Source organism: Vigna unguiculata, chromosome 3, assembly GCF_004118075.2.
Source record: "Vigna unguiculata cultivar IT97K-499-35 chromosome 3, ASM411807v1, whole genome shotgun sequence".
NCBI lineage: Eukaryota > Viridiplantae > Streptophyta > Magnoliopsida > Fabales > Fabaceae > Vigna > Vigna unguiculata.
Window position 1 is genome coordinate 23,541,433 of NC_040281.1, and position 72,089 is coordinate 23,613,521.

At 34.5% G+C, this 72,089-nt stretch overlaps 3 protein-coding genes, 1 long non-coding RNA gene and 1 pseudogene across 7 annotated transcripts; 2 read left to right on the forward strand and 3 right to left on the reverse strand.

Moving 5' to 3' along the window:
* Positions 1–505: 505 nt before the first annotated feature.
* Positions 506–3,400, forward strand: LOC114175184 (annotated as a pseudogene).
* A 3,978-nt stretch (positions 3,401–7,378) lies between these two features.
* Positions 7,379–30,466, forward strand: LOC114176036 (DNA polymerase I, thermostable). Of its 4 annotated transcripts, none has more exons than XM_028060936.1 (15): positions 7,379–7,630; positions 7,729–7,939; positions 9,542–9,621; positions 10,752–10,790; positions 10,915–10,972; positions 12,354–12,407; positions 15,266–15,393; positions 15,472–15,540; positions 18,824–18,909; positions 19,626–19,735; positions 28,727–28,777; positions 29,153–29,211; positions 29,449–29,493; positions 29,610–29,684; positions 30,001–30,466. In XM_028060936.1, exons 1-15 carry the CDS (start codon positions 7,478–7,480, stop codon positions 30,118–30,120), a joined length of 1,338 nt encoding a protein of 445 aa, XP_027916737.1. In that variant the 5' UTR covers positions 7,379–7,477; the 3' UTR covers positions 30,121–30,466. The 4 variants fall into 4 exon arrangements, with proteins under 4 accessions (XP_027916737.1, XP_027916738.1, XP_027916739.1 ...); XM_028060937.1 differs by having other exon boundaries at positions 10,954–10,972; XM_028060938.1 differs by lacking the exon at positions 12,354–12,407.
* A 713-nt stretch (positions 30,467–31,179) lies between these two features.
* Positions 31,180–33,451, reverse strand: LOC114179450 (cell division cycle-associated protein 7-like). Its single transcript, XM_028065796.1, has 5 exons — positions 33,086–33,451; positions 32,437–32,676; positions 32,120–32,203; positions 31,881–32,010; positions 31,180–31,556 (listed from the first exon to the last, which is right to left on the reverse strand). Exons 1-5 carry the CDS (start codon positions 33,376–33,378, stop codon positions 31,386–31,388), a joined length of 918 nt encoding a protein of 305 aa, XP_027921597.1. The 5' UTR covers positions 33,379–33,451; the 3' UTR covers positions 31,180–31,385.
* A 4,866-nt stretch (positions 33,452–38,317) lies between these two features.
* Positions 38,318–39,244, reverse strand: LOC114177020. The gene is made up of 2 exons (XR_003603093.1): positions 39,118–39,244; positions 38,318–38,932 (listed from the first exon to the last, which is right to left on the reverse strand). It is a non-coding gene; the product is annotated as an uncharacterized LOC114177020 (long non-coding RNA).
* A 5,742-nt stretch (positions 39,245–44,986) lies between these two features.
* Positions 44,987–57,273, reverse strand: LOC114177879. Its single transcript, XM_028063468.1, has 15 exons — positions 56,838–57,273; positions 55,961–56,363; positions 55,698–55,875; positions 55,470–55,609; positions 52,874–53,705; positions 52,612–52,712; positions 52,160–52,304; positions 52,016–52,084; positions 51,829–51,874; positions 50,576–51,048; positions 49,693–49,772; positions 48,023–48,158; positions 46,066–46,258; positions 45,485–45,567; positions 44,987–45,373 (listed from the first exon to the last, which is right to left on the reverse strand). Exons 1-15 carry the CDS (start codon positions 56,926–56,928, stop codon positions 45,245–45,247), a joined length of 3,099 nt encoding a protein of 1,032 aa, XP_027919269.1. The 5' UTR covers positions 56,929–57,273; the 3' UTR covers positions 44,987–45,244.
* Positions 57,274–72,089: the final 14,816 nt, after the last annotated feature.

Sequence of the window (72,089 nt, forward strand, 5' to 3'; positions counted from 1 at the left end):
GAAGACTAATGGAGGAAAAGAAAGAACGAAGCTTAGCTCGCTTGTAGGGTCAGAAGCCGAGGGTAGGAAAGATCTTTATCTGTGACTTAAAGAAGAGCTTTCGGAGTACTGGATGGATCAATACTAGTTACGTGGCAGCCGTTGAAGATGAATCTGGGGAAGGAAGTTCCAGTTTGGTACAACCCTGTCCTCCTGACATGTAGATCGATAATTGGAAAACCGTGAATTTACCCGTGGTGTTTAAGTTCAATCAAATGTAATGCTTGTTTTTCTTTATGCCTAGTTGTTCTTTTTTGTTTTTCTCCAAAACATTCTAGGATGTCTTTATGGACTGATTTTATCTTTCGTTTTCAGTTTAATGTGATGTTTAGTTATGTTTGCTTTCACTACATACTTTGTTTGTCTATTTATTTTCTTTTATAAATCCAAATAATGTAGATATGACAATGAATGTTTTGAAAATAATGATGTCAATATTCCTAATTTTAAGCACCTTATTGATAATATGGATGATAATCATAAAGACGGTTGGGAACCTTTTTCTGAGTTGTTAAGGTTAGTGAAACAAGAAGACCGAGAAATAAAACCCTATCAAGAAATCATTGAAATACTTAATCTAGGGGATGAAGATGGGAGAAAAGAGGTTAAAATTGGTAACAACAAGAGTAAAGAGGTACGAGGAAATTTGTGTGATTTGTTGAAAGAGTTCAGAGATGTGTTTGCTTGGTCATACCAGGATATGCTTGGGTTGGATACTGATATAGTGCAACATAAACTGCCATTTAAAGAAGAATGTCCCCCGGTTAAACAAAAATTAAGATGAATGAAACCTGAAATGTCATTAAAGATTAAAGAAGAAGTGAAGAAGCAATTTGATGCAGGGTTTTTAGCGGTAGAAAAATATCATCAATGAGTGACTAACATTGTCCCTGTGCCGAAAAAGGATCGTAAAGTTCAAATGTGTGTTGATTATACGGATTTGAATCGAGCTAGCCCTAAGGATAATTTCTCACTACCACATATTGAAACCTTAGTGGATAACACTGCTAGATTTTCATTGTTCTCTTTCATGGATGGATTCTCCGGGTATAATCAGATTAAGATGACACCGGAAGATATGGAGAAAACCACATTTATTACGCTTTGGGGAACATTTTGTTACAAAGTAATGCCATTTGGACTTAAAAATGTTGGGGCAACTTATGAAAGAGCGATGGTAACTCTTTTTCATGATATGATGCATAGAGAAATAGAGGTTTATGTGGATGATATGATTGCTAAATTTGAATCGAAAAATGATCACATCATTAATTTAAGAAAATTGTTTAAAAGGTTAAGAAAGTTTAAACTCAGATTGAATCCGGCTAAATGTACCTTTGGTGTAAAGTCTGGAAAGTTGTTGGGTTTTATTGCTAGTGAAAAAGGTATTGAAGTTGACCCAAATAAGGTGCGATAAATAATGGAAATGTCAACTCTCAATACTAAAAAAGAGGTGCGAGGGTTTTTAGGCAAACTGAACTACATTGCTAGATTCATCTCCCAATTAACTTCCACATGTGAGCCAATATTTAGATTTTGCATAAAAATCAAGTTATGGAATGAAATGAAGATTGCCAAGCAGCCTTTGATAGAATCAAACAATATTTGCAGGATCCTCTTGTACTACGTCCACCGGTATCGGGGAGGCCCCTCCTTTTATATTTAACTGTGTTGGATGAATCGATGGGTTATGTTTTAGGGCAACATGATGAGACAAGGAAGAAAGAGCATGCCATTTATTATTTGAGTAAAAGATTTACAGGTTGTGAACAAAGATATTCTATGTTGGAACGAACTTGTTGTGCATTAACATGGGCAACACATCGTTTACGTCAGTATATGTTGAGTCACACTACTTGGTTGATATCCAAGATGGACACAATTAAGTATATTTTTGAAAAGCCTGCTCTCGCTAGTAGATTGGCTCGGTGGCAAATGTTGCTATCAGAATATGATATAGTCTACGTGACTCAAAAAGCTGTAAAGGGAAGCGCTTTAGCAAAATATTTGGCTCAACAACCCATTGAAAATTATCAATCTATGCAACCTAAATTGCCAGACGAGGACATTCTTGTCCTATTTGGTGAAAAGCAGGGTGGCCATCATGAAAAGGCTTGGATATTATTGTTTGATGGAGCATTTAATGCGCTTGGACATGGAATAGGGGCAGTGCTCATCTCGCCAAAGAATCATTACATTCTGATGACAACAAGGTTGTGCTTTAGTTGTACCAACAATGTTGCAGAATATGAAGCATGTGCCATGGGTATTTTAGCAGCTATGGAGTCGAAGGTGAAGGTGTTGAAGGTGTATGGTGACTCGGCATTGGTGGTTCATCAGTTAAAAGGGGAATGGGAGACTAGAGACCAAAAGTTAATCCCTTTATCAAACATACATTAAAGGATTGATGAAGCATTTCGATTTCATTGAGTTCTATCACATTCCACGAGAGGATAACCAATTAGCAGGTGCTTTGGCCACCTTGTCGTCAATGTTTGAAATTAGTCAAGATGAGAAAATGTCGATGACCAAAATGAGGAGTTATGAACAACCAACGTACTGCTATTTAGTAGAGGAAGAATTAGATGGTAAGCCTTGGTATTTTGATATAAATCGTTATCTTAAGACCCGAGAATATCCTGAAACAGCTTCTGAGAATGATAAAAGAACCATGAGAAGGTTAGCTTCAAGTTTTATTCTAAATGGGGATGTCTTGTATAAAAGAAATCATGACATGGTACTCCTCAAATGTGTCGATACAAGAGAAGCAAGGTTGATATTGAAAGAAATTCATGAAGGAGCTTTCGGTACACACATGAATGGACACTCTATGGCTAAATAGATTTTGAGAGATAGTTATTTTTGTTTGACTATAGAGAATGACTGTTACATGCATGTGAAAAGATGTGAAAAATGTCATACCTATGCAGATAACATTAATATAACTCCTACAACCTTAAATGTTCTATCTGCAACATGGCCATTTGCGATGTGGGGAATAGATGTTATTGGAGCCATAAAATCAAAAGCGTCAAATGGACATCGTTTCATTCTGGATGCAATTGACTATTTCACCAAATGGGTGGAAGCAACTTCTTACGCCAATGTGACCAAAAAAGTGATAGTAAAGTTTATAAACAAGGAGTTGATATGTCGATATGGGCTGCCTAATAAAATTATCACTGATAATGCAACTAATCTGAATAATCAAATGATGAAAGAGCTATGTGAAGAATTCAAAATTCAACATCACAATTCTTCTCCTTATCGCCCGAAAATGAAAGGGGCCGTTGAAGCTGCTAATAAGAATATAAAGAAGATTTTGCAGAAAATGGTGATTACATATAAAGCTGCTAATTAGATGCTGCGTTTTTTATATGGCTTTAGGGTTTTTAATCTTTTTCTTCACGCACCACCACAGTTCATTCGCGCACCACCCCTGTTCTTTTATTAAGGTTAGCAGTAGGGATGGCAACGGGTCGGGTCAGACACGGATAGTGCCTACCCGCAACCTGACCCACAAAAAAAACCTGTCCGCTACCCGCTCGTTTACCCACCGGATATCTGCTTAAAAAATATCCGCAGATATTTTTAAAACCCGCGGGTACCCATGGATACCCGATACCCGATACCCGATACCGCAAATATTTAAAAAAATTAAATAAATATATATATATTATAAATTTTTTAATATAAAATTATAAAAATAAAATATAGATTAAATTAAATTATAATTAATTTTAACATAATAAAATATACTATTAATTTTAATTTTAATTACATTTAACTTAATAAAATATAAATTTAATTTTAATTTTAATTTTTTGTGAGTAACGGGTACCCGCGGGTATAGATATTATGATACCTGTACCCGACCCATATATAAGCGGGTATTAAAATACCCGCTACTTGCTACTCGCAGGTAATAAATACCTGCGGGTAGTAAGTATCCGCCACGGATTTTATATATGGATATCTGCGGGTGCGAGTATTTTTGCCATTCCTAGTTAGCAAGTTTAAGTTTTGCTTCACGCACCACCACAATTCATTCGCAAACCACCCCTATTTTTTATTAGGGTAGCAAATTCTTTTTCTTCACGCACCACCACAATTCATTCGCTTACCACCCTTGTTTTTTATTAAGGTAGCATATTCTTTTTCTTCACGCACCACCACAATTCATTCACATACCACCCTTGTTTTTTTTACTAGGGTAGCTGATTCTTTTTCTTCACACACCTCCATATTTCAGTTTGTGCATTGCTACTTTTAATTTGGATTCTGTTTATTTATTTACTTTATGCACTCCCCAATGTAATAATCCCACACCCCTTACATTAAGTTTTAGCTTACTTTATGCACACACCTCACTCCTTTAATTTATTGTCAGGCTAGGATGCATTTACTTTAATGCACCCCGCATTTTACTTTATGCACATCACATTTTACTTTATGCACCCCCACATTTACTTTATGCACCCTGCGTTTCTCTTTATGCACCACGTTTTCGTGTATCTTTTTTTTTTCTCATTTATCTTTTTTTAATTAAATCTCACATTTCACTCATATCATTTTCAAAAATAATAAATGTATTTTAAAATTGAAATAGGAATTAAAGTAATTTTATTAATATGATACAAATAAGGATAAATAAAATTTAAAGTTGTTTTCTTTATTTTATCTTTTAGTGTCTAGTTGACCGCTCGTGTCACACGACACTATTTTTTTCAATAAATAAATTATTAAAAAAATGTATTTGGTGTCTAATCGGCCGCTCGCGTCGCATGACACTTTCTTTTAAAATGCAACAAATTATTAGAAATTGTTTTTGGTATCTAATTGATCGCTCGCCTCACACAACACTCTTTTTCGATAAATAAGTTATAAAAAATGTGTTTTGTGTCTAATCGGCTGCTCGCGTCGCACGGCACTCCCTTTCAAATATGTCAAAGGACAACTTTCAAAAATTAAATCATTTAATCAAACAAATTTATAAAGAACTACGTAGTCCTGATTTCTCATTTTTAATGAGAATACATAGGACCAAGGTTTTAACCCTTGTCAGGTCCCTTTCACTCAAAACATATTTTGTTCAATTTATTTCTTACTTTTAGGGAAAATAAATATTTAAAATAAACACATCTCTTTTGCAAATTTAGTTAAAGGTATTGCCTTTGGACAAACATTGTAGGATGCTAATACCTTCCCTACACGTAACCGACTCCCGGACCCTAAATTTGGTTTTCATAGACTTTATATTATTTTTATGGTTTTTTCATAGTTTTTCAGAATAAACTATGGTGACGACTTCTAATCTCTTTTTCCAAACCAATTTATTTTTAGTTTGTCGTCCCGTCGGTTGTGACACCTACTTCTGCCTCACTCCCCACTCTAGCCTCACCCATCAATTCTGCCTCACCAACCACATCAACCTCACCCCCTATAGGTGCCTCATGAACCAAATCATCTTCACCCCCCACTTATGCTTGACCCACTTCTTCATCCATTCCAGCACCAACAATAAAATGCACCACTTCGGACTGACAAGGAACATGTTGAACAAATATATCAACCTCTTCGTTCCTATCCTCTGCATACTTAGCCAACACTAATGCCTCCTTATCATCACTCAACAATCTTAGATTGTTTAACAACTTCTGTTTTGAACCTTTCCACCAAAGTTTCACATCTCTAATGTATTTAAAATCCTTCACGATGCCTAATGCTTCAAAGAATGACAAAAAATTTGGATCGATCCCTTTAAGAACGCGGATTTCACCCCAACGTATTTCAATCCCCTATTCCTTTCAAACCTACCCATATGATGAAACGCGACCGCAAACCCCATTTCCAGCCCTACGTTTCAAATAAAAACACAAACCAGAAAAATACAACCATAATCAGACTTTAAAAACAACCAAACCAGAGCAAAACGGACATTCAATGAAAGAAAAATTTTAAAAAATACAACTAACCTCACTTCATAAATGGTGATTTCGTTCATCAAATCAAACCACTGACCACCCACTTCTTCTTCGCTCTGTGAATGAAGTTTCTACCTTTGGATTACAAATTGAAATCACTACTTCCATCTTTGTTCACCAACACAAGTTTAATCGATAGGGTTCTCAACAAAACCCCTTTCTAATTTTAACAGAACACTGCATCTAATGGTTACATGATACATTCTTTAATTACCACGTGCCCTAAAACCATTATTAATGTATAAGTAAAACGTGCAAAATAGTGTCATAAAAAAAACCTTTAAACGGGATTTTGACGTGACCATCCATTAGCTATGTGTCAATTAATACTAACAAAGTTTAAAATTGGGGACAAATTTCATGCAATTCAAAACGTGAGGGACTAGATCAACCTTAAGATGAAGGACTAAAACCAAAATCCACCGTTGAGGGACGAAAAACATAATTAACCATTTTTTAATATAATTATTTAAATATCAATTAGTATATTATTTATATTTATATATTATTTAAATGTCAATATAATTTTTTTAAATATCTATTAATATATTATATATACTTATATATTATGTAAATATAATTATTTAATTTTTTATATTGACATAATTATTTAATATTAATTAATATATTATTTATATTTATATATTTATTTTAAAGTTTTGATTAATATGGTTATTGTTATTTTAAAATTTTGATTAATATTGTTATTTAAATATAGTTATCTAAATTTTATTATTAATATAGTTATTTAGACATGGAATTTTTTTTTTTATAATTCTGGTAAATTTTTTTGAGTTTTTTTCCCTTTTCCGTTATAATTTAGAAACATTTTCGTCTCATTTAGAAAAAAAGAATCATCATCTATAATCATGCATCAATACATACATAGCTTAATGTATAAAATATATGTATAATGTATTTTAGCAACAATATGTATAAAATATATAATGAATATGAAACAATAACTTACGTATCTGTGTATATAAAACTTAATGAAATAATGCAAGTGAAAGAAAAACAGAACAAAATCTCGATAAACCTTAATGTAGTGATGCAACCGAAAAAATCAAGTGTTCAATGTTCGAAACACATTTGAGAAAGGAAAATGTCGTTGAGCAGTAATTATCTTAATTACTTTTACCTATTTAAGTCAAAAGGTCGAAATGATCAACACACTCAATGCTTGGGGGTGTAGGAAAAATCTTTGGAGGTGCAGGGAGAAGACCGCAGCAAGAAAAAAGAGGTGCAGGAAGATGCAGTCTAAACAGAAGGAGCGTGCAAAAAGCAATAATGGACCTTCCTGTCAGGCCAACCCAAAATTGATATTTTTTTGCTCCCTACTCAGACACAGCAAAGCTCAAGGTTCATTCTGTTTTCCATTTATCTGGCAGTCGCTCTCCCTCCCTATGCCGTGCCTTGCTTCTGCTTCAATGCAATAGAACCAAAGTTCTGAAATGGCGTGCTGTTACAAGTACCACTATCTGTTTCTTCACTCTCATTCCCTGTGGAGAAAGCTTCCACTCCCGCACAACAGCTCCACCGCGACTTTCTCTCGCAATCTTCGAATCCCCACTCTGTTTCATTCTTCCGGCGCGCTACAGTCGAAGGTAAAGAAATTACCAGTATTTGACGCTGCACTGTACTGCGCCATTGTCGCTGTTGAAATCTCTCTTTCTCTTTCCCTCACTCTGCGTTTTCACGTTAGGGCTATTGCAGCGCTGCTGCAGATTCGTCAGGAGCTGTTCCTGCAACTTCGCCAACGTTGGTTCCTGACGCTGCATTTGGAACCGGTCAAGCACTGCGGCTAGGTTCAGCTGCCAAAGCGGAACGTGTGACGAACGCTGATCCTTTAAATGGCAGAGTTATGATTGTTGACGGTACTTCGATTATTCACCGGGCGTACTACAAGCTCTTAGGCACGTTTCGTTTTCTTTGCTCGTTTTTGTTGGCGCATAATTGCGCTGTTCACTTTTCTAGAGTGTGGTGCATGTTATCCGATGAGTTTTTCAACGTGTTGTGTTGAGTAGTTGCTAACGGCATAAAAGGTTTCTGCAGACTCATCTAATTGTTTTAGTAAACTTATATTAGACATTATGTAACTTCCCAGGCATTTGCCATCACATGAAATATTTATCAAAAAGAGAAAAAGAAAAAAAAGAACAAGAAAGCATAGGGAGCCGAACGAGTCCGTCTACCAAATACAATGCAAACTTCCTATCAAAGAACTAAACAACTCTAAATAGAGGAAGTTAAAACCTATTATGAAAGAAATCAAGAAGAATCTCTAGTGGCATAGTATCATATCAGTTATAGTGAATTTTATAATCTAAGCCCAAAAAAGCTAATTTATCGGCACAGTGGTTACCCTCCCTAAAGTATGATAATACTTAAACTTCATTTGATTACATATCTCCAAACACTTTGTCTAAGTGATCAAGGAACAACTTGAATATCCAAGAATGTCTTACATAACAAAGATGAATCAATTTCTAACCAAAGGCTCCTATATCCAGTGACCTGAGAATGTTCTATGGCCGAAATAGCCCCCATTATCTTGGCATATAAAGACTTATGCAACTCTCAAAATTGATGAGAAACTTCCAATGTATTCACCTCTAGTACCTCTAAACCTAGCACAAGCGGCATTATTTGGACACTCACAAGCTGCTCTATCTGTGTTCACTTTAACCCAACCTATATCCAGAAATCTCTAAAGAACCGCCAAAGACCGCCAAAGACCGCCAAAGAACTTGTATAGTAGTTGTGCCTCTCCTCGGCCTAGTATTGTTGTCAGAAAATTTCAGAACCAAAAAATCCTTTATATCATTGTGCATATGTTCAAGGGAAGAGTTACTGGTCAAACTTACTAACCCTTTTATATTTTGAACAGTTGTTTGTGGTGAAATCTTTTTCTGAAATCTGTCAGTTTAAAATCTCCAAATCATCCAAACAGTGTAAGTCACAGCTGCTAACTGCACAAGTTATTAGAACACTACTTGGAGACTAGATAAAATCAATAAGCTGAGTTGAATTCAAACAATGCATATCAGTAAAATCCCCTGCAGCCAAGACCAAAGATAAACAGCAGTATCACACTCAAAAAATAGATGGTGAATTGATTCTTCATATTTTTTTACATAGAGAACACATGGAACACAGAGCAGCCCCTCTGTACTGCACTTCCTTATCAACTGGCAGTCTGCTGTGCAAAAGCTTCCATAAAATCATACCATAAAATACTTTTACAATAATTAGTTAAAGTCATTGACATAATAATTTATGATTAGTTTACACTGCAAAAAAAATTACACTAAGACATGGAACTTAAACTCTTTTAAATATGTCACGTGTTTGATATAACTTGTGCTGCTATGTGTATGTTCTGTTATTGATAAAATTTACAGCTGTTTTGGTTTCCTATTATTTGCTGTGTTTTCTTTTTCTAAATTAATCTGGGGTTTTTTTTGGAGTAGAGTGTGTGTAACCGATTGCTGTTAATCTTTTGCATGGTGTAATAGCAAAGTTGCACCATGGTCATCTAACACATGCTGATGGAAACGGAGATTGGGTTTTAACAATATTTACGGCTCTATCGCTTGTAAGTTATCTGCATAGACATAAATGTGGATGCTTGACATTTATTTTCTTATTTTAATCAGTAAATTCATAAGCTTTTTATGTTCCTTGCATAATTTGTTTTGTCATCCTGGTGAAAAAATATAAATATATAACAGTGGATACTAATTTTAGTGCCCATTTAAAAAATATAATGATTAGGGCAGACAATAAGTAATATGTAAGGCTTCGGTTCAGATAGTTTGTTATAATATATTTTTGGAATTAAGTTTTACAAGACTGTAAACATATATCGAGATTTTTTTCGTGTTTCTGTTATTTTTAGTGAGAACTTTTAGTTTCTCTTTCACTAATCACTATATGATCACATGGAGTAGTGATTATCAAAGCTTTGAAGTAAAGTATTTATGTTATTGAAGTTGGTGAGTCATGAGTCTTTAAAATAATAGATTGCAATCTGTGAAATAAAGTAATGCAGAATTGAGAAAGAAAAATGATAACCATGATAGACTTGTAGGTTTATTCCAAACCAAATAAGTTAAATAAAATTTAAGATAGTTTGGAGAGCAATTAGAAAGGTGCGGGTATTGGCTTAAAGTCACTCTGGATAAGCTGATCAGTGTGTTTAGAGTAAAAGATTAACCTCTTAAGTCAAATTATTAGGTTTTTATATAAATACGATTCTCGTCAAAGTATCACTGAGTATAATCTTAGTATAATATCTTACATTCTTATATTATTTTCTCCTGATTTACATTATGGTTTCACTATAATATGAACACCTTTATAATATAATCATTTGTCTAATTAAATAATCCTTTTTGATGTGCCAGCAAGTTCAAACATGCAGACTTGTAAGAGCTATAATTCAACTTTTCTGTGTTATTTTTCAGTTTTCCTCTTGATTAGTCTTAGAGACTTAATTTTAATTTGTATTGAAGAAGCTTTGTAGTTCACTTTTCTTAATCAACTATGGAGAAAAATAGTGCAGATTCTTGGAATTGAGCCACAATTTTTTTGTTACTTTTAATTGACAATGCAGCATGTATATAGTGATTTTAAATGTGGTTGATTACACAGATTATTTTCATCTTGTGCGATTGATATGTGTTGTTTTTAACTTGTAGTCATTATTTGTTATTGTTCTTGCAGATAATTGATGTTCTGGAATTTATCCCCTCTCATGTGGTGGTAAGTTTTGCCCATCTTGTATTTATGTATGTGCTGAAGCATGTATTTCCGTAAACATTTTCATTGTTAGTATCTTTTTCCCTATTATTTCAATCTTATTCTTTCTTCTCATTTTTATAATCAGTTAATCTTATGGCTGTTGTTTGGTTTCTTTTACCCGCAGGTAGTGTTTGACCATGATGGTGAGTTATAAAATACGGCCTCTATATTTGCCAGTATGCTTTTTTGTTTTCCTCTTTTATATCCTTCATGCTAGTTGAAATTTAGCTTTTCTTTAGCCATTGTGATATTTCCTTTTGTACTATTTTACTTTTTTTTAAGCATAATGCATGGTATTGATAACTGATAGTCAATTATGAATTATAGTTTTGGTGCGGCTTTTTGCTGTGCTCCTTATGTTTTGATTGCGATAGTATTGGTTTCCATGACTGAATTTGGATTGCTCTATTTACCAAATAATGTTAAAAAGTATCGACTGCAATACAATAAAGATGCTGGGAGGCAAAACATGTATTGAAATATAGGATATCACAATGGGCATAATGGATGCAGCACTAAATAGGTGATGTGGTTGGAGAGGAAACAGAAGAGTGGACATACACAAAATTCTGGTACTGTTTGTGTTTTAACACAGGAGATCTGTTCAGTTAGGTATGCATTTTCAAATGGTTCCTCCATAAAAGAATTGGATTCATACTACAACAATATCTTAATGAGAAGTTTTAAGAAAAGATTAAACCCATGCATATCTTTTTACTCTGAATTTCAGACTGGCCTTAAAGGATTCATTTTGTCACAATATTCAGCCTCATAGATTCCTCCGTTAGCATATTGGTTCTTTACTGGCTTTCCTTTTATATGATGTTTAATGATTTCCTGTTGGCTAAAGATCGCTGTGCTGCACACCTCACTAAAATTTGGAATGTATACTTATGCTTATGCTCTATTTCTCCTGCACTACTTTGCAGTACATGCTAGCATTTGTATTAAAATTAATAGGAACTTTGTGGTGAAAGTTAATGGAGTTGAATGCTTTTATGCTATTCTTGTAATATTTGGGTTCATTCTGTTTTACATCTTGTAGTAAAGCATTCATATCAGGCTTACCTTAGTCATGAAATGAAGAGACAAATGTAACTGAAATATAGGTAATTTGATGTCTAATTCTTAGCATTTTAGGAAGCATCATCCTTTAGTTTCGCTAGAAGTTGAAGAGGAAGGAAGATTTTTGTACCTGGAAAGTATAAATAGATAAGTAAAGATTAAATTACTGTTTGCTGCATGAATTCCCCCCAAATTCTTGCTCTTATACTCTAGGATGTTGTATTTAGATTGAACTTGTCATGATCTGTGAAGTTGGTAGCATAGGAAGAATACTATGTTCAGTCAAGTACATACTGCTTCTAGTTCTAGAAGCTGTTGATGTTCTGGTGGTATCTGGGGATATAGAAACACATCATTTTGCGTCTCTTCTTCCTAGCAGCTAACTTGCATTCTCAGGTTCATTGGCTTGTAAAGCCGCTCTCAAATATAATTTTAATAGAGAAAACCTTCTCATTTCAGGACTTCCTTTTGGTCATACTTATAATTCATCAAAAGAAAGTTTTACTGCAAAAGGTATGTTTGTATTTTGAGTTTCATTATTTGGATGAAATTGGCATATGCGAACGATATCAGAATTTGAACCTCATTCTTTTGTTGTTATATGTGGGCACAGGTGGAATTGTGTGCCTATCTGTTTTTTCTTTCCATGCATCTTTTATTACATGATTTGACTTTCTCAAATAAAGTGTACTCTTACTTTGTCCACTCACCCTTAGTAATACTCCTCTTGCTCTATGTATATGTACCCTTTGATATTTATAAGTCTAGGTTTAATACAAATAATACCTGTCATCATAAGGTTGGAGGCTATCCAGATAATGATCTCAACTGTTCTGGGGTCTAGTCAAGCAAGTTGGGTGGGACTTAGGAGAATATAAAGCATTTTGTTATATTTGTAAGCCAAATTACAAGTACACCTATCTTTTTCTCTCTAAGATGGGTTGGCTTAATGGATCAAATGACTCAAAGGTGTTCTATTGTGAATAATGTACATAGAAAAATCATTGTGTATATTTTATTGGTCCTTTTATTGTCCAACAGTTAGTTCTATATAGCGTTGCAAGTATTATAGTTATAGTTGTGGTAAATTTGTTCCTTAAGTTTGAGTGCTACATATCTTTTTGTTGCAATTAAACTTAAGACTCTTTATTCATTTGAATCCTATGGTTTACATTTCTCTCAAATTAGCTGTCTTTAGTTGAATGGATTCAGATACTTGAACCATGAGATTTGTGCTGATGAGCTATGTTGTACTTTTTATCTATGCCAGGATTGATGTTCCTTTGCTAAACTTAAATGCATACATCTATCTTGCGTCTACTTGAACAAGATTCATGTGCTTTTAAAACCAGCTCCACATCACAAACTTTGCATTTATCTCCATCTAAACTATCCACCTAGGAGGATCATATCATCTGCTAAAAAGCATGCATCATTATCATGGCAATGCTCTTGAATATGCTTTGTAGCATAAAGATAGGGGTTCAAAGTTGACTATTGTTACTTGTGACCTTAACTTGTATACTCATACTAGTGGTGATCCCCTCATACATATCCTTGTTTTCCAAATTAGGCACTTAAGATTGAAAGTATGAGAAAGAGAGCTTAAGAGATTGATTATCTCATAGATGACCTTTGTTATTTGTAGAAAAAAATTACATAGGAATATCTAGGTAATTAATGCTAACAATTCATAGGTACAAATGCTAACCACCTACATTAAGTACCCACCCTAACAACTACCTATATTTAATACATATTCTAATACTCCCCCTCAATCTGGAACATACAAATTGTATGTACCAATCTTGGAACAAATAAATTCAATCTGAGGTCCCCTTAAGGATTTTATTTACACATATGCAAGTTGATCATTGGATTTGGCAAACTCTATAAATTTCCTTAGACAACAACTTTTGTCAAACAAAGTGACCATCAATCTCTTTGTGTTTAGTACTGGACGGGAAACAATGTGGAGAGCAGTTTGGTTATCACTATATATCTTCATTGAATCGTACAACATTTTGTTTCTTGCTTTTCCAAGAGATAGTATTTATTCCAAAGAAAACACAATATCCTGTAGTCGAGCATTTGTCCATAGGAGAACCAACCAAATCAACATCACAATATCTAGAGACTTGGGTATTTCCTTTATCTTCATACATGGAGCTGTTTCGAGATATCTAAGAATATGGATGACAACATTTCAATGATCAATACAAGGATTTTGCATGAACTGACTCACAACTCCTATTGCAAAAGACAAATCTGGTCTAGTAATGATAAGTAAGTTTTCCAATCAATCTTCTATATCTTTTCGGATCAAAGAAAGCTTCTCCTTGTTCTACCACTAATTTCTGATTTGGATCCTTAGTACAGTCCACCATTTTACAATCAATCATGCTTGTCTCTTTTAGGATGTTAAGAGCATATTTCCTTTGACAAATTACAACTCCTTCCTTTGATTAAGCTACTTCTATGCCCAAGAGATATTTGAGACTACCAAAATCCTTGGTCTTGAAAATGATTACATAGGTGTTTCTTTAATTGAGATAATATAGCAACATTATTCCTTGTAATGACTATATCTTCAGCATATACCATTAAGTACTCATTTTCTAGGGGAGGTGTGACCATAGAAACACAAACTGATTTGCCTCACTACTTTTCCTCCCAAATGTTTGAACAATGTGGCTAAATTTTCCAGAACAAGCGTGCGAAGATTGCTTAAGACCATAGAGAGAGTGACACGACATGCAAACCATACTAGAGCAAAAAACTCAGGTGGTTGTTCCATGTAGACTTCTTCCTCAAGATCGCCATGTAGAAAAACATTCTTTACATTTAGGATGAAATTTATAAATAGGACGAGGGTCTCATGTAGAACGAGTTCCTTTGCAAATGAGTATAGGCCAACTAGAATCTTCATTATTAGGAGATGTAGTATGGAACGAAGATGGTGAATAACTTGATGAAGAGGACTCACCATCTCTTGGCACGTTAATTTTCACATTTTTCATATCAATAAAGGCCATGTGTAAAAGTCTTCCTGGACTGTTCTGTCACTTCTTTATATTCCTTTCTCAAGTTTCATTTGAGGACCACAATATCTATCTGCTTATAATTGTGGGTTGTAATAATTTGGTTCTGCATTGCCTTGGTATTCTATTCTGGTCATATTTGTCTCATGTTGATTTGTGGGGCTTCAATTCAAATCAAGCTGGGGTAGTTAATATATGTTTTACTGTGTTTTTAGAATGTCTAACTGATTAATTTACCTTTTTAAGTGAGATTTGCCTTTGTTCTTTGACCAAGTCTCTAAATCTTTAAACTGTTATTTGTTCTTAATTTTATGTACTCTTTATTTGAAGGTCAGAATTTTCGGCACAATCTATACCCCGCATACAAGAGCAACCGTCCTCCAACTCCTGATACCATTGTTCAGGGACTTCAATACTTAAAAGCATCCATCAAGGCTATGTCCATAAAAGTCATCGAAGTGAGTAGATGATGTGAGTTCCTATTGCTTACAGATTAAGGGTGTAATATAGTTGATACAAAATTCATTCAATGATAGGTTCCAGGTGTAGAAGCAGATGATGTGATTGGAACATTAGCCTTAAGGAGTGTTGCTGCTGGGTACAAGGTGATCTCCCTAATGATTTTGAATCTTACTCTGATGCACATTTCAGATTTTTGACAAAATAGTGTTCTCTTTGACCAAATGAAGTATAATTATAGTTCTCTTCAACACTTCTTTTGGAACACAAGAAGGAAAGTTGTGTGGTTAGAATTCTGGGAATTTTAATTTTGAAGGTTGTTTGGAAGAAATGATTTAGCAGATAATGTGGAAAAAAAAGTAGAGCCCACGTTAGTGACACAAGGAGCTATCTTCTTATCTACCCTCGTGTATCATTTTGATAGCTTCAAATTTAGACTTGCTTTAAAGCTCCCATAATCAAGTTATACTCCACTATAGTCAATTATGGTGTTTTAAATTGGTAACAACATTTGTAGTAAGTTTGAAATAAAGCAGGTGCAAACTTATGATTCATTAAAGTTATCACTTTCTTTTCTTTTCATTTAAACCAAACACACTTTCATAATTGCCATTCATTTCTTCCCTTTTCTACTCTTCTTCACTTCAACCAAACAACCTCACTTTCCACTCATTTCTCATTTATTTGTCTTCTTTTCTTTTCTCCCAACCAAAGGCTGAGAGAGGCTATTTGCAAAATCTCTATAGGTACTGTAACCATTTTTATATGGTTAATTGCCATTGTTGTGTTATTCAGTTTACTAACAGTGTTATTGTTAAGATGTCACATCAACTAGGTATATGGTCAAAATATTCCAGATATATTACTTTGGTAATCTTTCATCCTTGAGCTAGCTTTGGGTTGAATTAAAGCCAATATATTCTCCATTCTCTTTTAGTATTACAGCCTATCTAGTCTTGAGGTTGGGACACTGTAGGTGTCTGTAAGCCTTGAGCTCTAAATTTCTATTCATGGGTCAGTCAAGATCTCATGACTACATACGTGGCCAAGAATGTATAATTACGAGCAATCCTTATACCTTGAGTTAGAGTTTGGGGCTTAATTAAGCACAATTCATTCTTTATTCTAGTAAGGGCTGGAGCTATGTTGCTCTAAGAACCCAAACACTTAAATTCCTTGTTTTATATGAGAAGTATTTTTATGCATATGACAACAAAAATTATTATGAAGATGATAAAAGAATTATGAAAATTTAGTTAATTTTTCAATTTTATTTGAGCAATCTCAATAAACATATAGCTTATGTCCTTTTTCCACAAAAAGTTACAATAGTATAGTAATGCCCTTGATCAAAGTTGAGTCAACAATGTCCTTGGTTGAGACCAAGTCGATGATGCCCTTAATTAGAATAAATTGCACAATGCCCTGGGTCGAGGATGAATCAATTATGCTCCAATTGAGTTGACAATGCCTTGACCAAGCCAAGTTGGTTGAGGTTGAGCTGATGACATCTCAAATGAGGTTGAGTTGACAATGTCCCTATATTAGTTGAGCCATGACATCTTGGTCAAGCTGATGATGTTCCAATCTATGCTGAGCTATCAACCTCCTATACGAGGTCGAGTTGATGACATTCTAACTGAGGCCAAGCTGACGATGTCCCATTTGAGGTTGAGTTGATGATGTCTCAGTTGAGGCTGACTAGACAATGCTCAAATTAAACAAAATTTAAGAAATTATTAATTTTGAAAAATTTATGGTTGGATTAATTTTGATCTATTAATTATTGATCAAAGGATCATTCAGATTTTCTAAAAGTAAATGGATGGGTTTGATCCAGTCCATTTTATTTTACTTTTTTTTTATTGTAATGGATGGATTGAATGAATTTTCTTGTGGATGGACTAGGTGGATGATGGATAAATAGATTGCTTTGCCAACCCTAATGTGTTATAATGTAACTTGTAAACCTTTTCTAGCTTTGCTGGCATCAGTCCAATCAGAAGTATTCTAGTTTTATATAAACTTATTCCAAAACATGAAATTGTGTCTAGGTATCTATACTTCTAAAGATTGATTTAGTTTAATTTAACCAATCGTAATTTAGAGTTACTCTCTGTTAAACATTTTCTGGTTTTACCAACATCAGTTCAGTCAAAATTATTCTTATAGTTTTAGTAACGTTATTTAAAAACATGAAGCTTGTGTCTAGGCATCTACAAAAGAATGATTTACTTTCCTTTAACCAATCCTACATATAAAATTACTCTATGTGCGACCCCATTTATTAAATAAAGTGATCATTGTTTAAAATATAAAATTTTACTGTAAAATAAAAGAAATTCTTCTAGAATAGTGTTTCTTGTTGCATGATGAGTTTATCAATCAGTTGAAATTTGACATGTTCAGTTTTCTGGGTTTGAACAAAATTTTTTATACTGTTTCATAAGTACGAATTTCATTGTAGTTAAATTGAATATGGGAGCTATTCACGTCATTGAGTATGCTAGATGTTCCGGATTTACAAGACTTAGTTGGAATGTGATTCAACTTTGATTTGTCAAGCTTTCTCTCATCAAGAGGTTGTACTGTCGTATTGGTTTTAAGGTGTTACATATTTTTCAGGAAGGAAATATAAGTTGACGAGTTTAGGCGTGTCTTCTAGAAAAGTGTTTAAATGGTATACGGTTATGCCAATTTTTATAAATTTGGACTTTTTTCATAATAGGTTTATTTTTCCTATGTATATGGCTATTTAGATTGTGAATAGCTTTCTAGCGGACTTGTATTCTGTTCATGGGTTTTGGTTTAGTCCCCCATGAGTTCTATTTATCTTCTTTTTTTATTAATAATATTTTCATGTGATGACAAATGATAGATGTATCTTGGAGTGTTAGTATAGCTGAGATGTCAAGGAGCTTAGTGATGTCTAGCCTGAGTTTTATAAAATAAAGTTGAATGGGTATAGAAAGAAAAAGTAGTGTTATGGAAGCTTGGGTAGAAAGAAGGTTACAAATTTTCAGCTGAATAGCTGTGCAATCGAATTTCTTTTTACTACCTTCCTGTGGTTTGACAGTTGAAGATTTTTATTTCTGTTGCCAATTGCCTCTCCCTGGTAGTAATTATCATTTAGTATAAGTGAAAGTATCATTGGTTTTCTGTTTCTGTTTGATATTTATATTTGTTAGTTTCCTGATGGTATTGAAGTTACTGATGTTCATTTTAGCCTTGTTGTGCTAATTATGTTTGTGGTTGATGAGACTTGAAGGAATTTTTGTTTCCTAATCTCCTTGGATGGGCAATTGCACTTTCTTTTAATTGTGCTTGAACAAAGTTTTAAATAGCTTGATATTTATGTTTTCATTGTGGAAATGGCTCCAATGAAATTACTAAGTCACCACTACTGATACTATTTTATCTTGATGATAGGTACGAGTTGTCTCCCCCGATAAAGACTTTTTTCAGATATTGTCTCCTTCCCTACGTCTCCTTCGAATTGCTCCACGTGGTGATCAGTTAGTATCCGGCTTAATCTCTGTTTTCTGTGCTTCTAATCATGCAATGCAATAATTGATAGCACTTTTTTTCTGACTTTATTACAACGAGAACCATCTAATAACCATTCTTTGCTTACCCTTTTATATGTGGAAATTCATATTACCAGAGCAAAATTATTGATAACAAATGGATCCATTTGCTACATTTAGAACTCCCTGGTTTTTCTCTTTTACAGAGTGGCAATGTAAAACATTATGCTAACTCATCTTTCCCTTTCTCTTGATATTGCTTCTTGAATACTGCATGGAGTTTTTTTTTTTTTTTGTAAACTAATAGTGAAAAACCAATATTAAATGGAATAGTATTTTGATTGCAAATTATACCTTATTAGGAATGTAATTCTAACCCATGTTGCTCTCTCTCTCTCTCTCTCTTTATATATATATATATATATATATATATATATATATATATATATATATTGCTTTCTGAGTATTGCATGAACTTATAATCAACTAATGATGAAAAACCTATATTACATGGAACATAATCGGTGTTGCATGCTTAATAACAATTCAATAATATGCTTCATAAATCAAATCAAAACATAGTGGAGTGGAACAAGGCTACCAGAGTTCTTAAAATTTTTATAGCCTTTTAATCTGTGTAGTTATTTATGGTTGCAATTTACTATGTAGTTTATTATGTTTTATGGTTTCTTTTTTCTCAACAGGATGGTATCGTTTGGTGTCGAGGATTTTGCTAATAGATATGGAGGGCTTAAACCATCCCAATTCGCAGATATGATAGCACTTTCAGGGGATAGATCTGACAATATTCCAGGTTATTTTGTGCTCCTCTATTTGTACGGTCTTTTTCCCAAATCAAGAGGAATAAAATAGATCAGGTTTACGCCTATGAAATCAGTATGTATTAATTAGGGCCTGTTAGAATTAGGATTGTCAGGAGTGCTGGTTCTTTAGTTGTACAAGTATTGATATATATTATTAGTATAAAAATTGTATTAGGTCAGTGATTTATTGCCATATGTAATACCACAATCCCTTTAGTAAAATGTATTCTCCTTTGATCTTTTATCTTTTGTGATATCCCACACCATTATAGTAAAGAGAAAAATGTGTTGAAGATGTGATCTGACTTAAATAGGGATATAAGATATGTTTAGCAGACATATGGGGATTTCACTTTTTTTTTTGTTGCCTTAATTATCTTGTAAATATGATTATAAATAGATTAGTTTGTTTATGCCCACAACACACCCAACTCCTGTACGCCTACATGATATTAGATTAGGGTTCAATCCCCTGTTGCGCAGCTTGTGATGAACAGTACTGCGAATACTTCCAGCTACAAAACAGCAGCCGTATTGTCTGCATTTTGCTGGTGCATTAATTTTTGTTTTAGTTCACTCCTGTATTTGGAGCTCTAGTTGAGTTGGTTCAACATTTAGGATATTACTATTTACTCACGGGCATTAATGACTTATCTCATTGTTCTTGGGTTATCCTGGTGAAAAATCACTCTGATATGTTTTCTATTTTTTCAAAGTTTTTCACGTGAAATAACTACTCAATTTGGGTCACCCATTAAAATTTTATGCAACGATAATGTATTATAATATTTGTCTTCCCAATTTCAGTCTTCTCTCAAATCGTAGGTCATTCTTCATCAAATTTCCTGTTCTCACATACCACAATAGAATGGTGTCATTGAATTCAACCTTCACCTAGTTGAAACAGCTTGGGCCCTTCTTCACTATAATGTTTCCCTTTGCTTCTAGGGTGATGCACTTCTAAAGCATGTTCTTAATACAATATAAATCACGTGCCCTTGATTCTCCTCAATCATTAGGCGGGCATACTCTATTTTGTATCTACAACCAGACTTGTATATTGTCCCTCTCCATATCTTTGGTTGTATCTGATTTGTTCATGATCTTACTCCAGGTAAATATAAATTCTCTGCCAAGTCTCTTAAAGTTTTTCTTCGTTATTATCATCCCCAGAAAGGATATCATTGCTTTTGTTTGTCCACAACTCTTATGGTATCTTACTTGTGTTGATGTTACATTCGTCGAATCTACTCCATTCTTCTTGGATACTGCTGTCAACAATGCTCCTTGATTGCACAACCTGTTGTTTTGACTCTGTCCACTATCACTAATCCACCTCTACTAGTTGTCTATCAGTGAAGGCCACAACATGCACTAGTGGTTGCAACTACTGATGCCCCAACACCATCTTCTGCTCTAAACAACCCTCCAATCACATCTCTTGTTCCAGAGCTTCCCATTGTCTTGAGAAAAGGTATTCACCCTCGCAATCCTAATCTAAATATGCTTGTACGCCTTAGTGTCACTGAGTACCTCCTTCCTTTTCTCCTTTATATCCTCTTTAGATTATGTGTCTGTTCCTAATTCTATAGGTGAAGCTATTTAATCCCCATTGGAGACAACTATTAGTTTAGATGGATACTTTACATACTAGTGGCACCTGGGAGCTGGTCCAATTGCCTCTAGAGAATACTGTTATTGGTTGTTGTTGGGTGCATATAGTGAAGGTTGGACCTGATTTTAATATGGATCTGTTCGTCTAGTGGCTAAAGGCTGTATACTCAAATCTTTGGTCTTGATTATGAGGACACTTTTCTCATGTGCCCTTTGTTTGTCTATTTCTGGCCATGGCTGTTGCTCTCTATTGGCTGCTTCACCAATGAGATATTAAAGAGACATTCTTACATGGTGAGATGTCGGAACAGGTTTATGTGGATTAACACTCAGAATAATTTGCCCCTGTTGGCTCTCACCTTCTTTGTTGCTTGCATAGGGCTTTAAGCAATCTCTTTGTGCCTTGTTTGGTTGATTCAACTGAACTCTAATTCAATTTGGTACAACTTGTTGCGAAGTTGACCACTTGGTTTTCTTCATTCTTCATATAGCTTGTTGAATATAGAGAAAATAGGATTTGAGATTAAATCTCCCTTGTGTATAAATCACACATAGGGTAATCTATTTATAATAGAGAGAGGTACAACTAAAAAGAGTAACTAAAAATAAATAGAGTAAATAGAAGATATTGTTTGATATTGTGATTAACAATATCTAACAATATCTAAACAATATCTAACACTCCCCCTTAAACTAGAGCACACAAATCGTATGTGCCAAGCTTGTTACAAATATAATTAATTCTAAAACCCCGTAAAGACTTAGTAAAAATATTTGCTAACTGATCACTTGAGTTAACAAACTCAGTCTTGATGTCTCCCGACATAATCTTTTCCCAAATGAAATGACAATCAATCTCAATGTGTTTGGTTCTCTCATGAAAGACAGGATTAGAGCTAATATGAAGAATAGCCTGATTGTCACACAAGTATCATTTGAGTGACATCTCCAAATTGTAACTCTCTAAGCAATTGCTTGAGCCAAACAAGTTCACAAGTAGCTGAGGCCATAGCTCTATATCCTGCTTCTGCACTGGATCTTGTCAAAACACTCTGTTTCTTACTTTACAACGAGATCAAGTTACCACCAATGGAGACACAATACCCTGATGTAGATCTTCTATCAGAAGGAGATCCTGCCCAATCAACATCTGAATAACAAACAACTCTTGTATGATTATTAGAACCATATAACAGCCTTTTTTCGGGAGATCCTTTAATATAATTCAAGATACGAATGATTGCATTCCATTGATCTTCACATGGGGAATTAAGAAATTGGCTTACCACATTGACTGCAAAGGAAATTCAGGACAAGTAATTGTAAGATAATTTAATTTTCCAACTAGTCTTCTATACTGCTGAGATATAGGCTCCCCCATATTTGGTAGAAGTTTAGTATTGGGATCCATGGGTGTATCAACAAACTTTGAACTCACCAACCTAGTTTCTTCCAAAATATCCATGAAATACTTCCTTTGAGATATAACAATACCATCATTGGTTTCTGCTACCTCAATACCCAACAAATATCTAAGTTTGCCAAGATCTTTGGTCTGAAAGTGGTGATAGAGATGTTGTTTCAACTGAGAGATGCCATGGTTGTCATTATCTGTCAGAACGATGTCATCAACATATACTCAAGTAAACACATCCATCACTTGAGTGTTGATAAAAGACAGAATGATCTGCTTCACACCGAGTCATACCAAATTGTTGGACAACATTACTAAACTTTCCAAACCAGGCTCTAGAAGACTGTTTTAGGCTGTATAGGGATTTGCGAAGACGACATACCATCCCAGAAGACTCCCCTCAGCAACAAACCTAGGAGGTTTCTCTATATAGATTTCTGTTAGGTTTTATAGAGGGGGTTTCACTGGGGAGAACAACACCAATGAGATCTGAGCCTAACCACATAAGACACTGACACCACTCTCAACCCAAAACCTTAAGGCAATGGGTTTATGGGTCTTTATTCTTATATAGTGCTCTACTTTCTCATTTCTGGTCAATGTGGGACTTAGACTCACACTTGGATTCCTAACAATCTCCCCCTCAAGGGTGAGTCCCTTCAACCACATTGGTACACTCCCCCTCCAGCGGAAGCATTCCCAACCACGAGTACTCCTTTTCTGCCCTTTTCTGTACCGCCGTTATTCTTAACGGGACACGCTTACCTGACCCACACTGTCAGGAAGACTTTTGATACTAGGACCATACTGGTACTGCACTCGTCTGAGCCGATATTAACCATCGACTCTGATACCACTTGTTAAGTTTTACAGAGGGGGTTTCACTGGAGAGATACAACACACCAATGAGACCTGAGCCCAACCACATAAGACATTGATACCACTCTCAACCCAAAACCTTAAGGCAATGGGTTTATGGGTCTTGATTCTTATATAGTGCTCTACTTTCTCATTTCTGGTCAATGTGGGACTTAGACTCACACTTGGATTCCTAACAATCTCCCCCTCAAGGGTGAGTCCCTTCAACCGCATTGGTACACTCCCCCTCCAGCGGAAGCTGCCCAACCACAAGTACTTCTTTTCTGCCCTTTTCTGTACCGCCGTTCTTTTCTTAACGGGACACGCTTATCTGGAACCCTTACCTGGGACTCTTGCCAGGAAGACTTTCGATACTAGGACCATACTGCACTCATCTGAGCCGATATTAACCATCGGCTCTGATACCACTTGTTAGGTTTTTAAGGAGGGGGTTTCACTGGAGAGAACATCACCAATGAGATCTGAGTCTAACCACATAAGACACTGACACCACTCTCAACCCAAAACCTTAAGGCAATGGGTTTATTTTTCTTTATTCTTCTATAGTGCTCTACTTTCTCATTTCTGGTCAATGTGGGACTTAGACTCACACTTGGATTCCTAACAATTTCTTCTTGCAAATCACCATTGAGGAAAACATTTTTAACATCTAGTTGATAAAGAGGCCATTATTGAAGAGTAGTGATGGCGATAAATAAACGAATAGAAATCATCTTTTCCACAGGGAAAAATGTATCTCCATAATCCAACCTAAAAATTTGAGTATAACCTTTGGCCACAAGACAAGCTTTGAGGCAATCAATAGTACCATCAGGTCCAACTTTGATAGCAAACACCCACTTGCAACCAACAATAGATTTCCCTGACAGTAACGGGACTAGTTCCCAAGTTCCACTGTTATGAAGAGCACTTAGTTCATCTGTCATGGCTTGACGCCAACCAGGATGGGCTCAAGCTTCACAGACAGTTTTTGGAATGGTCACAGAAGAAATAGAGGAAAGACATGTATAAAAAAGTAATGACAGTCGGTGATAACTCAAAGCACTATAATGGGGAGAGGGATTACATATAGAATGCATACCTTTTCGGAGGGCAATAAGAAGGTCAGACTAAGGTGTCAGAGTCGGAGGAGATAGAGTAGTCGAGACTTGATTGGAGTCACATGGTGGTAGTTGTGATCGGTTTCGATGACGATAAACTTGAAGGGGATACAAAGAAGAAGTTGATTGTGGAGCAGGAACTGATGGTGAAGAAGACACAGTAAGAGGGTCACAAACAATAGGAACATTAAATGTACTAGGAGTGTTAACAGGATTGGATGAAGACAGAGGTGAAAATTGACTCTTAAAATAGAGGGAGAACTTATTAAAGGTGACATCTGCAAACACAAGATAACGGTTAAGAGAAAGAGAAAAACATTTGTATCTTTTTTGTGATCTTGTAAACCCTAAGAAAACACTCTTATGTGATCTAGGAGAGAGCTTGTCAAGACCAGAACTGAAATTATGAACAAAACATGTAGACCCGAAAACTCTTAGAGGTAAGGGATGAAGAGGTTCATAAGGGAATAAAATGGAATGAGGTATGTTATTATCTAAAACCGAAGAAGGCATGCGATTAATGAGATAACATGCAGTAAGAATAGCATCACCCCAAAAAGGTTCAGGAACCTCTCCATGAATTAAAAGAGTGCGAGTTGTTTCAATAAGATGTCTATTTTTACGTTCAGCTACACTATTTTGTTGAGGTGTATAAGCATAGAAGTTTGATGCAGAATACCGTGAGAAGTCGTAAATTGTTTAAAAGAATGAAAAAGACATTCATGACCATTATCACGACACAAAACTCTAATAGAAACACCAAACTGAGTTTTAATTTCATCAAAAAAAGTTTGAAAGATATGAAATAATTCAGAACGATTTTTCATCAAAAATAACCAAGTACACCTGGAATAATCATCAATGAAAGTAACAAAGTATTGAAAACCTAAAGTAGACTTAACACGGCTAGGTCCCCAAATGTTAGAGTGAACCATGACAAAAGGGGATGAAGCCACGTGTGACACTACGTGTGACACTACGAGGAAAGGAAGTACGACTATTCTTGCCTAATTGACACAACTCACACACCAAACGAGACAACTTGGACAAGGTAGGGACAAGCTGTTTTAACTTGGCAAGGCTTGGATGACTTAACTGAGCATGAAGAAGAGAGGGAGACTCCATAACTGCACCAACATGTGTAGAGGGATGGAGATGATAAATACCATGAGAACGAGTTAAACGACTGATGGACAATAGGTTAAAAGGAGACCTAGGGATATAAAGAACATTATCAATGGTTAAAAAAGGGAAAAGTTTAACAGTGCCAACACCATGAAATGATACTCTAGAGCCATCAACTAGTGTAACAGGAGGTAAAGGATTAGGAAATGATAAAGAAGAGAACAAAGATTTGTTACCAATAATATGATCAATGGCTCTTGAATCAAAAACCCATGGATTAGGAGAAGAAGATTGGGTTAGACCAGCAAAAGATGTACCTGTGTGCGCGATAGACGCAGTGGACCTAGAAGATTGTTGATCCTTATACTATTTCAGAAATTTGTTGAACATAGCATGTGTATCGGATGAAACATAAGAAGGAGGATCCCCAACAAACGAAGGTGGAGAAAGCTCAGTCTGAACAACTGCAGCAGATCGAGGAGGACGACCATATAATACATAACACTTGTCAATCTTGTGATCTAGCTTCTCACAATGTTCATACTTAGGACGTCCTTTTCCTTGTTTGAGAGGACGAGTTCGGTTATCACGGTGAGATGTCATAATAAATCGAATACAAAACAAAAATGCGAATCACACAGCGGAAGCAATGAACAAAACAGATCGCAATATTAGATTATTGCATGTTCCTTAAAATGACATAAAGAACATGGGACAAAACTTTCATAAACGCCTCAAAGTAGAAAACAATTGCAAAATTGCGATCACGTGAAATCTGAAAATTTTTGAAAGAGGCGTAAGGATTGCGACTTAGGACTTAGGAAAGAGGAACTACTGCAACAATGTCTTTTCAATCATAAAATTTGCGAAAGAGGCTAAGGGCTAAGGGTTTAGGAAAGAGGAATTACTGCAAGGATCCCTTCTCAATCCTGAATCGTTTAGGACTCTTGATATCATGTTGAATATAGAGAAAGTAGGATTTGAGATTAATCTCCCTTGTGTATAAACCACACATAGGGTAATCTATTTATAATAGAGAGGTACAACTAAAAAGAATAACTAAAAATAAATAGAGTAAATAAAAGATATTGTTTGATATTGTAATTAACAATATCTAAAAATATTTTAATAATATTTAAATATCTAACATAGCCTATCCATTTATTTAGTGGTGTATGTTGATGACATCATTATTACTAGTGAAGATTCTTAGGGTATCAACCGACAAAGGTCTCATATTCAGAATTAGGTCTAGATGAAGGATCTTGGTCCGCTTAAATATTTTTTTGGCATTGATCTTGCTTAATCTACTTCGGGCATTGCCATTTCCCAGCAAAATTATGCATTGGATATCCTCATCCAGATTGGTATGCTTGAGTGTTGTCCCAATGACATCCCTATGCCTTAAACGTCTTCTGAGTTAGGGGGAAGCTTTGGAAGACTTCAAAATATATTGTAGAGTTGTTGGCTGTCTCAATTACCTCAGTCACTAGGCTCAATATTGCATTTGTAGTTTGGTGTAGTAAGCCAATTCCTCAATGGCCCTTGTGATAGTCATTGGAATTCTGTCATGTGCATCCTCCATTACATCAAGAAAGGTTGCAGAATAGTATACAAGAACAAAGACAATTCCAAAGTTGTCTAATGCATATTAGGAATGATCACCATCAAATAGACGGCCTACTTCGGGTGATTGTGTGTTCTTGTTGGAAGTAATTTAATGTCACGGAGGGGAAAAAAACAAAATATAGTTTATAGATCGGTGCTGTAGCGCATTGGCAGCCACTGCAAATGAAATTTTATGGCTAAGGTGATCGGGGAACATTCAGGGTGCTAAGCTTATTGCGATAACCAAGGTGCTCTTCGTATTACATCTAATCTAGTCTTTAATAAATGGGATAAACACTAGAGATAGACTTTTTTTTTTTTTGAGAGAGAGAAAGTGCTCTTAAGAAAATCACTATTGACTTTGTTAGTTCTACTGATCAGCTGACAGATATGCTAAAGTTTTTCTCTGGGGATCTCGCATTGATCATATTTATTTGTAATAAGCTTGACATGTGACGTATACGCTCCATCAGCTTGAGGGGAAATCTTGATGATATGATTATTGAAGATTTGAACTGATTAGGTTGAATGCAAATAGGAACATAAGATATAAATAGTAGTTCAGTGTGCGTATGCCCTTAACACATTTCCTGTACCACCATGTCTTTGGCATCTTTGAAGTATATCTTACCTAGATGTTACTCACTATTTTTACGGTATATCTTAATAAAAATTATTTGATGCGGCTTCTCTCATATTTAGTTGATAATGTCTTAATATACTTACCTTGATGTGAAGGAAAAGAAACCAATTCCTAAAATTGGGGTTTCTTTAAATGTAGAAAAACTGGTCAACAGCTGTTGTAATTTAAAAAATTCAAGTTAGTCTTTCCCGGAAATGGGGAAAACAAACAGAATTCCGAGATTTGGTTCGCCATGCTAATATTTGGACACATGTGAATTGATTACTGGAATGATAATTCTTTTTGCAAAGTTTGATTTGGTCAGGAGGAAATTTATTTTTATTATATTCCATTCTGCTTTTCTTTTTGTACTTGGATTTTATATGTAATTATGGAGTTATGAGTTTATAACTAATTAAAATATGTTAGAAAAAGAACCATTAATTGATTATACTGTAGAAGGAATCCCATCTCGAGTGGCCATTCTCATTTGTATTCTTAGGATTTGAAACATCATTATTTGCATTTTTATAGCCAAACTTATGAATCATAATTCCCATGGAATAGGGACAAGTTAAATAAGCTTGTGGAATTTTAACAAAATTCTTTATATCTGCAGGAGTTAATGGAATTGGAGATGTTTATGCTGTGCAATTACTCAGTCGATTTGGTGAGGTTTTATTAACTTTGTCTTATTTTATCCAAAAGGTTAAATTGTCTTAAGTTGAGGATTCTCATCTAGTGTTTTATTAGCTTAAATAATCTATATTGTTGCAGATGTAACAGTACTATATTTGGATTGTTTTTCCTTTTCAGTGACGTTCTTGTTCTGTCTGTAGATTGTTTTAAAAATTATTGAATAGCTTTCAAATTTATTGGTTGAGTGCGTGGTTGGCGTGTTATAATATAGTAGTCCAAATAATTTAACTTTCTGGAACTCGCTCACTTGTAAAAGATTTTTCTATGTAGTTTTTTGATCTTGTACCTTGGTATATTTCTTAATCCATATATGGTTGTAATCATATCTCTTCACCTTTATGAACAGGCACATTGGAGAGGTTGTTGGAATCTGTTGATCAAATTAAAGAAGATCGCATTAGAAAGGTTTTCCTGACTGATATTATGCTTCATGTGCAAGTTTGCTCACATGATTATTAAAATGTTCTCATCGGAACTTATATGTCTGGTTCAACATGATTAGTGAGGTTTATTGTTGCATTTACCATCTTAATGTATTTAGTTATCTTCTGTAAAAGATATTAGGATTTTACCTTTCAAAGCTATTGTAATTGTTCCCAGCCAACACTAATATTGGTGTTACATTTGCCATTTTCCTTCTAGGCCTTGATTGAAAATGCTGAGCAGGCCCTCTTAAGCAAGGAACTGGCAAGCATCTCAGTCTCTTGATTTATTTATGGATCTACACCTTTATTTTTTTTAGCATCTATTTGTCATGTTATCTACAATTTTTTTCTCATGCGTCAGTACCTAAATTATCACAGGCCCTGTTGCGGTCTGATCTTCCATTGTACATGGTACCATTTGCTGTAGAAGATCTCTCGTTCAATAAACCAGAGGTTTGTGGCATTGAAAGCAGTTCAAGTTTTCAATTTGTATCTTTTTAGTTAGTTTTAGCTTGATTTTTCTAGTCCATTTATAGATTTTATTTAAAGCTCATATATCAGTATCAAGTTTTTGTGCTATAAACGGGTTGGTCGTTGCCATTAATGCAATGGAGATTGTGATAAGCAGCAGCAAAAAAGGCTATGATAGTTATTTGATTTTCTTCCCTGTGATCAAATGATATTTTAGTTATTAATTTAAATAGAATATTATATTAGAAGTGTAATTTTTTGCATGTTTTTTTAACTCAACGAAAATAATGGTGTACAGGACAATGGTAGTAGATTCAACAGCCTATTAACAGCCATCAGTGCTTACGCAGAAGGGTTTTCAGCTGATCCCCTCATCAGGAGAGCAGTTCATTTGTGGAGAAAGTTGGAGTCAAGATGAAATTGAGTTCATGTATAGAGGGGAATTTTTTATTAGAACATTTCAACATTACACAACATGAGGGTATTAAAGTGTATACAGAAAGCAGAGTAGGTTGTTCTTGTCAACTATCGTATAAGTATTTGTAATTTTGATGTAATTTGGCACGCAAAGTATATATTTTTGGAGGTAAAAATCATAAAGTGGACATTAGGTAGAGCAGGAAGAAGTGTGAGAAGTCAAAGTCTATGCCTTCACACACTCATGCCAGCTAGAGCATTACGAAAATGCTATTTGTTGCTACATGGCATTTACACTACACAATACTGATTTGCGCTTAATTCATTTTACAGGAGGATTATAATGAGTGGCTGATGTTGCTTTAAGTCCCTCTTGATTCATATCAAGAGCATTAATCACAAATTAAGATGCATGTTAAATTCATGTGACAACTTTTTCGACAGAGATAACATTTTGTAAGATGCAAAACTGTAAGTTCAAAAATCACTTGGGACTACTTTGGCCATTCACACTTTTTGATAAGTAGGAGGTATTTATTAGGTAAAATACCCAATATCTCTCAATCCCACCTAACCTAATTCAAATAAATTAGGTCAAGTATTTTTTATGAATTAGATGGAACCTGATTAATTTTTTATATGCTGGGTAACATTATTTATGTTGAACAAAAAACTCAATCCAATCAAAATTATTAATATTAAATAATACTAAAAATAATAATAATAATAATAATCATATAAATATTATTAAATTAACAAAATATACATTTTTAAAATATTACATTATTTAATTACTAAATATTAAATAAATATAATCTGCTCTTGAAGATATTATAAAATATCTAGCAAAACATACTTGAAATAACAAATTTTAATAATAAAATAAATTATAACCTAGGAAATCTGACACAATTCAACTCTTTCTATTAAACTAAGAAATAAACTAGTCCACCACCCATCCCTTTGAACACCCTATGTATTAGTTGTTAATTAGTCTATTCTGTTTACACAGGCTTTAGATGAATGGTTTCTCTCTATATGGGTCACGGAAAAACAAAAAAAATCACAATAGTGCTACTTGTTTAGAAAATATAAAACTATTAAGTTCACATTTCAATAAAAGATGAAGAAGCAAAATTTGTATACTTAATAGTTTGTATACAGCTTTTAATAATCCACAGGATCTATACCATACTTGCTTAAATCTCAAAACTTGTATGTTTCTCCAAAAAATAGTATCATCATCTTCAAATAGATGTAATGCAACTAAGACCTCTTCTTTGATGCCCTCGTGCGAGTTGGTCTATTCGGTGTGGTATCCGCAGATGTCTCTGATTTTTCATCAGCAACACTATTTTCAGCATCTGGCCCTTCCAACTCAGTGCCACGAGTTTTAATCAAATAATGAGCCACAGATTTGAAACCCAGCTTTGACACCTTACAAAAATTCAAATTAAGAGGCAACAAAACAAAGGGTGAAGATTTTTTCTTGAGGTAAATTTATGCACTCATTTATAATGACCTCAAGTTGTTTTTATCCCATATACCTATGAAGATAGAACAGAAACAACAACAAAGGAATCATATCCTACCAAGTTATATTGACTACATGGATCGCATAAGATTGGACTCAGTTGTAAACTAAGATAGAATAAGAATTGTAATGATTCATTAACTAGCTAACCTTGACACATCAAATTTTACGATTCAAATCATAAATTATAAGATTCTGTCCAAATAACCATGTTTTGCAACACTAACCTTACTGTATATGTTGCCAGTAGGCATCCAACCTTTTCCCCTGCGGCAACGACTACAGTTGCATATTCCTCTACAAGGAGGGCAAACCCATTTGTTATTACGGTTGGCTTCCATCACATTTTCTCCATATCTATAAAATATCAACAGAAAGGAACTAGCATCAAACTTCACACAATGACAGTGGTTGACACAACACAAGGCTGAATGTGGAAAATTTGAACCTCAGCTTAAACACTTACCTCATGTACAAGCAATCTCCACAAAATTGCCCTTGGAGTAATTCGCATTTGCTGCAATGAGTGTGCTGGCCAAGAGTTTTCTGCCTGCATGTAAACAAAAGACTTATGAAAACATTCAAATGGTCTTCAATCAAAACATGTTTTCCTCAGCCAAGGTACAAGACCATTCAAATGGCATACTGGTACTATTTGCAGGAAAAGCCAGTGGAGTGGCTAAATTGCAAAACCTTCTCATTCCAACTTTTTCTAGATCAAACATAGAAGAATAGGTCAAATATACTAAGCATATTAAAGAAGATTGCAGTCTAAAATAGTACCTGCATTGATGGCATGTCTCTCCTTTGATTGGATCATATATACGGTTCCCATCCTCATCATATCCATCCACATACAATTCCCAAGCACTCTCACAGTCTCCCAGATGCTCCTCATGCTCTTCAGTGTAACCTTCAGGGTTTGTACCTTCTGGTATATAAATCTCTACTACATCGTCTTCCTTACTTGCAGATTCACGATTCCGTCTCTCAGAATAGTTAATTGGTACCAGGCTCATTATTCTGCAAACCCATGAAATTGTCAATTACATTTTAGGTACTTAAGATATTTCTGAAGTATTCTTTGAATCTTCATCTCAACACAAGTAAAAAAGGTGACAAGGAGCATCTACATAAAGTCACTTCATGTTTAGACAAAATTTACTTTTAAAAGTGTATCTTAGTATGAATACACAATCTCTAACATTAAATTATAAAACATCAATATACTTGTTTTTCACATTAACTCTATGCTCATGAGTCATGTTCACGTCTCCTTTGCCTCCAAAATGGAAGAGGGTTTCCAGTTGCAAAGAGAAAGGAGAAAGGTAACATCTTTGGGGAGAAAGGAACATACCCACCAAGAAAGGTTGCTCCTTTTGACGTTCCACAAAGAGAAAAACAAATATAAAGAGAAAAATGAAAAGCATACCTGGAAGAACGTCTCTGGGGCGAATGGTTGGGTTGGATGGCCTTCTTCTTCTTGGGGAGAGGGTTTTGTTTTGGGCGTTTGAGTTTGAGAGACAAGTCGAACAAGCCAAGCTTGTTCATTCTCTCCATGTTCTCTTTGATCCTTTGGTTCCTAGCTTGCTCGTAACGTGAAGAATCATCTCCTCTTTCGGACCCTTCTTCACTTTGGGAGTCGCTACCATTAGCATTATCGTGGGAAAGAGAAGGAAGGGGTTCTTCTTCTTCTTCTTCTCTCTTCTTTTTGCGAGTGCCCATTCTCGTTCTGGGATGGTCTGTGTTTTTTGGTTTGGGACTTCCTTTGTTATGGGTTTTGGGAAGGTGAAATGGCGGGAGTCCAAAACCTCGGAAATATTCCAATACTAAATTTATCAGTTTGCGATTATCTTTTGATTAAAAATTAATTTATTAGGTGGAGTAGGGTAGTTTGGAAACCACATTAACTATTCACACTAATTTTTCATTTTAGATTTTTCAAAATTTGGATCAATGCCTTGAAATTTTTCTCTTTTTTTTTTGTTATTTACCCCCTTTGATTTTTCTTAGTAACTCTTCATATAAACAAACTCTCATTCAACCACTATTGTTTGATAAGGAGATCAACCATGCAAAATCATTCATTTCTAGCCTTCTCTAAATTTAATTTGTTCTTTCAATTTTGAATGTGACAAATATAAGTAAGAAAAACATAGAGTAAACATCGTATTATGAGCTCACGTCATTTTAGGATTTTTTTAGAACATTTGGAATTTCAAACTTAAAAGTTAAGTGATCCATAACCTTGCTTTATATAAGACGTGTAACTTTGTTTTCAAATATTTGAATAAATTAGATTTCTTTGAGAAATTATGAGAATGTTGAGTCCTTTTAAGAGTGTAATAGGATCTTATCTTGACATCTTATAACTTTGAGTGATATTTTAAATTCTCACTCGTCTTAGCTTTATTCAAGTAGTGTAATTTTTCATATCTTCTCTTCTTTATCTCTTGAATTTCCTTTTACTAAAATTATTTCATTTTTGTTCCGTAGAATCCTTGGCTCAAAACTTTTAGTAAGTTTTTATCTTTTGAAAATCAAGCATAGAGGGTTAAGGTTACAATCTTCGATGTTGTTCTCATTCATTCACCAAAATTACATGTCAGGGGGATTACTAGTTCTGGGAATAATTCTTTTACAACAAGAAGGGGAAATTTCTTAGCTATTTTTTTTTTCTTAACAAAAAGGGGCAGAAAGTTTAGAAGGACTTGTGATTAAAATTTTGAGTTAACTTCTAAATGCTTAGAAAGAAAATTTCTAAAATTTATGTTTGTGGTTTATCCGATTATAATGTGCTTAACTTCGTTTTATGAATCATAAAGAATTATAAGTGTAGGAAATCACAAAAGATAATTATATTTTAATCTCATATTTTTATTCTTTTTTAAACCACCTACGTGTTAGTCGAAATCTCATTTTAATTTTATATATTGATTACTTTTGGGTTGTGTTATGTGGTAGTTGAAAGAATGTGTGAGGTGTGTGTGCGTGTGAAGCGATTTATTTGGTAAAGTTGTTCGCACGAGGACGAGGATGCAAAGGTTGCCATTGCGATTTCGGTCTTCGAAGTTACTTAAGAGAGTGTAGATTGTTGTGTTAGGTTCCTTGTGGCGAGTTGTGATAAGTAATACTAATTTGTTTTTATCTTTGCATACCCTTGAGGTGCTTGAGTTGTCAAAGGAAATTGAAGAGAAGTTGAAATTCGAAGAATATATAATCATCAACAAGAAGGAGGAATAAATTGGTGGTAATTCAAATGTCGTAAACTGTCTGTGATATTTGTTTGTCCATTAAAGTGGTTGTTTGTTGAATGAACATATATCATTAAAGTTCTTTTTCTTTTTGTTTCCCCTCATTGTATGCCTTTCTTTTACATGATCCTGAAATTTATGATAATTAGTGTTTACTTTTATGAATTTAAAATCACAAAAGCATAAAGATGTGTGTGCCTCTGATTTAAGAAAAACATGACTTAAGTAGATGCTGGAACACTCTGTTTCACACCCAAACAGAGAGTTCCTTTTAGTGAAGTAAAACTAATATATCATTTTAATTTGTTATGACAATCGCATATTTCTCTTGAAGGAAAGATAGATCTAGAAAAGGTGGACCATGAAATAAAACTAATATATCAACCACCTTATAAGTGGCTCTTCTTGATTCACCTTTTGATGTAGGATTATCCTGTTCTTTTTGGAAGATTAATAAATATGGTGATGATTGATTAAGAAAACCAAGGAAATCCCCACTGGACATTAAGATAGCAAGCTATCTAGATGTGAAGGTTCCTTTACAAGGTTCTAGAGAAGAGAAGAATGGATTGATTCAAAACAAATAAGAGTGGACACCACATAAAAAGAGTAAAACCCATGTCACACACATAAGGAAAAATAAAGCATAAAATGGAAATGAAAGGAATGATAAAAATGTGAGAAGCACGTCACTACAAGGCTAGGTTAGAAGAAGCCATGACAACCTTGAAGATGAGTGGATGTGTGCCGCCACTTGAATCAAGATTCAAGATAAGACTTAAAAGAACTTCACCCCCTAAGGAGGAAGACTCTCACAATGGTTGATACACTAATGTGTTTAATTTCTCCAAAATGATCCACCCTTGTACAAGTGTTAGAGGTCCCCTTATATAGAAGTATCTAGGGGCCTCTTAGCAAAAAACAAATAAGTTAAAAAGGATTACAATGCAAATAACAAAACCTAGAGTTTAGAAAGTAGGTCAACAAAGGAGCACATGAACACATTCTAGAAGCCTTCTTGGCCAAGGCAATGTGGATGCTCCTTCTAGATGTTTCTAGACTTCTTGGTGGCCAAGGCATGTGGTCATCCTTTCTAGATGTTTCTAGAAAGCTTTGCTCCTTCTCTTTCTTCCACATTTGCTCTCCAAAAGCCATCTAAATGCGCCACTTGTCCTTCCTTGTCCCACCTCTTAATAAACCTACGAAACAAGTTAATTTTGAATTAGCATGTTAGCTTTAGGTTAAGCTAATCCTTTGAATCAACAAGTCAACCCAAAGTCAAGGTCAACAAGTCAACTTAAAAATAGTCAACCAAGCCAACTTAATGAAATTTTAAACTAAAGAAAATAAAAGCAAAGAAGGAATCAAGGAACTCCCTTTCTTCTAAGCATGTGCCATGTGTAAGACTCGCTAAATTTAAATAATTAAATAATTAATTATTTAATTAATACGAGTGACAAAAGCCTTTAAGGTATTAAATGCTAACCTTCATAATGTGGAAAAGTACTAGTTCAAATGGTTGAGAGTACTTGGTTTATGTGAGAGAACTTGGGTTTGAGTCCTATGTATGTGCGTGTAAGTAAGAAGATAGCAATTGGGTTATACTAGTTGGCATGAAATATCAATTGGCATGATGGTTTGGTATTAACTTAGTAATTGCGTGGTTATGGGTTATACCCTTGGGGAAAACCTAAATTAAACTTTATATTTTTTTGCTAATGCTAGATTTGGGTGGAATGGGAAGGGTTAAAGGAAACCCTAACTGATCTAGCAGCCAAGGGAGGCTGAAAAATAGCCATAAAGGGACCATGAATGGCCATTAACCATTAATTAAGTGGGAATCCCATTTTTGTATTATTGACCTAAATTTAAGCACTGTTTAAAAGGTAAAAGTTGAGTATTAGGAAGGGTTTTGCCAAGGCTGAGACTATACCAAAAATAGAGCACGAAAGGAGAGTAATTATGAGTGTTGGGTGAGGTTCTGGGTCTGAATTGGTAGAAGAGTAAGAAGGAGATTGGCAAACAAGAAGGAAGTAGCACATTTAGCAAATTGAGTAAGGAAATCCAGGTTAGGGGAGTTCCTATTGATTGTTTGATGTTTTTTTTTATTCATTGTTGATTGAATCGTGATGTATGCGGGGTTGGGATTGTAATTTACGTGAAAATCATAGATGAAATCGGGTTTCTAGAATTTTTCCAAAAACTGCCTGGCGGGTTGTATGTGACCGCCAGGCGACACATGCACTAAATCCAGTTTCTGGGTATCAACTATGAACTGCCTGGCGGCAGAGGATGAATCGCCAGGTGGCACGAACGCAGTTACACTGTTTTTGGTCATTTTTGGTATTTTGGGGTACTTGTGATGTGGTCGTGATGTCTATATGCTCGAATGTGAATTGTAATGTTTTGATAGACTGTGCATATGCTGATTATGTTGGAAGGCATGACTTTTGATCTGAAATTGGGGGATTAGGGTTTATGATGAAATCAGTGATGAATAACATAAATTATGTCATAGACACTCGTACAACAAAGATCGATCATTTATCTCACCTAAAGGGTATAAAGATGATAGACGTCTAAGTGTTGGAAGTGAATGAGTAAAAAGAAAGGGGAAAGTGTACTAACCCGAGTTTAAATTTGTTGATGTTGCATTTAATATTATATTGTTTGGTTTTATTTAAATGAGCTCACCCTATCTGTGTGTGTGTGGCGATGATCATGTAACTTGTTATATGTGAACAGATGTTGATGCAGGTGAGCAGACAAATGTCTATAGACGGAGTGTGGATATCTCAGGGTTTTATCACTAGTCATTATGATGAACTATGATTTTATATGTAATAATTTTATAGACGATCTTAATTGTAACACGTACTGATGCGATTTATTTTATCTGTATTGGCACGTCGAACTTTAATAATTAAATTTTCTCGCGTTTTTTTGGGAAATTGATGATTAATAAATTAGGTGGTTATTTTATTTATTTTCTTATTTATTTTAATAAGTAATTTTCGGTTAGGACGTTACATCATGGGCCATCATTCTTGGTAAGGATCAATCCTTTATCACCTTTCCTTCAGGAGAAGTATGCAGTTGTCATAACAAATTCATAAATGATATATTGGTTTTACTTCACTAAAAAGAACTCCCCGTTTAGGTGTGAAACAGAGTGTTCCAACATCTACTTAAATAATGTTTTCCTTAAATCAAAGACACTCTTTATGCTTTTATGATTTTAAATTGATAAAAGTAAACACTGATTATCCATAAATTTCAGGATCATGTAAAAGAAAGGCATGTCATAAGGGAAAAAAAAAAGAAAAAAACTTTAATGATATATGTTCTTTCAACAAACAACCACTTTTATGAGCAAACAAATATGGCAAAAAAAGTTTATGACATTTGAATTACGACCAATTTAATCTTCCTTCTTATTGATAATTATATATTCTTCAAATTTAAACTTCTCTTCAATTTCCTTTGATAGCTCAAGCACCATAGGGCTTTGCAAACACAAAAACAAATTAGAATTACTTATCACAACTCGCCATAGGGGAACCTAACACAACAATCAACACTCACTTAAGTAACTTCGGAGATCGAAATGACAACGACAGCCTTTGCATCCTCGTCCTCGAGTCGTTTGAAAGCCTTGCTAATTTTCCTATCACACTCACCAATAAGCTTATCTATGACATCCTCCAATTCCCTGTCATAACTATCAGTCCCTTTCGCCTTCGCCTCCTCGTATCTAAGAACAATTCAGCAACAAAGGTAACACAAACACAAGAAAGCCACTGCATCTAAATGACACTGGAATTGCAAACTATTACCTATTTTTCGTTGTTTAACTTTAAAATCAGTACAACGAAATGGCATAGTTTATATTGAAAAGACCTAAATGCTAAACCAAATTGTTGTGTTGTGGTTCGATTGTAATACCCATGCCCTATAGATCGAGAAGGATAATTTTTTCGTAGCTGAAGAGAGTGCACCCTAGGGCAATGTCCCATATCAATTTTCTGAAACAAAGATAGCGAAAGAAAGACAGAATGAAAAAATAGAAGCCCTAGGATGCGAAAATGAATGGCAAACCAGGGGAAGAAGTTACTGTTAATTGGAAGAGTTTGTGAGGGTTTCATGATTGTCGACAAAAGACGAAAGAGGGAAAAAGGAATGCAAACACGCATAAGGTTTTGCGACAAACCTTTCTTCTTTCAAACGAGCACCTCTATGGATAGGAAAGACAAAACTGCTTGATGAAAGAAACAAAACTTTCTTTCGTGCGAACAACTTTACCAAATGAACTGCTTCACGCGCACACACACCTCACATATTATTTCAACTGCCACATCACAAAAGCCAAAAAGTAATCAAAATATAAAATTAAAATGACACTTTAGCTTACAGGTAGGTTAAAAAAGGGTAAAAATGAGTGAGATTAAAGTATTAACGAGGGAGATTAAAATATCATTATCCAATCACAAAAGACTTCAAGATATTTTTTATCATCATAAATAAAGGGAAGATTATTGATTCAAGATAAAGATGGGTATCCAAAATTAAATCACATCAAGAGAAAGTTTTGATGATGATGAATTATGAAGAAGATTAAGTTCTAAAAAATACTTGAAATTTTAAAAGCATATTTTAGTCTTGTAGAAAATTGTGTTGTAGTCTTGGAAATATGATTTTTGTATAAAATAAGTGTAAGAGAGAGAGAGTTTAAATGATGAATGGTAGACAACTACAACACACCTACCTTATTATTACTTTGATGACTCTTGAAATTCTTGTAAAATATGCTACTAGTCTATAATAATTGATTATCCCTATCAATAATCGATTATCATAGAAGAAAAATGTTTTTTGAACCTTATACTATTTGGAATAATCTATTATTGTAAGTGATAATCAACTTGGAATGGTTTTTTTTCTTCTGAAATGGGTCGAAACGCGTTTTTCTTCTATAAATTGAACAAAGCTCTATATTTTTTGTGACACAAAAGTCAAATTGTGAAAATTAGCTTTGTGACAAGCTTTGGTTAACCTAGTTTTGAAAGTGTGGCTTTTAAGTTTCGTCAATAATGTTCTTAAGTGAGAAGGTGTTGTTGTTGCTAGGGTTTTGATGCTTGGTTCATCCTTTCAGGTTTGTTATAGGAAGTGTTCATCATCTCTTGTGGTTTTCTAGAGATGTGTGGTTTCATCCTTTATAGTATGTAAGAGAGGTGTTGTTCATCCCTTCTGGTTATTCAAGGAAGGTGAGTTTCATCTCTTATGGTTTTTCAAGAGAGGATTTTTTTTCATCCTTTGTAGGTTTTTCAAAGGAAGTGTTTTTTTTCTTAACTGTTTTGTTCCATGTTGCACTTTGTTTTAGTGGTTGTCATAATCGGTTTAAGATAATAATTAGTGATCATTTTTTTTTAAAGTGATTGTAACTTGACATAGGATTTATTTTGAACTGAAATAATATAAAATATTTTAGAGTGACTTTGTTTATTCTTTGTTCTCTTTATTTTTCTGCTTTTTGTGAAAGATAAATTTTTATACACTTTCTGGAAGATTAATACTAGGGTTAAATATGTTTTTTGTCCTTCAACTTTTAGTGAAAATTGGAATTAGTCCCTCTTGGAAACCTTGAACCAATTTAGTCCCTTATCTTTATAAATGCGTGCATTTAGTCCTTTAAACCATTCTTTTAAGTTTATTTGACATTTCAAACGTGTTTCTCAACTAAGATTGAAGTGAACATATGTCAAACGGTGTAAAAAAAACTAAAATATTATAGTGAAATGTGTTTGAAACATCATATAAATTTATTAAAATTTTGTCAAAAGGACTAAATCCATGCATTTACGTAGTTGAGGGACTAAATTGGTTCAAAGTTTCCAAGAAGAATTAATTCCAATTTTGACTAAAAGGTTAAGGACTAAAAATATATTTAACCCTTAATACTATGATATTTATTACTACAACTTGATATAAAATTAAGATTTATTAAAAAAAGTTTTGAATAGCTGAAAAGTTTTAAAAGCTGGAACTTTAACTTCAAACAAATTCACCTCCTCTCTTGATTTTGTTCAACCTCCTATTTTATTCTAACATTGTGTTGTCAACCTGAAGTGGAGTTGGTCTTATTTGTAAGAAACCAAGTTCTAAAAGAAGTCCACTTAACCAAATAATCATAGAACATGCTGTAAACATTGAGTGATATTTTGCTTTAGTGAAGGATTTAAAGACTAAGGTTGCTTCTTGCCTTTCCAAGAGATCCTAGAATTGCCTACAACATGCACCGATTATTAGTACATTTTCTTGGGTCAAGGTATCTACACCAATTAGCATAACAAGTAGGCTTTAAGGTGTGATGATCCATCTGTAATGAAGAAAAAACCATGAGTGATAGTGCCAATTAAATACCTAATAATATGGTGTACTATTGAGCATGGTTATTGTAACGTCCTAGCTGGAAATTACTTATTTAAAATTAAAATAATAAAAATATTAATAAACAATATTTATTAATAAAATTACTTTCCCAAAGATGCGGAAAAAATTTAAACATTAGTTTATACGCGCCAAAAGATCAAATCTGTAAATGTGTTCACACAACAAATATAAAATAAGTCATAGTAATTGGTTACAAAAATAGTCCATAAAACAAAATCCATAAAGATAATTCCATATAAAATCTCCCATGGCTCGCCCCACTTCGTCTCTAAGTGTCCACATGCTCACCTGCATCAACCTCTACTCCCATGTAACAAGTTACATGATCATCGTCAAACACACACAAATAGAGTGAGCTCAAATAAAAGGAAATACAATGTAAATTAACAAATATAATTTCAAACCCATGACCCTGGTTAGAACCTTAATCCTTAAACCCCAACTTTCAAATCCTCCGTTGGACACTTCTTGATTCTACACCCTTTGATGAGTACATTGATCGATCTTTGCTACCACGAGTGTCTACTCGCCCCTCCGACTACAAGCCACCACCTATAGTCCACACGCGGCAATAAACTTGTCACGGTCATAACCGTAACATCAAGTGGAGTTCTCCAATATAAACCACAATTTGTATTTGTCCCTAAACTATCAAACTCGTCGGCTAACACCGAGGAGGATAATCTTCCAGAACCCATCCGTACGAGCCATAATCTTAATAATAATATTGTTATTATTATTATTATTATGAATTAATATATTGGAAAAGTTATTATATAAAGACATGTTCATGTAATTATTATTTATTTATATATACATATAATCATATATTTATATAAATTTATAGAGAACGTATTTATGTATTTATTTATATATATAAATAAATATTTTATCGTGTTTATATATATATATATAATTATTTATTGTATATTTGTATTTGAAATTCTTTTTATTAATTGATTTTTGAAAACTAACTTTAACTGATGTAGAAACTTTTTCAGAATAATCATAGGTTTTCACAGTAGCTTCTTTAAGAAGCTTTTTACACATCTTAAAACTTACACTGCGTGTTTCCAAAAAATCAATTGATGTTGGAAATAATAAAAATAACTTCCCAGAATAAAAATAATAGCACTCCATGCAATGCCATGAAAACTAGGGATAAATATGGACCTGGTTCATCGGGTCGGTCCGCAGACTTGCGAAAAAAAATGTGGGGCGGGCTAGAATAGTGAGTCTGCAGGCTCGCAGTGGCTCGGCCTGCATAAGCCTGTAGTCTGTGTGGACTGGCCTACGGCCCGCACGGGCCGACCCACAAGTCCGCATACAAAAAAACTTGTATTTGTGTATATTAATTACTTTTTTTATGAACTTTTGCATTAACGTTTCAAATTCTCATATAACTGAAAAAAGACAAGTATTATGTATTTTTTAATATGCTAAAATTTAAAGAATACATTGTGTATGTCATAGTATGAATATGAATATGATGAAAATGTTGAATTATCAATTTATCATTCAACTCTCCGAAGTCTTTACTTAATTTTTTGAACTTCTTAAAGTTTCCCAATTTTTAAACATTGAAAGTTTTATCATAAAAAAAAAATAGGCCAATCCGCGGACCCACAGACCAAGTGCGGGATGGGACGAGACGAGTCAGCCCACATAAATTATACGAAATGGGACGGGCCAGCCTACGATATACGGGTCTTTGCCTAAACGGGCCAGACTAGCCCACATCGTCATCCTTAATGAGAATAGATGAAGAAACTTGTATAATTTCCAAATGACCAAAGCTTTTTCGTCATCCTTAACAAAAATAGATGAAGAAACTTGTATGATTTTCAAATGACCAAAGCTTTTTCGCCTTTTAAGAAGTCTTCATTAATTATGAACAGAGTAATTAGAAATGTTGTGTCTGTGCCAAATATAAATTTGCAGGTTCTTAAAAACCAATTTTGTCTCTTCTAACACATTTTCATTATTAATTATGAAGACTACGAGTAATGTTTTGTGAGACTCCATGCGTTCTAGAAAAGGTTCAAATCTTCTACTAAATCTTAAGCTATACTTCAAATTTTTCTATAACCTAATTAATTTATTGTATTATATTTTTTAATTTAATTTATTTTAAAAAATTTATCTACCTTCTTCAACAAGCTTCGTAAAAGTTTAAAAAGCTTTCAGCTTGCATTACTTTTCATCTTCCATAATTTGTTATTATTACTATTAATATTGTTATTATAGTTATAACCTATTGTTATATTTTATTTTAATTTAATTCTTTAATTATTAATTTATTTTTTTAATCATTAATTTTTTTTATTATTATTAATTTAATCATTAATTATATTATATTCAAATACTATTAATTATATTAATAGTGTTCGTTTATTTCTTTGAACATGAATGAAAATGCCTCCAAGAATGCAATAACAAAAAAATATATTCTTTTAAGAAGATAAAAAATAAGATTAATAAATTATTAAGTACAACAATTATGTTTTATTTTTGTTTCCTTACTTTTAATTTAAAGGTGCTACCTATGTGCGTCAAGTTTGTATATGTTCAAGTTTGTATATGTTCGATTTCTGTCCATGACATTCAAGTTACATTAGAATTTTATTTATAGAAAACAATAGGAAGTAATTGACATACATTCATATTGTTAATGTTGAATATGCATATTGTTTCACAATGACGCTAAAATGATTGGCTGTGAAATATCTTTAGCTGTGATGAAAACTTGCCACAATGTGATTATTATTACTATAGATCATTTGTTTTTCTTAGTCAATAATAAATGTATCATTTTTAATGTAGATGCAAAGCAATCGAAAAATATTATCATCTTTTATTGATTTTTTAAAATTATTATTTAAATTTGACATAAATATATTATAATTTTAAATAGTATTATTTCAAGTATTTTATTATTTATTTTATTTTTTAATAATGGTGTAATCTTTTGTTTATTTATTATTTTATATTATATTATATTTTAATTTTTATTATTATCATATTAGAGAGTCAACTCAATAATTTTTGTATCATTCATCATTTTTATTATTAAGAAACCTACTATTTATATTTTTCTACATTGTCTAATTAATATTTCATTTAAAATTGAATTTGATTTATTAATTTTTATTAACTCAATCTTAATATATTATTTAAAATAATTGTATACAATATATTTTGTTAAAAATATATATAAATAACTTAAATACATTTTTATAAAAAATAATTATAAAATAATTATTTAATTTATAAAAAAATACTTATATTAATTGTAATTATACTTTTATAAATTTAAATCAATTTATAAATATATTACAATTTTTAAAATCTTTCGGGTACAAATACTAGTATATTACATTCTTCCATTATTTTGAATTATTAGCTTAAACTATCGTGTAAACAAAAAATATTTTTTTTTAAAGTAAAATCCCATGCATATAGTACAGTGTTGAAAACCCAGTACATTTTGAATGAAATAACTTTGATATTTTTAAAATGAAAAAAGTGGTCGGAAGACATTTGTGAGGTATAGGAAGGAAGAATCAGCCCTTAAAAGTATGAAAAAATAACATGTACTGAGATGCAAAAACTATGGTATGTATAGAGTATGCACAAAGAGAAGCAAATAAAATAAAATAAAATCCCAAATATCAACGAATAAAGAATATTCACTAAAAGCATTTCAGGAGTCTTTAACAATACAAAATCCCCATGACCATGGGTATGTATGTATGTATGCCTAGCCACCAAACAATTGTCTCTGTACACGCCCTAAACCTAAGCTTTATACAGTTGCACATTGATGCAAAACCAGCAGCAAAGCCATAAACGTGTTAGTCAATGCCAAAACCTATGCTCACCACATGTCATATAGAAGAAGAAGAAGTCTTTAAGGGTTGGTGAATGCTCAACACAACACTCCGCATCTCAGGGAAGATGGATACAAGTGCAAGTTCCAAAATTGCATATGCAAGTTGCTTCACACATGTATTAGACTGAACACAAGAAGATGGTACAATTGCTGTTAGTTTAGACGAAAACTTTTGAAGCAGACAAAAAGAAAAATTCAAGTGAAAAGAGCAATGGTTATTGAGTAGAGATCTAACCTGACTAAAGTAGTATACATCCCGGGCACAACGTCTGTACTGCTTATGGCCGATTAGGCTGACTAAAGTTGTTGGAGCTCCATCTGGTAAGAATTGAAATTTTAGAAGTAAGAAATCTGGGATATTGATGCACCTCCTATAGAGAGATGGCAGAAAAACAATTAAGGTGGTTTTGCAAATGCAAAGAAGACTACTCGAGGCTCATTTAAAAGAGATCTCATAGTGAATGTCTTATAATTTGGTTTATAACAACATGTCAAATGACATTGTGTGATTCGTGTACCAAGTTTAACCTAGTGAGATAAAACTATTGTTCTGTATACAGGAAAGGAGATTAAATAATGGAAAATACTTGATTATATAAATATGAAATTTACATCTAGCATAAATGTGGCTGGTGATAAATTTGTCTCACTCTTACCGGGAACTCAAAGTAAATGCTGATTAATTAGTTTTAATTTACTCAAAATCCATATGAATAACAATGCTGTTGAATAAAATTTCAAAGTAGAATGATATCTAACAAGTAACCAGCAATCCCAAATTAACCAATATATGATTCCACAGGAAATAAAACTAACCAAACAACAGTTTCTTGATGTCACTTGCTCTACGAGCAGCCTCAAGTTGTTGCTCAAAAGAGCCAGACTCAGATTTTGTGATGTTGCTTCCACCTGATCTGCTTGTTGTTTGAGAAGGCATTTGATCACTGTCACTACTTATCGTCCGAGGAGTCCCTACTCTTAAGAAAAACGTACCACCTGGCCAGAGAACCTGAGAACATGACCATACAACATGAAATATTTGCACAAACTAGCGTAAATAATATTTTTTTTTTTATCCTTTTTTCTTTGTCTTCTGTAGATTATTCCATCCAAATTCAAGTGGTAACTGTAAATTCATATAAAGAAATTTCGCACAAGAGTATTATTAGAAAAGAATTGTGCCCAAATTAGTCTCAACAGCTTGTTCAAGGGCAGAACAACGAGCATTGGAACGCTAGGCATTCACAAGGATCAAGAATGGAGGGAATGAAACCACGGGACTGAAAAACCGAGGAACAAGAAACCTGCCATATGCATGTATGTGCAGAGAACAGAAGAAGGAAGATTTTTTCATTGCAAATGGGCTTCCAGCCCAGGGCACTGTTGCCCAGAAAAAATTTTGAGAGTGATCATCTTGGTTGAAGATGAGGAATTGGGAGACATGATGGATGAAAGATCAAATGAGGATGGGGAGTATTTGGTGAAAAAACGGAAGGAGCACTTTGATCAAGAATGTCAGCAAATGAACTTGCCATTTTTTCTGCTGGATGTATGACCCAGCCCCAAGCTATCAAGCTGTAGCAAAAAGTTAAAGGAAGACCAATGATGGTTTTGATCGATAGCGGGGCAAGTCACATCTTCATTTCATTAGGATTGGTGTGGTCACTCGGTCTGCAAGTAGAAACCACACCACCATACAATATAAGATTAGGAGACAAATACCAAAAGCAAACACAAGGCTGTTGCAGAGTTGCAAGAGTACAAGTTCAAGGATTTTGTTTGAATTAGGATGAGTGGATTTAATCTTGGATGTAACATGGCTAGCAGCATTGGCGAAGTTAAGGTCCTGTGCTAGATAGTATATAAAGGTGTCACAAGAATCAAAGTGATCGTGCTAGATAGTATATAAAGGTGTCACAAGAATCAAAGTGATCGATGTTCTGTCACAAAAATAATTGAAGATTTAGAGGGGGAAGAACCAGAATTGAATGTTTTATCTAAACCATTCTGGTAGGATGTTCAATGATTTGATGACTAAGATTTGATGACTAAGTGCACCACGTCCCTATTTTAAAGAAAATTTGTGAAGATTTACAGGCCAACCCAAATGTGCATGGCCGTTACACTTTTAGAGCACACCCGAATGTGTAGAACGTTCCAGCCGTAGTGGGATAGACAGGGAAAAGGATAGGGTTTGGAATCTATACTATAGAAAGAGATTTAAGAATAACACGTAGTTAGCTGTTACATTACAAGGCAGAGACTTTTGTAAAGTCTATATATAGTCTTATTCCTTGGGGGTGTGGGAATAGGGTGGATTGTAATATTGTAAACAGGGAATGCCCTATGAAAGGAAGATTGTTTCCTTTATAGATGTTTGTTGAACAGATTAATTGAGGAATATTCAGTGTAAAGGGGTTCTATCTATGCTTTCTTGGGACTTCTGTGTTTTCTTAAAAAGGAGCGAATCAGTTACACTATTCATTAATTGGTATAACATGTCATCGTGGCTCTCTTTTAGGTACTACGGATATGACAAACATTTTGTTCAATTATGGTATTATGATATCCATTAACAAACAGCAATTAGCCCATTACAACTATATCCGGTGTTTTAGATATCCCCCATCGAATAGAGAAATGGTTATTTAATCAGGCCATGAACACCCAAGCCTAGTTTCACTACTTTCTATTTGTATTAAAAGCTTCATTTTTCTGAGTTGGTATACAATGTCATCTAAAAATGTTTATGAAGTTTAAGCTCAATACTTACATCTTGGACCCACCGAATCGCCTGGGCAACCGTTTCCTCTTTCCGAAGCCAATGTATCTGTCTCACGAGCCAATCATCAATTGCATCTTCCATCACTAGTTGTAATATCTGTTTTGACATCCAATAGACTTGTCTTCTGCATGAACATAAATGGCAATTTAGCAAGTTGCAAACCCTAAATTAAAACAATTTGAAAATGTGATGTTGCCTAATATTTTATAATGTCAATCAGTTTATCTTAAGAGACAATTTAAGGCATGCTATGAATGTTGAAACCTGTTGATGGTTACTGGGCATGTACAATAAGCTAACATGAGCAGCTCAATTAGTAAATTATTCTTTTCAAGTCAGGGGGTTAAAGGAATGAAGGTGGTGAAAGGTAACACTAGGATTTCTATCAGTAAATAGAGGAACTGAGAGGAGAAAGAGTGGAAGCCAAGGGGCTCGATCATCTGATTTAACAAAACAGGTAAAAACAGAACTCCTTGATAATTGTGGATTTAGTATCTATGTGTAAGTTTGAGAGAACTGGTGTAAGCTAAAAGTCTAGAAAGTTTTATAACAAATACAACCTAGGTATCCATCACAAGGCTTCTTTACCTCACCGGCCCTTAACATAAATAAAACTTACAATTATCAAGAATCTTTATTTCTTCCTGGTTTCTTGTGCAAGAAGAACCCAACCTTTTGTCGTGTGTGTCTCGTTCTTCTCTCAATCAATCTCTACTCCTTGGTAGAACCCTAATCTAGAATCTTTCCCTACATGCATTTAGACTCATTCCCCACCTCAAAATAGAAGGTGGGGGAGCCCTTTCATCTTGAAGCATGGTGTTGGTGTCAAGAATTTTTTCAAGTTCTGAAAGCATCACTTTAAACTATTCCTGCCTATTTATGCATTTAATTTTCAGTTCTTTAATATTGGTACAAGCTCTAATTTCTTTACAACTTCTTGAATTACTTCATAGGGACTTGGACATTATGGGGTACCTTAGTCCCACATTGAGTAGCATGGGATGCTCCAAAGAGTATTTAAGCGCTTAATTCTCTTCTCTTCCCTTCCCTTAACTAGCTTTTTAGGAAGGGTTCTCGAAGTACTTACAAGTTGGTCTTAGAGCAAATTGTCAATGTCTCTAAAAGTGCTACCTACAAAGGGACTGATGATAAAGGGCTAGTGAAGTGTCAACTGCCCAGGCATTGGCGCTATAATAGTGTGGGATGACTCAATATAGTAGTCAAATGTTTGGTTCTCCCCCCTAAACAACTAGTCTTAAAGGGAGGGTTAGTTTATCTCGAAACTTATTCAATATATACTTGTAAACACAAAATCCAGGTTATAATTAAACTCTTAATAGAATTTATTGAATTGAGATTTTGACATAATTGCATGCCTTTCACCGGAAAGTTAACCACAGTTGAATTTACCAAAAAGAACTCACAAGTTTTGAAAATATATTTATTAGAATCAAAAGTGGAAGGGCATCATCAAGATTTGATTTAAATCAAAACATATAAAGTCAAAACAAATTTCCACCACCAACACATAGACAAAGCATAAGATTCTTCAAATTGGTATAGGATTAAATACTTTTGGAAAATGTTCAGAGTTACAGACATTATTTCTAGCACTTACTTACATGGAAGTTACAAAACAACCAGATAGAGTGGTATACCTTATCCATCCTCTTTTCTTAAGCTGAAATATGTTGTCAACCAAATCCAAAATAGGGACACTAACATTAGATGGGGTCCACTGCAAGAAGGAAAATAACAAACTTGTTAATATTCTTAATGTCTTTTAAACCAGAAATAAAAAGGTTCTCATCAATGAATGAAACGAAAGGATCCAGACAATGTTCTGCTTCATGAAAATCCAAGTAAATAAACAGTCCTCATTTTCTCTAGTTTTCAAAAAACTATTCTTTCCAAAGGAGGAGGGAGCAAAAATGAGTGAGCAGCTACAGTAGACCACTAAGCACGCTTCCAGTAAGTTCTTGAACACCAATATGTTTGTTTCATGCTTCTCGTTTTTACATAATGAAAGAAAAAGTTACAGAAAACAAAATCTTTTCAAACATTTGAGGTAACAGAATATTTAAGACCTGAACAAGTCCATGAAAGCTAGGATGCATGGTAATAGCTAAGCTTAAAATATTTGGAGGATAAACCTATTGGCACAAACAAAACCCCTTAAGAGAATAAAACTAGCATTTTTCCAACTAATTAATGAACCCAGTAAAACTGTAGAATCTTCTCTTTTTACTTCTTAAGGAATCATCAGATTTTTTTTCAAAAAGGAAGAAAAGAGAGAAAGAGAAGTACTATGTTCTATGGTTTTCATCACGTTTCAGACTATCAGTTGTAAAGGCTGTTCCCAGCTTGACCAAATGGGCAGTATTCTAGCATGCATCTTAGTCCCAAAAACAATGACCAGCTAATAAAATATACTAAGCACACATCAGCAAGCACCAGAACAGGTATCCAAATTTCTCAGTCAACAGCTAAAGTGCAAATTGTAAATCAGAAAGAAAAGCAAACTTGGCTAACTAGACAGACCTCAGGTGGCCCTCCAACTGGATCCTCCGAATTATCATGAATCAGAATGAAATTCGTAGTAGGAACATCATTGCCAACCCTAGCTTCCACCACCATATCATGCTTTCTATCAAAATCCAAGTTACTGGACTCTTCATCACGGTTGTTTAATTGAGATGAGTAACCCTTTAAGATCAATGCATTGTCATAATGCGATCCACTATCTTGTGCTACTTCTCTAACAATACTCTCATCGTCAAAATTGTTGTTCTTTTCAGCTTCCTCATTATCAGAGCTTAACACACTTTCTGCAGTACCTTGCCTTGGAATGATTTTGTCAATTTCATCTGAATTCAAGGTCAAGTTCCATGTGACACTAGATGTAGCAGATCCTTCACTCATGAGGGATGATGAACCAACGACTTTTCGCCTCAAACCATCTGAAACCCCTTTAAACTGGCGTACAATATCATCCATTGCATCATCTACATTGACTGTTAAAATAAAATTCAATTCAAATATTCAATTTTGAATCAACGCAATGCACAAATAACGTCTAGATGTAAAAGACCATTTTCAAATTAGGATTAAGTTAAAACATCACATAGAAAGTGAGTCTGGACCTTACTCAACCTTACAATAGAATAGCTGCCTAGTCCCCTATTCTATCATGCCCAACCAACCCACAACAATGACAGAAAAGTTTCCAACTCATGGGCTTGAATCCTCAAATAACCCAGAAAAGGCACACTGGATAGGTACAGCAGGAAGCTTTTCTCCCCCTTCTATTCAATCTTTCCTTTTGGGGATCATTGAACTTACTTCCCTAAGGTTAGCAGTAATTCCACCAAGACCCTAATTGATTCAAAAAGAATACATGCATCCCTTATTTTATATATTATCTTTGGCATAGACGCCTTTTATTTTTTTAAAATTGCAAACATGTCCGCTATTTTTATGTAATACACATAGTACCCTTAAAAGTAACAAAGCAAGGAATGTGCAAGGGAAGTTTGTGTAATTTATGAAACAAGTAATGTGTAAGTTATTTGCTGCTAACCTCAGGACAAGTCAGTGTAGTATTCCTTTAATTACTTTTTTAATGGTAACCAAACATCAAAAGTTTAGGACTTCAAAAATTAAAAAAACAAATTTGCCAATAAAAATTCCATTAACCTAGAAGATTAACAGTAAGGGCTACTATATAGAATAGCTACACATCCTGAGCGTTTAACAGCATTATGGCATAAAATCAAAATGTTAGAACCAGATACCTGCCAAGGTCTTCATCACTGAAGGAGATTTCCCAAATGAGTAGTTCTTCAGGGATAAAGCAGAACAAAAATAGTTGTTAGATCATAGATTGTCATTGTCAATTTTCACATCCAATAGTGCCTAGCAAAAATTATATAAAGGTCCCTCATAAGAGGTTGTGATAAGAAATACCAGGCAGATACACACCTTTGAGGAAACACTAAAGAAATCCCATACTTCATGTTGTTCAGCAACATTAGCTATTGATAGGAGATCCTGAAGCAAGATTAATTATTAAAAACATGTAAAAAGGGAAACTTAAGAATATTTCTTGGACTAGGAATAAGATACCTGGAGATATTTATCAAGTTGGATGCAACGTTGATGTACAAAAGCGTCATCTGTGCTTGAGGAAAATATCCTTTTAGGAGGCAAATGCAGTGTGTAATTGGGAATATCTTTAAGGTGCCGATGCAACCGCTCAAAATTTCTGTATCTGAATATCACCAAAACAAAATATGACAAGTCAAAGCACAGATATAAAGGATGGAATAAAACAATTTTGTGATTGAACAAATTTATTCTCCATGAAGAAGCAGTTTAAACTCAATAGTGGAAAGAACGATGAGAAAAAAAAAAAATATTATTTTCAGATTCTTGCATTTAATTTTGTGGGCTTCAACCTTAAAAAGTAAAAATAATTACACCTTGTATAATTAAACTGTCTGTTAAATTTCAAAACCAAACATAGACAAATTGTTAACAACTGCTGTTATAAAAAAAAAAGTATGAAAGAAGTATACCTTCTTTTTACAAACCAAGTTTTATTTTGTGCATCAGTCACTGCAATTGAATAAACAGCAAAACATGTGGAGCCAAGTTTCTCAAAATATGCTCCCAACACCTGCAATTTTAAATATCAAAAACAACAATCAAGTACCAACAGAACTCAAAACTCATTCCGATTCATAAAAGGCTATCCAACTGACTAAAGAGATTCTATATCTATTAATAATACATTTTAGAATACTATATCCAAAAACTATTACAGCCAAAAGTGCATACCCGGCACCGGAGCTTAGGAACCAACGGCCCTTCTTTCCTAACAACCATGTCAGAAGAACTTTTTCCCCAAAATCCTTCACCATGCCTCTCAAATTCGGGGTTATAAAACTCTGGAATTATGGGACCCCCTTTATTAGTTAGCATTCCCAAGGAAGAAGCACTACTGGACCTCTTCAGTGGACTTTTATAACCATCAGTAGCAAGATCTTTCGCAAAAGATAATTCCTTGTCAGGGTTTTGAGAAGATTCCGAAATTTTTGCAATGGCAACATTTTGTAGGGCATCTGAACCCAAGGCATGCAATGGTGGAAGAGAAGACTTGCCCTCTGCAACTTCAAATTTTCCACGTTTACTTGCTGATGTTTCCTGAGCCAATTTTCTCTGAGGCAGTGAACTGTCTGTAGAGGGACTCTTAGCAGGAAGATCCTGAAAGCCAGCTTTGATAATTTTGTTCTCTTTCCTTTTGTAATTCCTTCCCTTTGTCCACATGTTCTCCAGATTCTCAGGCATAAGAATTTCAGTTCTCCTCTGAGTTGCAACCTCCAACATTCGTGCCCAATCAGCAGGCCTGGCCTGTGAAGATTCTTGATGGAGAGCGTTACCTTGTAATGATGTCCCTCCTTCTTGATCACTAATTTTAGCCAGTACCATATCAGTTCCTTGATTTAATGATGAATGCTTATTAGAGGGTGTGAGATTGTTGTGTCCACTCTCATTGGTAACAGAATGTCCATGATGACCTGCTACATTAGTTGACTGATTACTATCCGTACCTTCCGTACCATCATCATGAAGGAGAAGAATAAGAGCTTCAATCAGTTCATTAATATACCTAATTATCAAAATAAAAAATGTTATTATGAATGGGAATTACAAAAATTATAAAGAAATGCAATTAAAATAACTCCAATTTTTTCCAGTCTTGTAGATGACTGACAACGCAATATATTATTTAAGATGCAAATGCTCAACAACATTTGTGCATAAAATGTTTTCAATTGTCTCAGGTAAACAATATGCTTTACCCTTTTAACACAACATATAACAAACAGTGACAGTAATCTTATCCTACTGGGTAAGGCCAACTACACAAATCACACTAACTATATTTGGCTTAATTAAGAATGAAATTCTCAAGGATATGACTAACTATGAGATTTGTTTTAATAACTTCCTCCAATTTATTTCTTGGTCTCCCCTGTACCAGTTTTCACAGTGTTAAAAACGTTCAATTTACTCTCTTTACATGTGCCTCCAATACCTTATTTGCACATCCTAAGCAATTATTTTTCATTTTTTACTTAACAAGTGCCATATTCTTGTATACAATCACTTTGTATCCTATGCCTTCTTATAGGAAGTCCTTAAAGGAAATCATGATAGAAACCTATTCTTATAGTAAGTCATTAAGTCTTGTCTCCGAAAGTTTGCAAACTTGTTATCACATTATTATTGGCAGTATAGCTTAAATATAAGTAACGTTAATACCTTTCTTTCCCAAAGTCATCCGCAACACTTCTCTAGGTACTGGATCATATTTTTTTTAAAGTGAATTAAAATCATATGAAATCCTTCCTTTGTTGTGGTACCTTTCCATTAACCTCCACAGAAGACAAAGACCTTCCTTACACAAGTACAAATTGATTCTCCAGAAGCTTAATCTCTTTTATGCTCAATTGCTGTTTCTTATAATTTCATAATATAACTCAAAAGTTTTATCCCTTCATACTTTATACTATTTTGAATGTTTCCTTGTTTTTGTATATAGAAACCAAAGTGCATCTTCACTCATCTAACACAATCTTAGATAAAAAAAAAATTTATCAAATAACATAGTGAGCCAAATCATACAATCAAGACCCACAACTTAACCATTATTCAAGTTCTTAAGAACTTCTTTCACCTCTCTAACTTGAACTCCACAATACTAAGTTTTTTAGCTCCACATACAAATCTTTAAAGACAGGGAAAACCCAAAATCATTGTTTAAAAATGGAAACACAGATTATTATGGTTAGTATATGTTAGACTGGGTTCATAAATATCTCATCTCAAGTGCTAATTCACAGGTCATTATATTCTTTTTCATTTTCCTTTCATACTAAAAAGACTCATCACTCGATCTATTAGATCCCTTAAATCACATAATACTTTCCACTTGACCTATGCTTAGACGTCCAGAATGAACGTGCTTGGTACTGTCCCGATAACTACCCTTTCATTTCTAGTCCAATAGTTTTAAATCTACAACTTCAAAAGCACAAAGCCAGCACAAAACAAAATCACTTTACAGTTACACATGCTTGGTATAACATACAAAAATATTAGAAGGTTGGCAATTAAAGGGCCCTAACACAGTTCGAAACATAATTATCATTCCATCCTACATTTTACAACTTCCACTTTCAACCTACTTAACCGAGTAAACTTAAATATGATATCAACAAAGACTAGGGAAAAAAACCATTTTTCTCAAAACCGCACAACTTTAAATCTTGAATGAAGCAACCCTTCAAAAGAATAGATACTGTTACGATCCACCAAACCTCAGCAAAAATGAATTGTTAAATATAAGATAAAATACTCAACAACATACCCAGGGCTGGCCAAATTCATAATAGGCTGCATTACCAAGCAAGTTAATAATTCTCGAGCTATAGATCGAATCACAGGACACTGAGCTTCCCGTTGTCTTAGTACTGTAGCTAAAACAGCACTCATTAGCTGCTGAAGAACCTGAAAAAAAAAGAAGCATTCATTAGATATGATACAAGACATCATTATAAAAGGAAATTATTATAACACAAGAACACTCCACTCACACCTTGTACTCACTCTCAGGAGATATTAGTGCCGGATGTAGCTCCTTAGAATTCAATAGATGAAATTTTAATCTGTCATCCCTCTCCTCAGAAGATAATGTTTTCATAACATCAACACCTATAGCAGCTTGATTTCTTCTGAAAAGTTCTATATGATCACCTACTAAATCTACTAAATCCCTGAAATGTAAATAAAAGACAAGACAATTAGTAGTTTTTATAATACTTTTCCTGCCAGCAAATACAGGAGTGGAAAACCAGATACCTTGTCAGCAAGTCGACCAGGTTTATCTCTTTAACCCTTCCAGATATTTCAGCTAGAACATCCATGATTATTGCCCGAATCTGCTCCGGAAACTCCTTATCAGGAGTAATTTCTGAGTACCACAAATCAACCACGAAATCCTTCAAAATCTTATCAATGAACTCTCTCATTGCAGCCTCCACAACAGGGGAATCGATTTTTCTCTTCCATTTTGCAGGGGGAGGTAAACTAGTGAGGCGTGAATCCTTCAAAGACAACTGTTTTTTCTCCAAATGAGATAAATAGGTCAGCGGTTTAGGCTGTTGAACCTTCCAACGGAACTCCACCCTATTAAAAAGAATACGCAGCCCCGCAACAAATATGATCGACATGGGTAGATTCATCCACATTGATTTACTTGTATCTACAACACATAATCACCATACAGAACATAAGCTCAAAGGAAAAAAGAAAAGCAGGCCCATTAAATAAGAATCATAGCACACTCTTCCCTCCTTTCCCATTAACAAAGACAAGATCACAGAAACACTTCAATTGAAATCATAACTAAAAGAACACCATAAACAGCCACTCTCTACAGAACACGACAAGTTACACACTTGAAAACAAATATAATACAGAATCACAATGAGTTCAGATAATCCATATAATTTCAGGTCCACACTCCTAAGCATTACCAATGAACTCAAGCAGCATTAATACAGTCCAAGGAAGCAAAATTGGTAAAGCTGGAGCTACTAGTTCCAAAAAGTAAATCAAAATTGAGAGTGGAAACATAAAATTCATTCACTAATTCACTAATTTCACACTAATACTATACTAAAGAGAAAACTCTGAGATGAAATCAAAGGAAATCAGAAGAAGAAGGAAAACTTACGAGTTAGGAAATAAGAAACAGCAAATATACATAGGGCCCACCAGAGAGTGCGGAGCTTGGCCTCTTGGATCAGATCATTCACACTCTCCATGCCCCCGACAACACCGATTGGAACAAACAAATCACCCTCTGTGTTCTCTTGTGTTCACGCTTCGATTTCAATTTCGATTCCTTCGCGGGTTTCGATAAACAACAAGAACAGCTGGAATTTGATATCTCCTCACCCCACCAACAATTAAACGTTTATAACAAATATAAATTTATATTATTTACGACTTTATGAGTTGGTCACTCGCGCAAGATCATCGATCGAAGCTAGCTATGAGAAAAAAAAAAAAATTAAAGATAACGTGCTGAACATACGGTGAAGATACTGCGAACAAAATTTCAAAGTCTATATCTTTTGGAAATTATAATTTCCTTCTCGCTTGGCAATAATTCATGTCCACCATCTATGTTGTTATTGATTATAAATTATAATTATATATTTATTATCATTATTATTGGTATACGGTTAACTGGTTTTACTTTTCCATAATCTACGTTGTTATTGATTATAAATTATAATTATTTAAACTTATTATCATTATTATGGTATACTGTTATCTGTTACATTGTTCTCCTTTTTTTTATTTTTTAACAATTAGGGTATTTTCACCTTTTGAATTTCAGTTATTAATTACCTACAAATCTCTTTCCAAACCATTTTTTTATCTCTTCTTTTCTTATCTTTTCTAACGATCGTAATCAAAACAAAGTAGTTATGCTCGATCAACTAGGATTATTATAAATTCCTATTTTAAGCATTTAATAGAACAATTTTGTATTCACTGATTCAAACACCAAGTGATCTTTTTGTCTCTTCCAATAAAATGTTTGTAACACATACGATTATGAAAACCATTTTATTTTTCCTATGTACTTAATAGTGGTCAAATAAATTGTTTCTTTTTAAATTAATGGGATACTTTTTCTTTTTCTTTTTTATTTGGTGTATGTTCTTTAATTATTCTTTCTTTCTCTATTCTTTTTAAGTTTCTCTATTATTGTTGGCGAAAGCTAGGATTCAACTTTAACATATTAATGGTATAGCCTAGGTTTAATATTAAAAAAATAAACAGTTTAATTTTATCTTTTTAAATATAATATGCAAAATTATTTAAACGGGAAAAAATAATTCATTAATTGAAAAAAGAACAAGAAAACCAACTCACATCAAATTTAGGAATAATTAGTTATTATCTAAACAGTTTATTTGTACAAATATATCTTTTTAATTAGATTTTTTTAATCAAAATCAATGATTCTGTTTAATTAAAAAAAGAATCTTAAATTGCACATTATGTTTGTTACTTATTTTGCTTTTAAATTAGCTAATTTGAACTATCAAATTTGTTGAAATTATCCATTAGAATTTGGTATAAATCTCTCTCTCTCTCTCTCTCTCTCTCTCTCTCTCTATATATATATATATATATATATATATATATATATATATATATATGGACTTGAAATATTTTAAAATAAAATATGGAACTTTATTAGGGATAGATATTGTATATCTAAATTTACATCTTTAGTCTTCGAAAAAAAAAAAACTCGTTTTGTATACATTGTATTGTTGTAGTAAACCAAATATTATTTGTTAGAAACTAATTTTCTATTACAGTTAATTATAGTAATTTCTTGTTTCAGTACAACATATGTACTCTACACAAATACTAATGAGAATTCATTTTTGTTCTCTTGCATCTATCAGTTTATCATTCCCTCTCTGTTACTTGTTGCTTTAGTTCTTTGTCCCAACATAGTGGTATCAGGAGCAAGGTTCCCAAGAGGGATCGAGCAAGAGTAGTAAGGTGCAGAACAGGTGTTCGGCATAGAACAATTATGGTTGCAGGCAGTGTGATGTCAGGTACTCTTCTTGTCTTTGATGGAACGAGGTACAACGACTGGTGTGTAAAGATGGAAGCCATCTTGGGTTTTCAAGAAGTGGACGAGATTGTCAAAGTCAGAATTAAAGAACCATCAAAGAATGTTTACGACGAAGCAAAGAAAGTATATCGAGAGAAGAAGAAGCTGGATTGCAAAGCAAGAATGCTACTGCACCAATGCGTAACAACCAATGTGTGTCAGAAGATTTCAAAGGCAACCACGACCAAAGAAGCGTGGGACATGTTACTTGCAATGATAGGGCACGAGACGGTGGCTGAATACTTCAGGAGGCTCCATGTTCTCGTCAATAATATGAGGGCCTGTGATGAGAGTGTTGAAGATAGCAAAATGGTGGAAAAGATGTTGCGGACCCTAACCCCTCAATATGATCACATAAAGTTTGCTATTGAGGAAACTAGGGATTTGGAGAAGATGACGGTGGAAGAATTACATAATTGCCTAAAAGCCCATGAACAATGGATTCTTGAGAGAAAGAATATTGATACAGTGACTTAACAGGCTTTGCAGGCCAGAAGAACAAGTAATAGATCAAGAGGAAGAGGAAGAAGAGGGAATAGAGGAAGATTTAAAGGTGGCAGAGGCTCGAGCAAAGCTAGAGAGACGTCAGATCAAGCTGATAACGCTTCTGAATAGAAGGAAGGCTCCAAATACAGAGGTGGTAAACAATACAGAGGAGGTCGAGAGAGGAAATATGTTGATCACAAGAAAGTGAGTGCTATGTCTGTGATAAATTCAGACATTACTCGTTTAAGTGTTGGCACAATGATTCCTCTCAAAGCAAGAAGGGCAAGAAGAGTGAAGAAGCTCACTTGTACATGATGAAGAGAGCTCCAATTCAGATCAGGTCGTACTGATGGTGACCACCATGGATAATGAAAAAGGTGATCAAACATGGTACTTCGACACGGGTTGCTCTAATCATATGACAAGCAACAAATAGTGGCTAGTGGAGTTGGATTCTAGTACCAAGAGCACCATCAAGTTTGCTGACAATAGTTCAATAAATGTAGAAGGTATTGAGAAGGTTGTGTTAACCAAGAAAGATGGAAAGATTACAGTTATGAACGACGTACTATATGTCCCAACCATGAAAAACAACTTGTTGAGTTTAGGAAAGTTGTTGGAAAAGGGGTACACGATGAGTATGGAGAAGAAGTGTATCAAGGTATATGATGAGACAAAACGGTTGTTGTTTGCAGCACCCTTGTCAAAGAATCGAACATTCAAAATTAACCTGAATACAACAATAGTGCAGTGTATGAATGTTGTCCAAACCAATAAAGAAGATTGGTTGTGGCATTATCGTTAGGTCACCTAAACAAAAGCTTACAATTGCTTGGTGACAGTAAGATGGTGAGTGGGATACCAACCATAAAATCTCCCAAGAAGGTTTGTGAAGGATGTGTAATAGGCAAGCACCATCGGAAAGAGTTCAAGAAAACAATTTCATAGGGCTAAACAACCACTTGGAGTAATATATTCAGATTTGTGTGGACCTTTAAGTGAAACTTCAATCGGAGGAAACAAGTATTTCATCATTTTCGTGGATGAATTTACTTAGGAAGATATGGTTGTATGTGTTAAAAGAGAAGTAAGAAGCCTTCTCCTATTTCAATAAGTTTTGCAGTTTGTTTGAGCGACAATCTGAATGGAGGGTGAAGATTCTCACGAATGATGGGGGAGGTGAATTCAATTCCAAAGAGTTTTTTGAATTTTGTGTACACAAAGGCATAGAACATGAGGTGACAGCCCCCTACACCCCTCAGCATAATGGCTTGGCTGATTGAAGAAACATAACTCTATTAGACATGACAAGGTGCATGCTAAGAGGAAAGAATTTACCTCACTATTTATAGGCTAAAGTAGTTTCTACTATTGGGTATATTCTGAATCGTTACCCTACAAAAGGATTACAGAATTGCACTTCTAAAGAAGCTTGGGCTGGTGATAAGCCAATGGTACATCATTTTTGGGTTTTTAGGTCTCTTCCATATAGACATGTTCCAAATGAGAAGAGGAAAAAGCTAGATGATAAAAGTGAGGCCCTCATCTTCATTGGCTACCACCCAACTGGCACATACATTTTATACAATCCTGTGACACATTCTGTTGTAATTAGCAGAGACACATTAGTTATTGAAACTGCCAAGTGGAATTGAAAAGGTGAAGATCATTCGAGCATTCCTTGTGTTTTGGAGGATGCAATTACTAAACCTCGAGGGAATGCAAAAAATAGTATAGCTAGTGCAGGAGTAAGAAGGTCTCAGTGTATTCGTTTTCCTTCAACAAGGCTCACTGATCATGAAATTCTTCATGATAGTGAAGTCACTGACAGTGGAAAACTGACACATCTAGCTTTTCTTGCGGATATGGAACTAATCTCATGGAAGTAAGCTATTGATGTTAGAGAATGGAAGAAAGCTATGATTGAGGACTTAGAGGCTATTGAAAAAAATAGAACATGGGAACTTGTAGATGTGCCAAAACACAAGAAACCTATTGATGTGAAGTGGGTCTTTAAAATCAAATCCAGACCAGATGGAACAGTTTCCAAATACAAGGCAAGGTTGGTTGCTAAATGTTTTTTTGCAGAGACAAGGGATTGACTTCACTGAAGTCTATGCACTAGTGGCACATATGGAGACAATAAGACTACTACTTGTAGTAGCTAGTTGGAAGAGTTGGAAAATATGCTAACTAGATGTCAAATTCGAGTTTTTGAACGAGCCTTTAGAAGAAGAAGTGTATGTGAGGCAGCCACTTGGGTTTGAGGTTATTGGAGTAGAAAACAAGGTTTACAAGCTTCGGAAGGCACTTTATGAACTTAAGCAGGCAGACACCTCGAGCCTGGAATAAATGCATAGACTCATTCTTGTTGAAACAAGGATTCAATAGATGCAGTGTTGAGTTTGGAATCTATGTAAAGGAAGGCTCACAACAGAAGTTGTTGGTTGTGTGTTTATATGTTGATGACTTGATGGTGACTAGTGATGAAGAAGCTGAGATTGAGCAATTTAAGGAGAATGTGAAGGTTGCGTTCGAAATGACAGATCTGAAAATTATTGACTATTTTCTGGGTCTTGAGATAGTGCACACACTTACTGGAGTCATGTTGCATCAGAAGAGATACATAAAAGAAGTGTTGAAGAAGTTCCAAATGACAAATTGAAATGTTGTCCCAATACCAGTCATAGCAAATTTGAAGCTGACAAAGGAATTGAATGAAAAACATGTTGATGCAACACTATACAAACAACTTCTAGGATTACTCAGGTACATTTCCAATAGCAGACCTGACATTAGTTACGGGGTTGGTCTTGTGAGCAGGTTCATGACTGATCCAAGGACTCCACATCTTCTTACATCAAAGCACATCCTAAGATACTTGAAAGGAACAACCAAATTGGTTCTATTCTACCCAAGGAAAATAAAACAGTGTGACATTATGTTGGAAGCATGATCAGATGCAGATTGATGTGGTGACAAAGTTGAAAGGAAGTTCAAGTATATGACTACGCTATTGTCATGGTGCTCGAAGAAACAAAGTGTAGTTACTCTCTCCTCATGTGAGGCTGAGTATATTGCATCTGGAGAGGCAGCGTGCCAATGTTTGTGGTTGGAATATGTGTTAAAAGACTTGAAGATAAACTATAAAAGGCCTATTCAAATGTTCGTAGATAATAAGTCTGCCATAGACTTATCAAAGAATCCAGTATGCCACAGAAAAAGCAAACATATTGAGACAAAATATCACTTCCTGTGTGATCAAGTCATGAAGAACAGAATTGACATTTTCACTAAGCCATTAAGACACCACAGATTCGAGAAGTTGAGAAGCATGTTGGGGTTAATATTTCTAGATAATATGGTTTAGGAGGGTGTGTTATTATAAACCAAATATTATCTGTTAGAAACTAGTTGTCTATTACAATTAGTTATAGTAGTTTCTTGTTTCAGTATAAAACACCATATGTACTCTACACAAATGCTAATGAGAATTCATCTTTGTTCTCTAGCATCTATCAGTTTAACATTCCCTCTCTATTACTTGTTGCTTTTTAGTTCTTTGTCCAAACTTGTATTTTATATTAAATATTAAGTAAGTTTTGAAATTTTCTTCTTTTTCTTGTTTGGAGATGTAATATTCTTATCTTTTATAACTAGTAATAGTATGTTAATGTTGTTTTAAACCAATTTGATGTTTTATTATTATTATTATATCTTAAATTGTTATATGTAACTATGATCGTTAAGATGATGATTTTTCACAAGTGATACAATAAGTATAAACATTAACGCAAGTGTCTTTAGAACTAAGTGAGTATCATCCATCATTTTATTCATATAGTCAAGAGCGACCACAATGTTGATAGTTGCATCATAGGAGCTAATTGTTGTTTTTAAGGTGGTTTAGCAGCCAAGAGTGACATGAATGCTTGTAGTTTAACTATTGGAGGTAATTGTTACTCTTAAAATGGTTAGGCATATTAATAATGTGGTTAAACATGTTGAACCATGAGCAAACAAAAACTTACTGGAATAAGAAATAAAATTGATTAGGACAAGTACCAAAATTAACAAAGACAAACATCAAAACTAATTAAGGCTAAAACCAAAATTGACTGACACAATTTTCCATGGGATCCTACCAATCATATATTAAGTTCCTTTGAGTGATAATGGTTAGCTCAAGAGTGTGTTTATTTGAAACAATATATTTCTTACAAATTCACACGTTTACGTTTGATGAGTATTATGATATTAGTCTCGAGTGATTCTTTGAAACAAGAATTTCATAAATGATTAAGTATTAATAAATATTAATAGAGCATAGATATATCATATAAGAAAAACCACAACAATATATTTGTTCTTGTATGAAACCAAGCAATTTCAAGAACTTTCGACCTTCCACCTTTTGTCAACAGGACTTGCCTTTGGACTGTGCCTGGTGATGCATCTGGAGGATGGATACCTATAGGTATTCTGACGCTCAAGCTGATTGTAAGACCCGTGAAATTTAAATAATTAAATAAATAATTATTTAATAAATACGGGTAGGAGAGCCTTTATGGCATTTAATGGAGATTGTTATGATGTGGAAAAGTACTAGTTCAAATGGTTGAGAGTGCTTGGTTTATGTGAGAGGACTTAGGTTTGAGTATTATGTATGCCATTTATCTGTTATTTAATTGTTATATTTTATTTATGTGCATGATCATGTTGAGTGATAACAAAACCTTAGAATTATAAGAATTATTATGAAATATGAATTGGTTGAATTGGTTGTGCAATTTTCTTTGTGATTGAGGGGTTATGGGTTCAAACCTTGGTTAACCCAAATTAAGCTTTCTTTTTGCTAAACTAATTTTTGGCATGAATGTGAAAGGGTGGAGGAAACCCTAGCTGAATAGGCAGCCAAGGAAGGGATGGAAAACCATCTAATAATGGCTCTTGAATGACCATTAACCTTACTCCAAGTAATTTTCGTTTTTTTGAGTAAATGGGGTAATTATTGGGTTTTAATGGTGAGAGAGAAGGGAATTAGAGAGGAAAACAACACTGTATTGTTGTGAGGGTAATGGGCTGCAGATTTTGAGAGCACTAGATTTGGATTACAGAGAGATTTAGAGTTTTTGGGTGGAGAGTCAAAGGGAGACCATTGGAGATCATAAAGAATTGCAACAAATTGTCTTGGGAGCAAGGATATCCAGGTTAGGGGAGTTGCTTTAATTGTCTATATGAAATTGTATGATTTAAGTTGTATGATGTATGTTTGGGTGCCTATTTTGCGTTAATTTTCCACTGGTCGAGTTTCTGAAAATTTTCCAAAAACCGCCTGGTGGCTTTGGAGGCCTGCCAGGCGATGCTTGAGAGTGACACCCATTTCTAGGTTTTGAGATGAACCGCCTGGCGGCAAGGGTGACTCCGCCAAGCGACACGAACCCTTGTGTTCTTGTTCAACGATTCAATATGGATTCTGTGATGGTTGGATAATGAGCAAGGTGCATGTGCATGATTTGAATGTATAAACTTATGAAATCGATTTGTTTGTAATTTATGCGCTTGATTGACTAGAACGAGATTTGGGGGTTTAGTGTTCATCATGGGTGCGGGAAAAATCTGGGGTTTGCCCAGAATTTGATGTGCCGCCTGGCGGCGCATACTTGCCGCCAGGCGATAAACGCTGCAGTAGTGGAAATTACATTCTGTGACTGACGGGACGCGCTTTGGGATTTTGTGAGAATGAGGCTAAATTCTACACGTGATAATTATACAAAAATAATCCGAATTGAATAAATATGATGTGGGAACAATATAATTATGTCAAGACGAATGCTAGAATTGTTGATTTGGGGTTTTAGGGATTACGCAGATGTAGAACAATTTGGGATTTTTTCCAGAATTGTATGCAGCACCTGGCGGCGCATGAATTGTTGCCAGGCGACTCACGTTAAAACAACTAAGTTTTTGGGTTACTGTTAAAAAACCGCCTGGTGGTGAAGAGCTTTCGCCAGGCGACGCAGGGGTGTTCTATTCACGAAAAACGCTATTTTCGTACTTTTCGCACTACCGGAACCGTTGGGCGCCATTTTTGTACCGCCAGGTGCTACCTTCCTAATTTCTAGGCGCTAAGGGCCACCATTTTTCTGGTTCGCGCAATTTTCGTAAAATTGCATTTCCCGGTTCGTTAACCGTGCAATTTAGGTGAAATTTTGACATGTGGTCCACAACACGTAGTTCTTCAATTTGAACGGTGGAGATTTATTTTGGAGGTCAGTAGCCAGAGATATACGTTACTCAATATTGTTGATTTTGGAGTATTTAAAATACATGAATAAGCTCTTGATAATTTCAAGTAACTTCTAATGAAGCAGGATTGGGTTGTGTGGTAAACCTCTATCAATTTGAATGTCCCTTTAGGTTAGTCACATGTTGAGAATTGGTTATTGGTGAATGCGTGTGTGTCAATATTAATTTGCATTGGTGCCAAGATCATGTGCTTAAATTATTAGAATGCTGCTGCTTATACTTGTTTGAGCATGCGTTATTCATAAGTTAGAATTGAGTGCTAGCATAGGTTTAAAAGGGAAGAATATATATGAAATATGAATGGATTGATTTTACTTTGTTCTAGGTGATTAAAAGCTAGTACTGCGCAAGTACTGGTGTAGCGCCTTACGATGGTGTTCGACCGCCAAGCGAAAGCTACTAGACCAGTAGAGAATTGAAGTGTGTGGCGTTTGGCGATAAGGGTTATCCCGCCAGATGATAGTTGTAGAAACAGTAGCATTAGAGGCGCTTGGCGCTTAGCGGCACGTATCCCCCGCCAAGCGATCTAGAAGTCTTTTGCGCCTGGCGACTCATGTGGAGCGCCAGGCGACTTTTGATGAAGCAGACATCGTGTTTTGCTTGCTTTGGATGTGTGTGGTCTACGAGGCCTTGGGCGATATCTCAAGGGTCAGATGCTGGAGTATTCCTGTAGTTGTGACTCAGGATGGAGCGTAACACGAGCATTCTTCGAGTTGTGGCAGGAAATAACGAGTGTTCCCGCATGTGTTCTACCAGTGGTGGCTTGTAGGTTAGACAACAACGATAGCTTGAGATTATCAACCAAAGACGTAGAACATGGATTACATGGTGGTGGCCATGTGATATGAGATCAAAGGATGATGATCCTTGGATTTGTGTGTGTTTTGTTATATAAATTTATGCATATATTTTATTCTGTTAGCTCACCCTATCAGCTTGTGTTTGGCGATGATCGTGTACGCGGTACACGGGAGTAGTCGATGTTGCAGGTGGATTTGGTGAGGCATAGAGCCAGAGCGGGGCTAGTTGGGAGAGGACTTTCTCAGAGTTTTATATTTTATGAGTTTTTAAAGAATTTGTAATATTTCATATTACTACCCGTAGACATTATAATTGAGTTTTAAATTTTATGGATTTGAGTTAACTTCGGATGGAATAAAAGTTTTATATTTCCCATGTTTTGGAAAATGGAGCTTAATAAATGAGCATATAATATTATTATCTTAGTTTATTAAGTAAATTCGTAATATCCGGATGGGATGTTACATTGATAACACTTCAATATCATCTGTATGTAAGAATGTGAGTAAAATGTACCTCTACCTTTATCCACTAGACCCTATTTTATATTACTTGATCTCAATCTTATCATTACTACTTGTTGATCGTTCCTATTATTTTCATCAAAACTGATATGCCTCATGGATACTACATTGTAACTGCCAAGGATCATTATATTTCTCACCGCCTAGGATTGAGCATTATTGAGCGTCCCCACTTGCATACTTGTACATTGACTATCCCTGTTATGGGCTGAAATGCTCCCTTAACCTTGTTTGGACCGAGATATATACGACCTTTTCATCACCAAATGGGCCGAGACGATCCCTTTCCCCTATTTGGGTCGAGATATACCCGAACTGCTCCATGTGCTAGCTCCATGACTTCCCTCTACCCCACTAGGCCGAGATTATCATGGCTTCGTAATACACTAGGCCCCTAGGCTCGTTGTGAACAAAGTGAAACAAGAGTCTATGACATGCGTAGTCAAGTGGAGAGAGAATAGGGAGCCTGGTTGCTCCTACTAGGGACTATGCATTGAGGTCGAGATGTTCCCATCCCATCATGCCTCCTGGAGCTAGCAAGTTGTGTTAGAGAAATGGAAAAGGTATTGACCCAGCGCATAATTAAAGGTTGTGGTCATAATGGTAGGACGTGGTAAGTGGAATATGGGAAGTCGTGCCTTGACAACCATTAAATGAAGTTGGATCTGATAGTGGAGATTACGTCTGCACGTGGTCCACTATAAATAGGGGTGGGGTCTCATGTTGGAACATGAATTCTGCTTCAGAAGTGAGCCATCCCCCATTCAAAAACTGTACTAAGTCACTCCCCAGGTATGTCATCCTCCTCTGCTTATTCTCTTTCCTGTAGACGTAATGATTCAAAGGAAGAGTGGAATGTATCCAACTCTCTTAGTAGCTTTAGTTCTTACAGAAATAGTGATCGCGTCGTTAGTGTCAAGGAGTTTTCGGCATTACACCATCTAGGATATAAGTGGGTAGATCCTATAGTCAAATTGCCATTGTCTAGGTTCCGAAAGTCCTCAACCATAGTTGCCTTATGTAAGAAAGTTGAGATGATAGCTAGCACTATAAATGAACACATTGTAAGCATAAAGCAGGCCAAGAGTGGGGATAATGTTTGTCACGGCTGGGAAGGTCATTCTCATGACTTTTTCTACATGTACTCAACCTTAGTAACAAATTTACATGTATGTCTGCCATTTGATGACTTCACAATGGGAATCTTGAGGGTATTGAATGTGGCCTCTAGCCAACTACATCCCAATAGTTGGGCATCCATTCAAGCATCCAAACTTATTTGCCATATGTTCCATTTGAAACCTTCTCCTCAAGTGTTTCTATAATACTATAGCACCCAACCGAGAGAGTTGGTCAGTTGGTTATCCCTAGTGGGCCAAAGCCACCATTCCTTGCTGGCGTCCTATACCTAGTCCCTTAAAAAGTTTAAGACTAGGTTCTTTAAGGCAGTCATAAGATTCGTTGGGACCGAATATTTTTACTTTGATAACGTTGAAGCCAAATTTCCCTTCTACTACGTGATGACCTCTTCGATATGTATGTTTGGTTGACTATGTGTAGTTAATATGTTATTAATCTTAGTTAACAGTTGCTTTCTATTGCAGATATCATGGTGGTTGCTGGTTCTTTTGGCAAGGAAGTGTTCATGAATTGAGGAGAAAAAGGCTAGAGGAGGAGAAGAGAAAAGCAAGCGAAAGCTCCCACCATTCTGTCACGAAGATGTCGTCTCAAAATTGCCCCTCGAATTTGTGCTTCCAGAGTTGCAGTCCTTTATGGCTACTACTAACATCTGAGTTATAATATACCAAATTAGGTAAACAATCTCGAGTTTGAGAAAAATTATATGTTTGAGAAACCTAAATTGTGATTAGCCGATGATTGATTGTAGTTTATTGTAGTTGGATTGTGCTTCTTTGGAGGTTGTTAAAGCTCGATGAAGGTGGCGGATTTTGCTAAAGCTTGCTAAAGAGCTGGGTGTTCCAGTTTGTGTTAAGTTTCATGGTAAGGGTCTAAACCATCATGTTTGTATTGTTAAATTTTGAATAATTAATCCAATAAACAATAAGGAATTAAAATTGAGGAGAAATTCTAAAATATATTTTTGTTTAAATTGTTAAGATTGTAAAATTTGGTGATAATGACATAATTTATATCACACAATTTAAAAAATAAAATTTAGTTTGATTATAATTTTATATTAGAGTATACTTTCATTTTAGAAAATAAGTGTACATTGTAACCATTTGGTCATGTTGTGGAAATAAAATCTGGAATTAAATGCTTCTCATACCTTTGTTCGCATTTAGATTTGTTATTGTTGAAGCTCACTAAGAATGTGTCGTGCAGAGCAGAGGAAGTGTGTATGATGGAGGTCATTGGCGCTATCTCGAAAGTGAGCAAATTATTTTAAATTTTGTTTTTTGCATATGGTTAAAGAATTTGTTATGTTAAGAAGATGAATAAGTATTGTTTTTAATATTTGTTAGGTATGCTTTTGTATTTATTTTGTTTGTTATTCTTTTTTTTGCAAATAGGTTTTGTTTGTTTGACTTGTGATCTATTTATACAATATCCATAATGCAAAGTCTAGTTTGCACTATACTTGTGTCTATTTCTCACACTTCTCATGAGTCTAGTAAGAGTGTGTCCCTACAATCTTTTATGTGCAAAGGGGAAATGCATAAGATCATCAATAATGGACCCAACACATTCAAATAATACCATTCTTTTCAAACCAAATCATCTTTCTCCCACGAAATTAGATAATTTGCTCTTCACATATTATCATCACTCATTGTAATTATTTCTATGTGTATTGTATTCATTTTAAGTATTTTTATTGTTTTTGTAGCTAATTCAACACACTGGCCACTATGATGTTTGCCCAGAGATCTACCTTTCAAATAGAACATTGTGTTCTCTTATTTTATGTAATATTTATGTATACTTTTTCATGTAGCCTTATTTCAACTTTTAGTATTTTCTCTTGCACTGTTATATCCTTTCAATTATGATAAATTTATGTTTATTGTTTGTCTTAAATAGAAATTAATTGTTTGCCATTATAGTGAATTTGGAATTTGGAATTGCACTTAAAATGTAAGTTTGCCCAATGAAGTTGCATTCTTATTATAATTTTATTTATCATCAACCAAAAATAAATTATATTAGATTTGTAGATAATTCTAATTTGTGGTTAATTAAGGTTTTGTGAAATGTAATTTTTAATGGAGATTCTGGTTAGCGGATAAAAATAAATTACATTGTGTACATGGTAATAAAGCAACACTAACCAATACTACATAATGAATAAGAAAAAAAAAATAAAAGTAGAGAGTCAAGCCCTCGATATTTATTATATTTATTTAAAAAAGAAACAAAAAGTGAGAGCTAATTAAGAGTGAGGTAGAAGGTCTCTTCTTATTATATTTATTAAAAAAAAACAAAAAGTGAGGGTCGGCCCCCGCTAGGTCTAATATTAATTTTAAAAATCAAATTGAAGTGAGGGTCAGACCGTTGCTATGTGGGACGCAAGATAAAGCTGCCAGAAAATAAAAGAGTCCCTTTTGGATGGGTGCAATCATTGCTATTTTGCTTTGACTTTTGCTCTGCACGCAAAAAAAGAATGAAAAGCTTCTTTGTGTAGGGGATGGGCTGAAAACAAATGCACAAGGGTTTTTTCCTTTTGAGTGGGTTTAAGTGGGAGACTATTCACATGTTTTTTAATGTCTCTGCTAAAAAGAAAAAGAAATATCTCTGGTGGCACTTCAAGAGATTTTGAGAGTGAAAGTTTTAAATATGAAGACTGTAAACCTTTGAAAGGTGTGTCTTTAAGTTTTGCAAAAAAAAAATCTTCAGTGATGAAATTATTACACTTTTTTGTGGAAAAATTTTGTCTTTTTATTACTCTTTCAAATTATTTTTCCTTTTTTGTTTTGAATATGCTTTGTAGATGGTAAATTGCACATTGGATGGAGATAATGGTATATATAAGAGCAATAATGAAATAAATTTTAATTTGAATGAATTACCTATAGAAGATAATTTTCCATGAAATGATTGTTTAGGAATATTAAAGCATGTTCAAGATTTAGAAGAAATAATAATTGAACAAAATCCCGTTGTTGATGAGTTTTTAGAAGAAATCGATGAAATTAGAAATTTTGAGGACGCAAATGTTGTGCCTTTTGTTCACCAGATTTTTCTCAGTGAGGAAGAAGCATACTCCTTTTATAAGAGGTATGCATATCAACATGGGTTCTCAGTTTTAAAAGGTAGATTTGTTAAACGAAATGGAATTATAAATAGGCATGTGATGAGTGCGTATTTTGCCCTCATTCAGTGTTTAATTCTGAGTATTTAATTGGATTTATGTGCTTAAAGAGTGATTTAATTGATAATTCTAACAATTAGGCTATTTGAGCTTATGTGATAAAAATGTGTTAAAAAGTGATTTTTAGCTGCATAAATTATTTTTGGATATTTTAACATTTGTTGATGCAGCTGAAGTTAAGATTAAGCTCATTCAAGGTGGGAAAATAAATTGATTGAAATTACAAAACACCTTTAAATAAAGCTGAAATTAGCAAGTTCTGGAAAAATCACTTATGCACCCCCAATTTTTACCTATACACTTCCCTCTTTTTAAATGGGTCTCACCAAAAACTTATTCTGCACCCCCTAATATGTCTATTTACACCCCTCCTACCACTTAATCCTCAACTTTCAAATCAGGCCAACCATATGCTGACACGTGACATTGATCCTTGCAAACACATATGCACCAATTAGACATTGCCACGTCATCATCTCCTCCATCTCACACATGAAACCTAACCCTAATTTTAGCCACCATGACCACCCTCCACGGTAGCCGCCACTCTCGCCGGAGCAATCGCAGCAGCACCGTTCCTGCCTCTTCACGCTGTCGTCGCCACTCTCGCCGGCACCGCAACTCCACCATGGAATCACCATCTTCATCGTTGCAGCGAGACAGATTTGCACCTATATCTCGAAGCAGCAGCCATGGCAGCAGTTGCACCACCGCGTCGTCCACCATTGACGCAGCCTTATCCTTGTCGGAAAACGGAGAGCACAACACTGTTTCTACATCTTCACGCTGCCGCCACCACGAAACAGCAGCGAACACAGCTTCCAA

Coding starts and splice junctions, on each gene's coding strand:
- LOC114176036 (XM_028060936.1), top strand. CDS start 7,478: ATGGCGTGCTGTTACAAGTACCACTATCTGTTTCTTCACTCTCATTCC. Junction 18,910..19,625: donor ATTGCTCCACGTGGTGATCA/GTTAGTATCCGG, acceptor TTTTCTCAACAG/GATGGTATCGTTTGGTGTCG. Junction 19,736..28,726: donor TAGATCTGACAATATTCCAG/GTTATTTTGTGC, acceptor TTATATCTGCAG/GAGTTAATGGAATTGGAGAT.
- LOC114177879 (XM_028063468.1), bottom strand. CDS start 56,928: ATGGAGAGTGTGAATGATCTGATCCAAGAGGCCAAGCTCCGCACTCTC. Junction 52,305..52,611: donor ACTTGGTTTGTAAAAAGAAG/GTATACTTCTTT, acceptor GGTGATATTCAG/ATACAGAAATTTTGAGCGGT. Junction 45,568..46,065: donor CATCAAGAAACTGTTGTTTG/GTTAGTTTTATT, acceptor AATTCTTACCAG/ATGGAGCTCCAACAACTTTA.
- LOC114179450 (XM_028065796.1), bottom strand. CDS start 33,378: ATGGGCACTCGCAAAAAGAAGAGAGAAGAAGAAGAAGAAGAACCCCTT. Junction 32,677..33,085: donor CCCCAGAGACGTTCTTCCAG/GTATGCTTTTCA, acceptor ATGGGTTTGCAG/AATAATGAGCCTGGTACCAA. Junction 31,557..31,880: donor CTGGCAACATATACAGTAAG/GTTAGTGTTGCA, acceptor AATTTTTGTAAG/GTGTCAAAGCTGGGTTTCAA.